Source organism: Brachycentrus maculatus, unplaced genomic scaffold (assembly GCF_059751285.1).
Source record: "Brachycentrus maculatus isolate JH-2025_06_01 unplaced genomic scaffold, ASM5975128v1 h1tg000324l, whole genome shotgun sequence".
In the NCBI taxonomy this organism is placed as follows: domain Eukaryota; kingdom Metazoa; phylum Arthropoda; class Insecta; order Trichoptera; family Brachycentridae; genus Brachycentrus; species Brachycentrus maculatus.
The window spans coordinates 566,080-634,756 of NW_028281073.1; the positions used below are offsets into that span (position 1 = coordinate 566,080).

General features: G+C 33.8%; 2 protein-coding genes and 1 long non-coding RNA gene across 4 annotated transcripts; 2 read left to right on the plus strand and 1 right to left on the minus strand.

Annotated features, from left to right (window-relative positions):
• Window positions 1-8,525: 8,525 nt before the first annotated feature.
• On the plus strand, window positions 8,526-19,806 carry Atf-2 (Activating transcription factor-2). Its single transcript, XM_088268460.1, has 6 exons — window positions 8,526-8,773; window positions 10,815-10,958; window positions 12,537-12,654; window positions 13,807-15,474; window positions 16,536-16,702; window positions 19,076-19,806. Exons 2-6 carry the CDS (start codon window positions 10,820-10,822, stop codon window positions 19,654-19,656), a joined length of 2,673 nt encoding a protein of 890 aa, XP_088124586.1. The 5' UTR covers window positions 8,526-8,773; window positions 10,815-10,819; the 3' UTR covers window positions 19,657-19,806.
• A 2,163-nt stretch (window positions 19,807-21,969) lies between these two features.
• Window positions 21,970-46,912, plus strand: LOC148304352 (uncharacterized). Of its 2 annotated transcripts, XR_015838357.1 has the most exons (13): window positions 21,970-22,151; window positions 28,989-29,102; window positions 30,972-31,055; window positions 32,053-32,160; window positions 33,567-33,664; window positions 34,476-34,542; window positions 36,743-36,845; window positions 39,479-39,564; window positions 41,713-41,904; window positions 43,591-43,780; window positions 45,938-46,062; window positions 46,548-46,755; window positions 46,860-46,912. XR_015838357.1 is itself a non-coding variant. In XM_088268491.1 (12 exons), exons 1-12 carry the CDS (start codon window positions 22,122-22,124, stop codon window positions 46,653-46,655), a joined length of 1,305 nt encoding a protein of 434 aa, XP_088124617.1. In that variant the 5' UTR covers window positions 21,970-22,121; the 3' UTR covers window positions 46,656-46,785. The 2 variants fall into 2 exon arrangements, 1 of the variants encoding a protein (XP_088124617.1); XM_088268491.1 differs by lacking the exon at window positions 46,860-46,912 and having other exon boundaries at window positions 46,548-46,785.
• A 2,944-nt stretch (window positions 46,913-49,856) lies between these two features.
• Window positions 49,857-51,008, minus strand: LOC148304353 (uncharacterized). Its single transcript, XR_015838356.1, has 2 exons — window positions 50,132-51,008; window positions 49,857-50,043 (listed from the first exon to the last, which is right to left on the minus strand). It is a non-coding gene; the product is annotated as an uncharacterized LOC148304353 (long non-coding RNA).
• Window positions 51,009-68,677: the final 17,669 nt, after the last annotated feature.

Here is a 68,677-nt window from a genome sequence, read left to right on the forward strand (position 1 = left end):
TGAACCAAACATAGTATACTTATATGAGGAAAGTAAAAAATATAAAGTATTCATTTGATATACCTCTATATAGCCCATATGGATGGATATATTGAACAACACCTACATAATATGTATAATTAAAATGTAACTTTGTTTTAAAATCACTATAAATATTTAATCAATAATCACTCATTTCATAAAAATAAAGGTCTTTATATATTACACACATGCAGAAAAGGACTTAAATTAGATCACTTAGAAATATTAGAAATAAAAAAGGCAATTAATAATAATTTACAACTAATAAATACACAAGTAAACGATTTTTCTAAAAGTCCGTTATTAAATATGTTTCCAATCACTCATCATCCCTGATCCCTTTTGACTGTGACTGCCAATCAACAAAAAAATAAAGCCACTTGAGATCTACCCAAGCTCCTTTGCATAACCGTTAAAATATTTTGAATTTTGTTTAGTAGATAGTGTTTTAGTATTAATCAGTCTCGATAAAGAAGCGGTTAGCTTCGAAACCGGTGGACATTATAATTAAGTTATAATAAAATATTTATAGTGATGTTAAAACAAAGTTACATTTTAATTATACTATCTCAATATGTGTTTGTTATAATGATAATAATTGACTGATTTGTTAAGCGCCATTTTTGTGAGCTGTCACCTCAAAAGCGCTGTGCAAAGAACTTGAATTTAATTCTAGATATTGATTGTTAAATAGACTGTTAAAAGTCTAGTAATACTGACGATTCGTTAGAAGCAGAACTGCTCCGAGTTATGAGGGTGAATGTGATTCTTTAACTCTCCTCTCTTGATACTATGTACTAACTCTTCATCTCAACTCTAATGATGATTGCAATTCAAAGTTTAATTAGTTACAATTTTTTACCAACCTAAAATGTATTTTAATTTTAATTTTTTTAAAACTCTTATCTGCACCCAATGGTGCATAGGGCACTGCGTCATATAAACGCAGTGTTATCTTGATCGTTTACACATGAAGGAAAGGTGATCAGCCCTCCGCTTCAGGTACCAGTCCAGGGTAATGTTGAATAAATATTAAAGTGAAAAAATCACTTTCATTTATTTTACCCCCCTTGGGAATCGAACCCGGGACCTCCAGAACGGTAGCCGAGCGTGCTGACCATTACACTACGGAGGTGGATGTATTTAATTTACATTAAATGGTACATTTTTGTAAATTTTACAAAATGTTTTAAAACCCAATGTAAAAAAAAGCTTTCTACTATAGACATTAATTAATTAAACCATATCTGCTCCCTAAATAGAGCATATGGAGTCCACAAACTGTCTCCAGACTTTTCTGTCGGCTGCCAGCTCCCTTGCGTCCTCCCAAGTCAGATCAGCGTCCCGAAGTTCTGACGAGAACTGCCGACGAATTGTCAGGAGTGGTCGTCCTGGGCGGCGCGAACCTGATGCCTTGTAAAAGAGGCAAGCTTGATGGCGGCTCTCAGGAGGCATGCGGAGTACATGGCCAAGCCAACTGAATCGCCTTTTCTTGACTACAGACATTGGCAGTTGAATAAAATGATGACTTCTAAGATAAGTCGTTGCTGGTTTTTAGATTCGATAATATAAAACCAACCATAAATCTGCTATGTATTGCATACCTCTCATACATCTGATATATTTGACAATTTGAGATGAAAAGCTGGAAAGAAATATAAAATGAATATTCATAGAAATACCATCCAATCTGCAGAAGACCAAAGAGTAAAAAGTAAAAATCGCTGTAATATTTACGGTCGACATGGTGCCTAAGAAAAACCGACATTACACTAAAAACTTGTGATCTTTCTTGCTAGTTTTTTTAGGTGAATTAATTTCTTGTTAATTTTAAAGGACAAGATGTGTTCACGTTAGTAACCTCCATAGATTTTCTACTAAGAAAAATGGTTCCCAACTCTAGCTGTTAAATTTAAAGTAATAATTAAAATAAGGCTTACATAAAAATTCACAAAATTCGCTAGGCACACTATAAACAATTTTTATCTATGGAAATACGGAGGAGGCGTTCAATAAAAACATTTAAATACTCTTTCTCGCTATATTATTATATTACGTGATGTGTATTAAACGGGTGTTCATTGAATTTTGTTTAATTATATAAGTTCCAAACTCACCTACTACATTTTAAAAAATATATATAAATGATAAAAACTGTGTATTTCTTTTAGTTTTTAACAATTGACAAACGTCCAATATTGTTACGTGAAAATTTTATGTAACCCATGCTTCATGGAATTTTCCTTACAGCAATTATTCTAAAATAAATAGGCAGTACATTTAATGTAGATCTATAGTCACAGATCAATTCTTAGGCTTCATTTTTGTGCAATTACATCATCCGTAAGGGAAGCCAAGCCAACTCTATTTCTAGGTTTTTAAAAAATCCTCAACAATTTGATGTACCTACGTTTCATTTAAATCTATAATTGCTTAAGTACCTACTTATGCTCTTATCGTACTGACGATTTTATAAGATCGAGAGGTGAGCCGCATTGTGAATTGAGAAACATGAATGTTGCCTTCGAATTTGAACTATATTTTTAGCTTATGTATTAATTTTTAAATTAAACACAGATTTTTTGAGTCTACTAGTAGACTCAAAAAATTGATTTAAAAATTAATACATAAATTAAAATGGAGTTCTACAAATTAAACGCCAAATCAATAAATAAATATATATTTTTAGCCATATTTATCATAAAAATACACAGACAAAATAAGTCATAACAACTTTTTCAAAATGAATGATTAAAATCAGTGAAAATAATTTATTTTAAACACGTTAGCAGTATTGGACGTTTTATTTCAAATTTTATAGACTAAATTTGAAAATAGTTAAGTCTCAAAATGTCGTTTTATATATCTTTTTATATTGTCAGCTTATTATGTAAAGCGTCTAACTCCATCGGGGCTTACATCGCTTTTTGCGGGACGTCTATCAGCAGATTCGTCTGAAATGCACTACTTACAGATAATCTGAAACCGTATGAAGCGTTGATTTTTTACATGTGTAATTTTAAAATTGATTTATTCCCGGATGGAGTTAGAAACTTTACGGATTAAGGTGACAGTATGTATTATTTTGTATTTTTCATACAGCCTCAAACAATCGCATACAATAATATAAAATTAACGCGTTTTGTCACTTGGCTCCTTTCAAATGTAGTCTAAAAAGTATAATCAGTAAGTGAGACGATATTTTTATATTATGTAATGAAATATATCGCTTGTTTTAAATGAAATATGCCCTATCTCCATTTCAACAAAATGAAATTATTAATATAAGATTTTCAGCAAAATTTTTGATTTATCAGTAATTGTCATTTCTTATTGTTATTAAAATCAAAAATATAAATTAGGTATCAAAATTCATACATTTTCTCACATTCGTTAAACAGTGACGTATGTTCGAACAGCATTTAAAAAAACAATATATTAGTTGTTATATGTGAAGCATATTGGTATTTTATTATTTGTGTATTACAAATACAAAAATAGGTCCTTAAAAAATTACTGTTTCCATTCGGCACTTGCTAAAATTCTAAAAATTCACATACATTATTTAATGGCGATTGATTCAACATATCGCTCACTCCTTTCAACAATGTCAAATAAAATCGTAAATTTATTTACTAATTTTGATATATGACATATGATTTACTATATCCCAGCAAAAGCGGCATATTTTTAACTAAATATTTGCCCGCTACAGGGCAGAAAATGTTGTTTTCGCATTTTGAAGAAAAGATATAGTTTAATTTTTTTTTTTTTAATATACTAATTATTTTTCAAATGGAGAAAAAACCTTCAGGTTTTACCTAAAAAGATCTGTTGCACAGTAAAAAGTTCAATAAGTGGCTTGATATTTATCTTTAATACATTTTATTATATTCTTAAACTTTGAAAACAATCTCCTGAAAAAACAATTTTTTTGATTTAAGACGTTGTTGAAAGGAGTGAGCCAAAAATCATTGCAAACCTTCAAAAATAGTATAATATTAATAGGTGAAAACCACTTATCTCAGAATTTTGTTTAAAAATGACTTGCTATAAACATACAATTTATAATAACCTTATTTGTGTCCCTTTTTATCTAAAATTCGTTACTTTTTATCAATTTTATTTATGTATTATAATATAATAATTATTATTATATTCTCTGACAATAACCTTTAAAATAATTTAAATTTTGGATTTATTATTATTATTATTATCGTAAGCCCCAATAAAGTACGATTCTCTTATTGCATACGTAATAATTATTTATATTATTGAACTATTATCATTACATATTTTTAGTACTCTTATATATTAAAATAACTTTGTTTAAAACTACTGAAAGATAGATAATTGTGAAAGTTGAAAATCAATTTTGAAGATATTAATTTTGAAATTTGTATGCTTTGATTTATATCTTTTACAAAATAATGTAACGGCTTGAATTATACGGTGTTAGGGCGATTGTCCACTACCGGGAATTTGACCGTCCGGCAGTCTGGTTTTGAAAAATGAAAGCGACTACAAATGTTTAGCGTGATCGAATTTACGCGCAACGTGATCACGCATTGATCAAGAGCACCGATCCGAAAAATGATGGACAAAAGCACATGCCAATTCAAGCCAATCCTTGTTTTAAAACGCTAACTGACATGCTGTATGGTAAAATTCCGTGTAGTGGACAAACGCCCTAAGAGCGCTTGTGTACTACGCGGAATTTTACTGTCCAGTTTTTTCAAATAAAAGCGACTACGACAACACCGATATAAAGAAAGGCGGACAAAATCACAAGCCAATCATCCGTTTTATTATGCTAACCGGACTACCGGACAGTAAAATTTTGTGTAGTGCACAAGCGTCCTTATGATGAATTTTCGAGTTTGAAAAACTCCTAACGATATCAGTGTGTCAAAAAAAATGTCATCACTCACATTTTATTTTATATTGTATTAAGTTTTTCTAATATACGTATGTTTTTGAAAATATGTGTTATTGCAATAAAAACACACATGTTTTATTAATCTCCAGTGATGAAAATAAACAGTAATATACAGAAATGATGAAAAAATTGTTTTTGGACACTCATACTAATTGTCATAAGCGTTGAGGAAACAGATAAAGGTACTGAATAATTCTTTTGTTTATAAATTCCATTATTTCTACAATGTTGTTAAAAACAAAGTTGTTATAATATGCATATTTTAAAACTTTATTGTTTTTAGGAAATAATAAATACGTAGGTTAAAAATTGCTCATATGATACTGCTTTAGCAGAAGACCATTATCTGGATGAAATCCAGATATAAATTGTTATTTTTTCATTTATTTATACCTACGCATTGGTTTTAAAAATTTCATAAATGTGACGTCTGTGCCGTATTTTGTTAATTCTTCATTGATTTTTTTAAATATATAAATAAGCACAAACAACGAATAGTTTGATTTGGACAGTGATTTGATTAAAAAGTGGAATATTTTGTACTCAATCTAGTATTTTCTAAATTAAAAAGTTCCCTTTTCTATGGTGGCAATACTGTATACCATATACCTATTTATATAACATATCTAAAAAAACATTGGGTGTTACAAAAAACTGAACGAATCCGCAGTAAATTTTGTCAATCCAAAAGTTGTACTCAAATTACTGAAGCCATTGAATTATGAGATGTTTTGTGCTTAAATTTTGGAATAACGCTAATGAAGAATGCCTTTACGTATAATAAATACGATTCCCTCACTAGAATGGGGTGTATAGAAATGACATCTTTGAACTTTTTAAAATCCCTGCGTATTCTCGATACGTTAATTAATATACATATTATTATAAATATTGTAATATTATGAGCACCCTAAAGAATGACACCATTATTCATAACTGCCTTAGAAGATGTAAATTGTATATATTTAGGATGTTTCGATACATCACATGGTGCGGACGGAGGTGTTAGCTGAACGGCTTGCAAAATATGCGACTCGCGACGCAGAAATGCTTTTTTTCTACTATGATAATGAAATTATATGATTACATTTATTTGTTTGTATATTGTAGAATGTTAATCGAGTAATACATTCTCCCATACGATTACGCCATTTTATTCACTCCTCTATCCTTCAAGAACTGTAGCGTCTAGAAATGCCAGGGAAAAGGATAATGTCTTCTTCCTGGCCACACCCCAGCTTATTGTCCTTGTAGACTGCTGGGGTCAGCTCTCCTCGTCCTCAGGTTATAGGTCCTTCTGTCCTGGACAACGTCACCCAGGCCATACCTTCGAATCATGTTATATTTCTGCATCACCCATGAATTCCTCGGTCATCTTCTAGAGAACTTTCGAGGAAGATCCATTTCTATTGCCTGGTTAACTACATGTTCGGGTTCTCTGCGTCCTATATCGCTCACTCCTTTCAAGAACGTCATAAATCAAAAAGCTTGATTTTTCAGGAGAACATTTTTAAAGTTTGAAAATATAATACAATGTATTAAAAATAAATAACAAGCCACTTATTGAACTTTTTACTGTGCAACAGATCTTTTTAGGTAAAACCTGAAGGTTTTTTCTCCATTTGGAAAATATTTAGTATATTTAAAAAAAATAATTAAACAATACTTTTTCTTCAAAATACAAAAACAACATTTTCTGCCCTGTAGCGTGTAAATATTAAGTTAAAAATATGCCGCTTTTGCTGGGATATACATTTTGTACATTTTCTGGGGATTCCAAAAACATGCACAACTAAAAATTGACGATTTTTGATTTATGACGTTCTTGAAAGGAGTGAGCGATATGCCCATACCATCTCAATTGTCTTTCCTCTACCTTCCTTTCAATGTCTGTTACGCCTAGGCTTCCACGAATACGTGAACTCTTTATCTTTTACGCCAGGGAAGAGGATAATATTTGGGAATGAGTCATGAGATATAAGGGTTAATCCACCACATATAGAAGAATAGAACTAACAGTCCATGTATGACTGTATACCAAGGTAAGGAACGAAGGAATTAGAAATAATGTGCAAATTAGACAGAGATAATTTGGCCATGTGGAGAGAATGGCTCAATCAGTATCTATCGGAGAGAAGGAGGACAATGAGTGCAAAACATATAGGACTAGAATCAAGTACTGCATGCCAGGGTCAGGAAAAAAACCAGAAGGCATGTGCAACTTAGATGAGCATAATTAAAAAGATTAAGAAAGGGTCTAAATTGTTTGGCCATGTGGAGAGAATGGTTTGAGCAGTAAATATGGGAGAGTAGGACCGTGAGTCTATTAAGCATGTAAGATTAGAAGCTAAAGGTGGAGACTGACCGGAGCATTTTGTCGATACATAATGTAACATCGCTCGCGGCGAGCATCCGAAACTATGGATGGAGCGCTCGGCTCGCTGTACTGACTGCCTGAATGCTCGCATCGTAACGTGTTACGTTACGACCAAATGTGGAGGTCAGTCTCCACCTTTAGAGTGTATTCCAAGGTTAGGAATGTGTAGTTGAGACAGATATAATGGACCATTATCAGACGGGAGGAATATCTAATTTAATATACTCAACCTGTAAAGGATTGTATTAGACTTGTTTTTTGTTTATAACAGCTGATATAATCAATTTTTGTTCATCATTTTATTACGACTCCTGGCCCGGCCGCTTTCAGGTATTTGACATACTTGATTGTGCCAAGTTTTCCTCGATCTTCCTCTGCTTCTTTTTCTAAATACTTTCGCCTCATAAATTTGTTTAGCTGTTCTTTCCTCACTCATACGTTCCACATGTCCAAACCATCTCATCACGCCTTTAACTTTATCAATAACGCTTATCTTAGCCTTGCATTATTTCATCTTTCGGACATCTATCAAACATCGTTTTGCCACACATTCGTCTGAGGAATCGCATTTCGACTGCATTCAGTTTGCTCTCGGTTGTCTCTTGAACAATCATAATCGTCTGAAGAAATAAGTCTCATGTGCACAAATTATAAGTAAGAACAAAAGACATGTAAATGTCATGGGTTTACAATTACTAAATCTTTAAAGTAAAAATATATTATTTGCAAACATCGTTTATTAAAAAATAGCCTTTTCAAAACGAACGCCTCGAAACCTCGAATTTGGAATATTTTCCGATGAAAAAAAACGTTTGCGAACATAGTAAGCTCCGAATTCGGAAAATGCTACAAGGCGATAATGGTGCATTATTGAACACACAGTTTGACAGCAGGTTAGTTTCTTTATCTGTGAAATTGATAAGAGCGCAGGTGAGATTTGATACAAAAATATTTGCGTTTGACGCTTACGCGAAATGTCATTTCATTACTTTAGTAAGCTTTTAAACGTTATACAAATCAAATTTCTTTCTTACTACATGATGCACAGGCTAGGTCTCGATGATTTGAAATATTTTGCGTCTAACCAAAAAGTTAGTTCATTAGTTTGCTTAGATTTTGTAGTCTGAGCAGATGGTTTATACTTTTTATACGATTCTGAATATTGTTTTCCAGTTGGTATCCATTTGTGTCATACTGTTTTGACATTTGTCGTAAAATCACATTAGAACTTGGAATAACAAAATATATTATTTTTTAAATATACTTAATGTCTCGGATACTTTATTTGATTATATTAAACTGTTGTTTCGATAGTTAAGTTTACCAACTAAATGAATTACATGAGTAAAAGGATTTTATTTTTCTACTAAGTGTAAATTTAGAGTTTATTTTTTGGCAGTTTAAAAACGTTTCAAGATCACCATATTTTATAAAAGGTAAGTAAAAATATACTTTGATTCGTGGGATTTAACTCAATACAGTGGAACCTCTCATAACAGGTTCCAGCATCTTACTCCTTAAGCGAAACAGTTTTTTCCCATACAAATCAATGTAAAATAGGATAATGTGTTCCAGGCCGAAAGAAAACTCATTTTTTATATATTTTTTTAAAACGTTAATTCAAATTAATTACTTTTAAATTTTTAAAGGGTGTAAAAACTTGGAATATAATTTACATTTGAAAAAAATGTTAATAAAAATATGAATTTTTGACAAATAATTAATCCGTTTTAACTAGAAAACTGTTTTAAGACATTTGTTTTAGCCGACGCTTCAAAATTTGGCGAAAATGTGTCACAGCATTATCATTGAATAAATTTGTAACACGAATAGCCACCTCCTTATTAGGGTGATGCTTCTTAATGTACGATGCAACAGTTTCATATGCTTTTGTCATTTTTCTTATTGTGCTAGAAGATTGTTGCTCTGCTACTTCCTCCTCCAATAATAAACTCTTCTCTATAAATGTATTGCTGTGAAACACCTTGTATAATGTATTGCTGTGAGGTATCTCTACATGAGAGAGTACGGCTATTATCCTCGGCTCTACCCGACCCAGTTTCTCCAGGGTATGCTCGGCTACAACAGTCTAGAGACTAGAAGGAATGTGTATTTCACCACGCATTTTTATCCAGGTATTAGAGGTGCTTGTTATGAGAGGTTCCACTGTATATGTAACTGTGAACATTTTATCAGTCACAATTGCATTTGCTTTTGTTTTTAAGGTTATAATCAATTGCACATATTGAACATCGAACACCACTGTAGAATATATGGTAAGAGGACATATAGCTCACTCCTTTCAACAATGTCATAATATAAAAAAACTTGATTTTTCAGGAGATCGTTTTTAAAGTTCAAGAATATAATAAAATGTATTAAAAATGAAAAACAAAGCCACTTATTGAACTTTTTACTGTGCAACAGATCTTTTTAGGTAAAACCTGAAGGTTTTTTCTCCATTTGAAAAATATTTAGTATATATAAAAAATAATTCAATTAAATCTTTTTATTTTTAATTAATGTTTCACTTAGTAAATACCACTATTTCATAAAATCTACTGCGACACGTGTTTCGATGCATTCCGCATCATTTTCAAACACCGCATATTAAGAAATAGTGGTATTTACTAAGTAAAACATTAATTAAAAATGGATAGATTTTACCACAAAGTGACTGCCGAATCATTCAATGAAATTAATTCTTTTTAGGTAAAACCTGAAGGTTTTTTCTCCATTTAAAAAATATTAAGTATATTTAAAAAAATAATTCTTCAAAATGAAAAAACAACACTTTCTGCCCTGTAGCGGGTAAATATTAAGTTAAAAATATGCCGCTTTTGCTGGGATATAGTACATTTTCTGGGCATTCCGAAAACATGCACAACTGAAAATTGTCAATTTTTGATATATGACGTTCTTGAAAGGAGCGAGCGAGCTGTCGTCAAGAAAAGGCGATTCAGTTGGCTTGGCCGTGCACTCCGCATGCCTCCCGAGAGCCGCCATCAAGCTTGCCTCTTTTACAAGGCATCAGGTTCCCGACCACTGCTGACAACTCCTCGGCAGTTCTGATCAGATCTTCTGACTTGGGAGGATGCAAGCCTGGAGACAGTTTGTGGACTCCATATGCTCCTCTTAGGGAGCGGATATGGTTCAATAATAAAAGTGATAAATTTAAAAAATAATTAACATTTTTAAAAATTTTTATTTATTCGGGAATTGTACAGCTTACATATAAAAAAAAATTATAAAATAAACAATAGTTACATCAACAATAATAAACATAACATTACATTAACAAAAAATAGTTACGTTAAAAAAAAAGCCAATTAAACAACTCCACATTTATGTTATAAAACTATTAAAAAACATTCAGAGATTAAAAAAAAAGGGTATGATATAAAATAATAGATTTAGTAGGAAGGAGAAGGATATTCCACAAAGTTAATGCCAAATCCATAAATAATATGTTACCAGATAGGATGGGAGGTCCCGAGAAGCCGTTCTCCTGCCTGGAGTCCGGGTGCGGAGCCTCCTTCACCAACGAGGACCGCCTGTCGGTGCACGCCCGGAAGCACGACATGGTGCTGCAACTCGGAGCCAAGGGAGGAGCATACGTCGGTAAGCAATGGTCTATACTCAACTGAATACATCATATCGACGGCCCCTACGTAAAGTACTCTATCTGCAAATCTGTTACTTTACAGGAGAGAGCTTAGAACATTTTTTCAACGTATTCTTTTTTATTATAATAATTAATAATAAAACCCTTATCCGCACCCCAATGGTGCATAGGGCACTGTGTCTTATAAACGCAGTGTTATCATGATCGTTTTACACATGAAGGAAAGGTGATCAGCCCTCCGCTTCAGGTACCAGTCCATGGTAATATTGAATAAATATTACAGTGAAAAAATCACTTATATTTATTTTTACCCCCCTTGGGAATCGAACCCGGGACCTCCAGAACGGTAGCCGAGCGTGCTGACCATTACACTACGGAGGCGGTCTTTTTTATTAATTAACGGTTTTATCTGAAATTCTAAACTAGTATTATTCATTAAAAAATAATATAAAATAATAAATTAAATCGTTTTAAACTTTATGCTTTGTCAAAATTAAGTCGTTAGCGTTTTAGGAGTTCAGTTCATTTTGAAAATTCGATGTAGATAGCGTCTTATACGCCTGAAAACTAGGGTAATTTATTTTATATATTTTATTTGTTTCTTTATATTTGTAGATAACGGTCAGTTGATAACTTACACCAAATATCTCAAAATTGACAAAAATGTAGTTAGAGCACTTTACGTAGGGCACGTCGATATGGTCTATATTAGGGATGGCGAACCTTTTTGATCCTGAGTGTCAAAATTTTTTTTTTCAATATATTAATATGTTGCGTGCCACATGGCATGGAAATAAAAATGTGTCAATTGTTTGTAAACCCTTAGATTTTTAACCATTTCTGTGGCCACAATGTAGAAATGAAATGAAGTTTTTTTCATATATATATATATTTTTTTGACATCTCGTCAAAGATGAAGAAGAATATGGGAGTTTCTGCTTGATAAAAAGCTTCTTATCATCTCACCAATAGATGTCTCTAGTGAAGTTCTAGTGATTCAAGAACAAGGTTTTTAAATTGGTTCATATATATATGTATAGAAGTTCCAAGAATTTGAGTAGTGTGGTTGTCAATAATGGGTAGAATTGGTGAATGTTACACGTGTGTAAAGCGATCATTTAAACCAGCCTATGACGGTCGTCAGCCCTGTAAATTCCCAGACTTACATATTCTTCTTCATCTTTGATGAGAAGTCAAAAAATAATATCTTATAACAGTGTTTATTCAATCATGCAAAGTTTTTCATGTTCAAATATTCTTTTTATTATTATTAATAGCTCCCAACTCACGCCCGAGTATATTGGCTTCAACATATCGCTCACTCCTTTCAAGAACATCATAAATCAAAAATCGATAATTTTCAGTTGTGCATGTTTTCGGAATGCCCAGAAAATGTACTATATCCCAGCAAAAGAGGCATATTTTTAACTTAATATTTACCCGCTACAGGGCAGAAAGTGTTATATTTGCATTTTGAAGAAAAGATATTGAAGGCTTCATCTTTGATGAGGTGCCAAAAAATAATATGAACAATTTCAATTCTCTTTTGTAAATAATTTCATTTGTTATTTCAGCTGATCAGACTCCGACTCCCACGAGATTCATCAGGAACTGCGAGGAGGTGGGCCTCTTCCAAGATCTTCAAAATGTCAACCCGTTTGATGAGACGTTTAAGCGTGCTATAGAAGTCAGGTATGTGTCCTGTCAATTGCTTTGGTGACCTTTTTTTGAAAGAACTTGCAACAAGTTTTTTTATTTCATTTTTATTTCTCTTCTCTGTCTTACTCCTCATTACTGAGGGACCTTTGTGGAAGCAATGCCTCTTCTCCAGTTATCCCTTGCCTGCGCTGCACGTAGCGCTCCAGCCACCGAGGTGCCTGCTGCTGCCTTAACTCCATCGGTCCATCGTGTGGGCATCTTCCTCTCCCTCTCTTCCCCTCCAGGCTACCCATCACAACCAGGCCATCACAACCAGGCCATCCTCATTGCCATTTTTATTTACAATAAGCTTAATAATTTGCAGTCATTTTGAGCGTGTCCAAATACTTCACAAATTAACTGGTCAAATTATAAGCAAAAAATACAAATAAATGATAAGGATATTTTCTATCGTTTCTCATGTATGTGATTATAATACAGGATTCGGACCTCACATACAAATGAAAGAGTTTCTGCTCAATAAAAAGCTTCTTTCATCTCGCCATATATGGCTCTAGTGAAATTCTACTGAATTCAAGCACTACAATTAGAATTTGGACAATATATATAGAAGTTTTGTGGCTTGACTCTGGCCAGTGTGTGTACCCGACAGATTCTCCAGTTCTTTGGACACGTTGCGCGTGGTGATGAAGATAGCCTGGAACGACTGGTTGTGATCGGTAGCCTGGAGGGAAAGAGAGGGAGAGGAAGATTCCCCACGCGATGGACCGATCAAATTAAGGCAGCAGCAGGCACCTCGGTGGTTGGAGCGCTACGTGCAGCGCAGTCAAGGGATAGCTGGAGAAGAGTCGTTGCTTCTGCAAGGGTCACAACCCTCAGCAATGAGGAATAAGATGGAGAAGAAGAATATAGAAGTTCCAAGAATTTGAGTTGTATGGTTGTAATCATGGTTAGAATTGGTGAATATTAAACGTGTGTAAAGTGATCACTTAAACCAGCCTATGATGGTCGTAAGCCCCGTAAATGCCCAAACTTCCATATTCTTCATGTTGAGATGTCAAAAAATAATACAATAATTTGCATTATGCAGTTATTGTATATGCGCCCTTGAGGTAGTATTTTACAAAAATGACGCTATGTAAGTTATCCAAATTTATTATTATTATAATGCATAATTTTTTACAGGGCTGACGCTAATCACCTGACGCTTGACGGAAACCTGATGGGGGCGTCTGACGATACTCTGCACACACCGCACATCTTCCCTCACATGCCCGATGATAACGTTTCGGGGCTCTACAGCGGGAACTCCGACAGAGCCAACATAACCGTCAGCAGATTGTCCAGCGATGAAGGATGTAACCAACTAACCGTGGTCAAATGCATGTCCTCCAGCGTTGAGGACAACCTGTCCGCAGTCGGCCTCCTCGAAGCGGCAAAAGACGAAAAACACTTCAGAAAAACGAGCGTTCTCGTTGAAAGAAAAGTAAAAAAAAAGTCGGATAGTTCTACCTCGAAATCGAAACTAGTCCGACAGAATTCCATCGATCTTTCCGATGATTTGAATAATCCAAACGCAAACCAGTTTGAAAAAGACGAAATTGTTTTAAAAGATAGAACGATGCGCATTCCTGTTATATCTATTTCTGAAATACCTAAAGGTGACGCGATTTCTCTGGATTGTAAAAGCGGAGATCGGAATCCGAATCAAGCGGTCGCTGCCGATCAGAGAGGAGTCTCAAACGACGCAATCAAAAGAGACGGCAAGTTCTTAGATATCAAGAGCTGTTTGAAAAACACGTATTCCAAATTGATCAGTCAGAAATCGATAGACATGGCTTTGGTTCATTTCACAAACGAGGCCCAGTCTAAGTTGATGGATCTGAATAACATCTCTATAGAGGATTTGCCGGATTCGACATCTGTTATCAAAGACGGAGATAAGAGTCGGCAAAACGATCCGACATTATCGGAAAGTTCGCCCGCCATCAATCGGCGTAGAAGATTGTTTCTATCGCGCAGTAAATCTTCTAAATCCGCTTCTATCGACGTTGAAAAGCTAATCGAGTCGAACGCGGCGAAAGACCTCGAAGATGGCGTCGTGCCCGCATTCCAACCGATTGGCGGAAGCATCACGTCTGACGATAAAGACTCGGGATACGAGCTCATGCTGAAGTGGCCCAATGGTAAAAAAGTCTATCTGAAAGAAGTGCACAGAGACTCGAACCGACCGACCGAAAAAACGGTTGATAATAGTGAGCCGTTCGTCAGGCAATCCGTTCTGAGTCAGAAACCTCGCGATGAACCAGTCGCGAGTAAACCGAACGTAAAACAGAAGATAAAAGACATGATCAATAGTAATTCTCACGACCAGCAAATCGACGCCGGTGCAAATGTGGTTTTGAATCCGTTCACGATACTGCCTGAAAATTATATTATAACGCCGATCGATCCTCAGATCGTGGTGCCGACAGTTTTGACAAACAACGTCCAATTTCTTTCTGTCATCTCCCAGCCGACGGTGCCCGCCCAGGCGATTCTGTTGCCGAAGAAACTGAACAATCCCCGGAGTGAGAACAACTCCCAGCCTGTGATCAGGACCATATCTGTTGGGAATGTCTACGGAGGGGAGGAGGTGTTGAAGACTTGTGCCAACACCGATAATCCGCCTTTGCTGATCAAGCCCTGCGACGGGTTTGCCGTAAATTCGATCCAAAACTCTAAAAAGAGGAGCGACAGTTCTAGACCGAATGCCGCAGCCAAAAAGAAAAAAATCGACGCAAGCAGCGATCCTGTAGATGTCAAAAAACAGATGATTCTGGAAAGGAATAGATTTGCCGTTTCGAGATATAGGTATGATTTTTATTTGTTGTTTCGGCATTCACTTTGTGGTAAGACACAATGAAAAAAAAACCTATCCAACAAAATTATTGTTTACAAAATTTCAAGTCCCAAACATAGAAACCATTTATAAAAAAACCACAATTTTTTAAATACTAAAAGGTGACAAATATTTGAATTTAAAAAAAAATTATCTTAGAGATTCTTAAATGATTTTTCAACTCCAAAATGCAATACTAAGCAATTTCAACAAAACTTCAAATATTTGGGAATTAAACATTTCAATAAACTCCCTCTTAAAAACAGGCCGCAAGGCCTATAATAAGAAGAAGAAGAATAAACTTCCTAAAGAAATTATAAAAATAGAAGATATAAAAATTCTTAAGAAAAAAATTAATCCCATTACATATAAATCTTAAAAAAATAAAAAAAGACTATTACACCATTAATTATATAAAACATTAAACCTTGAGTGTAAGTCCCTCTCCAAGCACAAGAGCTCAGTCTCTTGTTTGGAGAGGCACAGCGAATCTAGAACTAAAAGTTTGCCATATCGCTCACTCCTTTCAAGAACGCCATAAATTAAAATACTTGATTTTTCAGGAGAACGTTTTTAAAGTTTAAAAATATAATACAATGTATTAAAAATAAATATCATGCCACTTATTGAACTTTTTACTGTGCAACAGATCTTTTGAGGTAAAACCTGAAGGTTTTTTCTCCATTTGAAAAATATTTAGTATATTTAAAAAAATAATTAAACAATACATTTTCTTGAACATGCACATCTGAAAATTGACGATTTTTGATTTATGACGTTCTTGAAAGGAGTGAGCGATATATATAAATGTTTAGAAAATGTATTATATTGTACTTAATAATGTAACTATATTAAATAAAAAATTAAAAAAATTGTAAAAGAAAAAACTTGTTTTTTACCACTTAAGTTTATTTTATTATATGTTTACATTTAGACCTGAAGATGGGAACAAAGCTTCCGAAACAAGTCGTTATAATAAAATAAACTCAAGTCTTGTAGACTCTAAATGATTTTTTGCTTACATCTTTTGCAGGCAAAAGAAACATACAAAATTCCGCACCATGCAGGAGACCGTGAAGAAGGTCGAGAAGATGAATCAGGAACTTATGGAGAAGTTAGAAGTGGCCATGAAAGAAATAAAAGGGCTCCGGCACACACTATCTCTCCATGCAAATTGCAAGCTAAATAAGCCTGATTCTGGTATGTTTTCAACAGTCCACACTCTATCTGGTATCCCTCCTCAGGGCTTTGTGTCTTTGAGAAGATGAATCATTTATTTATTAAAACTTCATGTACAGAAAATAAATAAGTACATTGGCAGGCTTATTGCTAAAAAGCAATATCTTCCGACCAACCAAAAACAGACTAGTGATATATATCAAAACTTTGATACCATATATTGCTCACTCCTTTCAACGACGTCATTTTTCAAAAATCATCAATTTTCAGTTATGCATGTTTTCGGAATGACCAGAAAATGTGCTATATCCCAGCAAAAACAGTATATTTTAAACTTAATATTTACCCGCTACAGGGCAGAAAGTGTTGTTTTTGCATTTTGAAAAAAAGGTATTGTTAAATTATTTTTTTAAATAAACTTAATATTTTTCGAATGGAGAAAAAACCTTCAGGTTTTACATATATATATATATATATATATATATATATATATATATATATATATATATATATATATATATATATATATATATATATATATATATATATATGTAATAAAATAACTAGGTACCTACCTATACATTTTATTAAGTACTTACAAAAAGTACCTACATAAAACAGTTCTACCACCAGATGCCGCATGCGTCGCTCAGAATTAAACAAAAGACTTCCGATAATATTATTAACTGTCAGAATCAGATAGATAGATAGATAGATATAAAAATTATTATAAAGATTAATTAAGAATAAACTTTTATTGTCGTTTCTTTAATTACAAAGCAACACATTGTTTATTTTATTATTATACACCCACTTTACATATTATTTACACTTAATTTTCAAAAGGAAAATATTACCACGTTATAAAACGACAATTTTGTTAATTGGAAATGGATTATGAAACATTAGATGTATTAAAACAATTACTACAATATGTTCGGAGTGAGAGAGAAAAATTAGAAGATGATCAAAGAAAACGATTAGAAGATAATCAAAGAAGACGTGGAAATCTAAGAACTAGTGATAAAATTAAAGATAAAAGTCCATGTAAGATTTGTGAAAATTTAAATAAGGGAACTCGATATCACTCTGAAGCAAGGTGCTGGTTTAAAACAAAGGAGGATGATAAGATTAATAATAAAAATGAAGATTTACAAATTACACAGAAAAAGTGCTTGAAGAATGAAAATAAAAATAAAGTAGAAAAAAATACTACAAAATATAAAACAAAATATACTCCAGGAAAGAAGAAATTAGAAGTAGATTGTCTAAGCAGGAATCCAGTATTAAAATCGAATGAAAATGCAGATGCACAATTAAAAGTTGTAAATTTGGTTAAATTAGAAGATAATTTAAAAGATCAGAATAAAAATAAAGACATACAAAAAACACAGAAACAGTGCTTGAAAAATGAAAATAAAAATAAAGTAGAAAAAACTTCTACGAAAGATAAAATAAAATATACTCCAGGAAAGAAGAATTTAGAAGTAGATTGTCTAAGCAGGAATCCAGTTTTAGAATCGAATGAAAATGCAGATGAACAATTAAAAGTTGTACATTTGGTTATATTAGAAGATACTTTAAGAGATCTGAATAAAAATGAAGGAATTCAAAAGAAAAAAACAAATGGATTGAAAAAAACTGTGTCTACTTTAAAAGGGTCAAGAAGAAAAAAAAAATACAAAAAAAGAAAGAAAAAAAAGAACGGAAAAAAGAAAAAAAAAAGAAAGAAAAAAAAAAACAAGAAAGAAAAAAAAGAAAGAAAAAAAGAAGGAAAAAAGAAAGAAAGAAAAAAAAAAACTTTATCATATCACTAAACTTATACCAGTCCCTTCACTACAAGAAGATGATCCGGAGGACGAGTGAAAATTTTACTATGAATTTTCTTCCCCAAGGGGGGAGATGTAATAAAATAACTAGGTACCTACCTATACATTTTATTAAGTACTTACAAAAAGTACCTACATAAAACAGTTCTACCACCAGATGCCGCATGCGTCGCTCAGAATTAAACAAAAGACTTCCGATAATATTATTAACTGTCAGAATCAGATAGATAGATAGATAGATATAAAAATTATTATAAAGATTAATTAAGAATAAACTTTTATTGTCGTTTCTTTAATTACAAAGCAACACATTGTTTATTTTATTATTATACACCCACTTTACATATATATATATATATATATATATATATATATATATATATATATATATATATATATATATATATATATATATATATATATATATATATATATATATATATATATATATATACATATATATATATATATATATATTTACTCCAACTAATCACCACGGTACACCAGTGTGCAGCGGCACACATGCGGCGAAACAGCAATCTAATGTATTAATTTTTTGTCGTAGGAGGTGTGCCATTTTCGCCAGCGAGTCAACAGAGTGTCATCTTTACAAACAACATTAGCGGAAACATTCACTACACACCAAACCCTGGTGCAGGCGTTCCAAAGCTACAAATTATATCCAATGTCGCCAACCCACAAATTTTATCCAATGTCGCCAATCCACAAATTGTATCCAATGTGGCCAAACCAGAAAACAACACCGCACAGAAAAATAGTAAAAACGTCAACAAAATTCAAACTGCCTTGAATAATTTCAATAATAAAATGATCATAGACCACTGTTCCCACAGCCTTAAAAAGACTCAAAATATTCAGTACATTTCTGGTACAAAAGTCGATTGCAACGTATCAAATATGATACAAAATTCGAAAGATAACGCCTCTAAAAGTTATTTGAATAATTTAGTAGACGACGCGATGAAAGATAGTGATATTCAAAGCAATAATGATAGTTCGATAAGCGTTATTGATACGAACGCGACGAATTCCGCCGATGCTTACAATAATATGAATAAATTCAACTTAGAAAATGTTAATATCAATGCGGCTGGTAAAAGCTGGCGACAGTGGTGTAACGACTAACGGTTCTGGAACACTTGATAATGAGGAAGACGAAAAAGCACAATATGGAACAAATATTTATTTTTGATTTATTTATTGTAACTGCAGACAGTTGATAGAGTTCCATATTAAATTGTGGGGTAATACACAATATAATGTACAGAAAATAAATAACTACATTGGCTGGCTTATTGCTAAAAAGCAATATTTTCCAACCAACCGAAAACAGACCAGTGATATTGATCAAAACGTTTGATACCATACATAGCTGTTTGCAATCAGAGGGTAGATAGTACTTGAACATTAAAAAAAAACATAAATTACAAATCGATGATAATAAAGAAGGCAAGGGAAGAAGGGAGTTTAGGGAAGGAGGTAGAGGGAGGAGTTTTGATGGACAGTCAGGATTGTAACGATAGATAGTCTGTCTCAGATGTTTCTTAAAATATATGTATTTTCTGGAGATTTTATCTGGTTTTAACAATATTTTGCCAGAAATAGGTTACATAGTATGAGTTATTTCTTTACTAGCTTTCAGTTATTTATTTATTTATTTTAAAATAATTTAACATAAATATAAATATACATATATAAATATGTATATACATATTTTTTACTGTTTTTTTCCATGACAAATAAGTCATTGGGCGATTGTCCACTACCGGGAATTTGACCGTCCGACAGTCCGGTTTTGAAAAATGAAAGCGACTACGACAGTTTAGCGTGATCGAATTTACGCGCAACGTATTTACGCACCGATCAAGGGCACCGATCCGAAAAAATATGGACAAAAGCACAAGCCAATCCAAGCCAATCGTCGTTTTAAAACGCTAACTGAAGTCCCGGGACGGTAACATTCCGTGTAGTGGTCAAACGCCCATTATAATTTATTTACTTATTTTTTTTATTCATTTAATATATTTACATTTTTATTTATAACATAATACATTTGAATCATTTATACATATGGAAAACTTTTATATTTCGATTCGCTGTGCCTCTCCATAAAAGATACTGTCCTCTTGTGCTTGGAGAAGGACTTACACTTGTGGTTTAATGTTATATAATAAAAGATATAATAGTCTTTTTTTTGTATATTTTTTCAAGATTTAAATGTATAGAGCTTTAATTTTTTTCTTAAGTATTTTTATATCATCTATTTTTTTTATTTCTTTAGGGAGTTTATTGAAATGTTTGATTGCCAAATATTTGAAGTTTTGCTGAAATTGCTCAGCGTTGCATTTTGGAGTAGAAAAATCGTTTGAGAATCTCGATGATAAATTTTTTGTTAAATTTAAATAATTGTCACCCTTTAGTATTTGAAAAATTGCGGCTTTTTTATAAATGGATTCTATATTTGGGACTTGAAATTTTTAAAATAATAATTTTGTTGGATATATGTTTTTTTTTTTAAAAATAACTTTAATTATGGTTTTCTGTACTATTTTCACAGAGTTCAGTATGTTGTATGAGCCTTTTCCATTTCTAAGCAAATAATTCTGTGATATAGTAAACTTGCTTGAAACAATTTGTTTTGTTTTATTTTTTTAAACATTGATATTTGACATTATTTTGAATGAAGTATTTCCGGTAATATGAAAATTGATCAAATGGACAGGGAAAGTGATGATATGTGGAAAAATAAGTTTGACATCAGTTGATGTCGTGGTTAACGCTTTTGTCTACCATGCTGAGTGTCCCGGGTTCGACTCCCAGGGGAGTCAAAATATGTATCAGTGATTATTCAATTCAATATTTATTTAATAATACCCTGGACTGGTCCCTGAAGCGCAGGAGTGATCATCTTGCCTTCATCTGTTAACGATCAAGATAAGATGTGCAACGTTGGGTGGGGATAAGGAAATGAAGAAGAAGAAGGATGTCAATAATGGATAGAATGGTGAATGTTACACACTTGTAAAGGGATCACTTAACCAGCCTATGACAGATCGTAAGCCTTTCATATTATTTATCGTCTATGTTGAGGTAATTTCTGAATCTGAAGCACTGGACTGATCATTTCCCCTTTGTGTAAAATAACGTTTTCTTTACGGTGGTATGGACATGTGAAGTAAACAGATAACGAGAGAATGACCAAGAAACTATATGTATCGAAAACAGATACAGGGACACCTGGCGTGGCGAAATCCGATCAAATAATAACGTAATTAATAAAATCAAGACAGCGCTGCAGCAATGTGCGTAAAAATGAAATATTTTTAATTTTTAGTTTTTTTTTTTACCATATTACACCAATATAAATCTTACGTTACATATCGGAACATATATTATTTACGTTGCATCTATGAACACACAAAACCATAGAACCAAAACAGATTCGTGCAAATTTCTGACGACTGACGGCCGTCCATTGCCGTTTTCCGCTACTCTATTGTGTTTCCAGTTATCCGCGCTGGACAGTTCGTATTTCGTGAAAATATAGCGAAACACCGTTATCTCGCGAATTTCGAAGGTTCAATGGTGCCATGACTTATTCGGGGAGAAATAAATTCGAGGTATGTACCGAACGCTAAGAAATTACATTATTTATATCGGATTTTGACTTGAAACAGCTGATTTTCGTATAGGTATGCCGGCGGAGTTTTCTCCTTTGTTATGTTTTCCAAATTGCTATTTTTAGCTTTTGGATACTCCCAACGCGCAAAAAACGTGCTTGAATCAAATATTTATTATTTATACTTGATTTTAAACGTAATTTTAGCGTTGCAAAGAGTTTTTCCGTCTTTTAAATGCATTTTCAATTTTAATGAGGCGCAATAAAAAGTCTTTCCTGTCGATGTCACTGTCAAAAGTCAAAACAAATTTTATAAGTAAACATTGGAATACAAGCCCTGTTTCTTATGCATTGTTATGCTTTTAAATAGATAATTTATTATTTATAGTAAATTTTTTCCGTTTATATTTATTGCGATGATTAGTTCCTTTGTTTAGGCATACATACATATTCGATGGGCGGACATAAAACCGTAAGTGTTCTTTTCGACGTTTTAAAATAGTGTAAAAAATTTTGGAGCAAAAATTAAAACTTTTATTTTGGGAATGAAATGACAAGTGGAGTTGGATAGACGTCGTGGGTTCGATTCCTGATATTTAAAAGACATTTTTTGTTTTTAAAAATTATATTACCAGTCGGTCTCTCAGTATGTAAAATAATTCGGGAAGGGTACATTTAAAAATAAAGGGTGTCTGAAAAACTAAATATGCTTACTCAAATCAACCATAGATGCTTACGCGAACTCACACATGATTCGACACGTAAATTATATCATATATTAAAAGCCACTAGAAATCGGGGCACAATTCGCTCACTCCTTTCAAGAACGTCATAAATCAAAAATCGTCAGTTTTCAGTTGTGCATGTTTTCAGAATGCCCAGAAAATGTACTATATCCCAGCAAAAGAGGCATATTTTTAACTTAATATTTACCCGCTACAGGGCAGAAAGTGTTGTTTTTGCATTTTGAAGAAAAGGTATTGTTTAATTATTTTTTTAAATATACTAAATATTTTTCAAATGGAGAAAAAACCTTCTGGTTTTACCTAAAAAGATCTAATACACAGTAAAAAGTTCAATAAGTGGCTTGATATTTATTTTTAATACATTGCATTTTATTTTGAAACTTTAAAAACGGTCTCCTGAAAAATCAATTTTTTTTATTTATGACGTTCTTGAAAGGAGTGAGCGAATTGTACATAAGGCACTGCAACGTATTGACGCAGTGTTATCTAGATCGTTACTTACTCGAAGGCAAGGTGATCACTCCTGCGCTCCAGGGACCAGTTTGTAGTAAATAAATTTTAGAGTGTAAAACCATTAAACTTATTTTCAACCCCCCCTCCTAGGAATCAAACCCGGGACCTGCAGCACGACTTGTTGTTTTATTATTATTTTTTTTATTTATTGTTTTAGCATTCACTTTGTGGTAAGACATGATGAAATTGTAAAAGAAAATCACTTGTTTTTTTACCACTTGAGTTTATTTTATTCCAACGACTAGTTTCGGAAGCTATGCTTCCATCTTCAGGTTTTAATATAAAACTTCTATAACTTCTAATATAACTTCCGAAACAAGTCGCTATAATAAAATAAACTCAAGTGGTAAAAACAAGTGTTCTTCTTTTACATTTAAATTAAATTAAATTCAATTCAATTTATTCAGTAATTAATATATACATTACAAACTAACATTTAAGGCGTATACATAAAAAAAAATTAAAAAGTAAGCTAGAAGACTCTTGTTAAATGTGTAGAAGAATCCCGATTCGGAAAACTCCTTCGGACACATGGAACAGATCAATATCCAATGTGATATTGTTCAACAAAGCGGTAGCTCTTCCTACAGGCATAACCATCGGCAGGTTGGTCCTGTGTATAAATATAGATATATACTTATATTTGGACTGACGAGAATCTGGATAGGTAAATTGCCGTCACTTCTTCGTCTCTCTCGACATATCTTCTCCGTGCCTCGCGGATTTAGTGCAATATTTGTAAACATAGCTTTAAACGTACTCATTCGCAGATAACAAACTGTTATAGAAAAAAACATATATATCGCTCACTCCTTTCAAGAATGTCAAAAATAAAAAAAATGATTTTTCAGGAGATCGTTTTTAAAGTTTAAAAATATAATACAATGTATTAAAAATAAATATCAAGCCACTTATTGAACTTTTTACTGTGCAACAGATCTTTTTAGGCAAAATCTGAAGGTTTATTTCTCCATTTGAAAAATATTTAGTATTTAAAAAAAAAAAATTAAAAATACCTTTTCTTCAAAATGCAAAACAACACTTTCCGCCCTGTAGCGGGTAAATATAAAGTTTAAAATATGCCGCTTTTGCTGGGATATACAGTAGTACATTTTCTGGGCATTCCGAATACATGCACAACTGAAAATGGACGATTTTTGATTTATGACGTTCTTGAAATGAGTGAGCGATATATTATCGGTCACCCCGTATCATAGTTTACGATCTAATGGCTGAAATATGTACTTTTAGACATCACACAAGTTTAATTTGTAGAACTCCATTTTAATTCATTTTTAAATATTAAAATCATACACCATTTTTTTAAGAGTCTACTAAATTGTATTTTATTATTAAATTATTTTTATTGTTATATTATTTCATAAACTTTGTGTACAAAATTTTGAGTGTGTCCAAATACTTGTTCACAAAATCTGGATTATCTCCAATTACAGGAGTTATTTTCATATTATTATATCGTAGTCGTACAGGAGAAAGTGACCAACTACCTAAACGTAAAATGTTCAGGAGGGCCATTTAAGTCACTATCGCTTGGCAAGAAAATAAACACCAATACAGTTAGTCATTTTTAACTAGTCAATATATTATACTTCCAAGTTTAAAATCCCTTAAGATTTTTTCAGGGCAATATTAAGCTAGTAAGATATCAAATAGTCATTGATCACGTTTTTGTAAAACAATGCACTTGGTCACTTTCTCCTGTATGACTACGATATGTGAAAATAACTTAAGATTATAATATGAAAATAACTCCTGTAATTGGAGATAATCCAGATTTTGTGAACAAGTATTTTGACACACTCAAAATTAATACATAAATTGAATCTAAAATGTATGTATGCCTAAAAATGTGAGACAATTTGTATGGTGTCATTTACCTAGTGTAACCTCGAGCCCGCCAAGGTCACGGCTTGCACTATCGGTTGAATCTTTGTGCGATGTTTACATCGTACAAATCTTACAACCAATCTTTGTCAGACAGGAGGAATATCTAATTTAACATACTTAACCTATAAAGGATTGTATTAGACTCGTGAAGTGTTTATAACAGCCGATATAATCAATATTATCGTTTGGAAAACTCGCCTTCGAAAAAACGTTATTTTCGTAAGTTGGCAATGAATGACGTCACAGAAACCATGGAGTTATTTTGATATTGGTCACATTGCTAAATGAATCTTTGTCAGACGGAATAATATCTAATTTAATATACTCAACCTATAAAGGATTGTATTAGACTCGTGAAGTGTTTATAACAGCCGATATAATCAATATTTTCATTCATCATTCTCGTCTGGAAAATTCGCCTTCGAAAAAACGTTATTTTCCTAAGTTGGCAATGAATGACGTCACAGAAACCATGGAGTTATTTTAATATTGGTAACATTGCTAAATTATTGGCGGATCTATTTGTTGATGTCTATGGTCCACCCTCCCACCCCATTTGTATAAAACAAATGGCAGTGTAGTGGAAAATAAACCAGCCACACTACTACTATTACAGCTCTATAAACCATAAACAATAAACCATATGTCGTCATAAAACGTTCGATGACGGAAATTTGATGACGTATGCGAACGCACGTTTTTCGTTTTATTCAAATATGTAAAGTTTAAACCTTCATATCTCCCTTAGTTCCCTACAGATTTCAATAAGAATGCTACCGATAGTCTTGTGATTTTTCATATTAATTTATTAGCCAATAATCACACGTGATATTTATCCATTGCGCGCCTGGCGAATAATGTCGTATCTGCTAAAACGCTGATGAAAGACGTTTTTTTCTTGTTTATATTAAATTCATTTGCATTTCACAATATATTAAAATTACAAGTACATAAAAATATATAATATTAAAACAATAAAATATCCCACAAAGGCATAGCCTGTGTGTGGTGGGTATACATTTTGCTTTAGGTTATAATAAAAGGGCACTGGCAATAATATAATTCTCCTAACCCTTATCGCCACCCCAATGGTGCATAGGGCACTGCATCATATAAACGCAGTGTTATCTTGATCGTTACCGCATGAAGGAAAGGTGATCAGCCCTCCGCTTCAGGTACCAGTCCAGGGTGATATTTAATAAATATTAGAGTGAAAATTTTACTTTTAAAATTTAAAAATTAAAAATATTTTGGAGCATAAATTAAAACTTTATTTCGTGAATTAAATGACATGTGGAGATGGATAGACATCGTGGATTCGATTCCTGATATTTAAAAGACATTTTTTGTTTTTAAAAATTATATTTTCAGTCGGTCTCCCAGTATGTAAAAGAATTCGATAAAAAAAAAGAAAAAAAAGCTTACTCAAATCAACCATAGATACTAGATGCGAACTCACACATGATTCGAAGTCTGAATTATATCATATATATATATACATATATATATATATATATATATATATATATATATATATATATATATATATATATATATATATATATATATATATATATATATATATATATATATATATATATATATATATATATAAATATATATATATATATATATATATATATATATATATATATATATATATATATATATATATATATATATATATATATATATATATATATATGTATATATATATATATATGTATATATATATATATATATATATATATATATATATATATATATGTATATATATATATATGTATATATATATATATATATATATATATATATATATATATATATATACATATATATATATATATATATATATATATATATATATATATATATATATATATATATATGTATATATATATATATATATATATATATATATATATATATATATATATATATATATATATATATATATATATATATATATATATATCCCCACCCCGTGTGACGTCACGACACCCCCGCCGAGTGAATGCACCCGTTTGCGTCAGTTTTGTACGTCGCCTCGTCTCGCCGTTCAACGACCGCACAACACCCCCTCAAACTGTCGTGCGCGGCATGAAATGGCATCACGCCGCTCCCCCGCAGGGGTAGGCAGAGACAAATAATAATAAATTTGGATTATATATGTAGCGCCATTTGCGTAAAATACTACCTCAATGGCGCTTAATATATATTTTTTTTACAACATTTTGAGTGTGTCCAAATACTTGTTCACAAAATCTGGATTATCTCCAATTACAGGAGTTATTTTCATATTATTTTTGACATCTCATCAAAGATGAAGAAGAATATGGAAGTCTGGGCATTTACATCTTTACATCTCACCAATAGATGTCTCTAGTGAAGTTCTAGTGATTCATGAACAAGGTTTCTAAATTGGTTCATATATATAGAACTTCCAAGAATTTGAGTAGTGTGGTTGTCAATAATGGGTAGAATTGGTGATCAATATAAGTAGAAGGTTCAAGAAGTTTGAGTAGCGTGGTCGTCAATCGTGGGTAGAATTGGTGAATGTAACACGTGTGTAAAGTGATCACTTAACCAAGCCTATGACGGTCGTGAGCCCCGTAAAAGCCCAGACTTTCATATTGAGATGTCAATAAATAATGTTAAAAATAGAACCTCACAGATTGACATTCTCTGGGTGGCGAGGGTTTAAAAAACCCCCTTCAGACAACCTATTATTAATTCAATCTTTTGTCAAATAATAAATACAGGGTGGTGAAAAAATGTGAAATGTAATATTTTCAAACCCTTATCCGCACCCCAATGGTGCATAGGGCACTGCATCATACAAACGCAGTGTTATCTTGATCGTTAACACATGAAGGAAAGGTGATCAGCCTTTCGCTTCAGGTACCAGGTTTGTAATATTTATTTAAAAAAATATATATATTAGATGTCTCAACAGAGACATTTTATAATTATTGTTTAACAAGTATTTATCAAATCACATAATAGATACTAATCACTCATTTCACTCTCATAAATTAAAATTATTACACCTTGTTCCATATAAAGGCCAAATTATGAATTATCTTGAAAATTTAGAAATCCAAAAAAACCTGAATTCTAATAATAATTTATTAAATAATATATTGTTTCAAAATTCTTCACCTTTGCTTTCCATTTTTCCTTTGTTTTCAAACTCCGCCCATTGACTAACCCCTTCCCCTTACTTTCCCCTCTCCTTATTTATAGAACAATTTTATATTTTAGTTATTATACAGACCTAAATGATGGAAGTTTAACTTCTGAAACATGTAGTCTATAATAAAACTCAAGTGGTAAAAAACAAGTGTTTTCTTTAATCATTGTAACATGTCTTACCACAAAGTTAATGCCGAAACAATAAATAAAGTATTTATCTGTTATTAGTTTATGACCGCCTCCGTAGTGTAATGGTCCAAATAGCCGCAAAATTGTTACAGAAGTTTTGGCAAAAAGCATAATTTTAAGTTAACTATAAACGCGTTTATCTCTACTTTTTTAACTTGCGGCTATTTGGCTTTGCACCCAGTTCTTTATGAAGACTGCCACATTGAGCAGTGTACCACTCCTCAGCACGCGGAACTCTCGACTGGTCTTCTAGGCCCGATGAATGACCTGTGTGTTTTGGGTTTCAGCTGTCCAAGTTCCTGGGCGACGATGACTGCCTCATCAACAAGAAGCTTCCCAAAGAGCTGCTGCTGCGGATCCTCTCCTACCTGGACGTCATATCGCTCTGTCGATGCGCTCAGGTAATGTGTGGCACCGATATTTCAATTTTCTTCTTCGTCTTTAGGCCTGTGTCGTCCACTGCTGGATATATGCCTCTTCAATTCAATTCAATTTATTTACAACATTTTGAGTGTGTCCAAATACTTTTTCACAAAATCTGGATTATCTCCAATTACAGGAGTTATTTTCATATTATTTTTTGTTTCATGTGTGTGATTATAATCCAGGATTCGGACCTCACATACTAAAAGAGTTTCTGCTCAGTAAAAAGCTTCTTTACATCTCACCAATAGATGTCTGTAGTATAAGTCTAGTGGTTCAAGAACAAGGTTTCTAAATTGGTTCATATATATAGAACTTCCAAGAATTTGAGTAGTGTGGTTGTCAATAATGGGTAGATTTGGTGAATGTTACACGTGTGTAGAGTGATCACTTAAACCAGCTTATGACGGTCGTCAGTCCCGTAATTGCCCAGACTTCCATATTCTTCTTCATCTTGGATGAGATGTTAAAAAATAATATGAAATACATGTTCACAAAATCTGGATTATCTCCAATTACAGGAGTTATTTTCATATTATTTTTTGTTTCATGTGTGTGATTATAATCCAGGATTCGAACCTCACATACTAATATAAGAGTTTCTGCTCAGTAAAAAGCTTCTTTACATCTCACCAATAGATGTCTGTAGTATAAGTCTAGTGGTTCAAGAACAAGGTTTCTAAATTGGTTCATATATATAGAACTTCCAAGAATTTTAGTAGTGTAGTTGTCAATAATGGGTAGATTTGGTGAATGTTACACGTGTGTAAAGTGATCACTTAAACCAGCTTATGACGGTCTTCAGCCCCGTAATTGCCCAGACTTTCATATTCTTCTTCATCTTTGATGAGATGTCAAAAAATTATAAGAATTCTCAGCACGAAATCCGAAGCGGAATTCTTCTACATCTTTAACAAGAGTGTCTTTGTTTATTTCCTTATTTTTGTGTTAATATCTTCTTCTTCTCCATCTTGTTGTAGGCTTTGTGGCCTGTTTATTAGAGGGATTAGCTTCCTGTGTTCGTATTCGCTTTAAATGTTAGTTTGTAATATAAATGTTAGTTACAACATTTTGAGTGTGTCCAAATACTTGTTCACAAAATCTGGATTATCTCCAATTACAGGAGTTATTTTCATATTATTTTTTGACATCTCATCAAAGATGAAGAAGAATATGGAAGTCTGGGCATTTACGGGGCTGACGACCGTCATAGGCTGGTTTAAGTGATCACTTTACACACATGTAACATTCACCAATTCTACCCATTATTGACAACCACACTACTCAAATTCTTGGGAGTTCTACATATATATATATGAACCAATTTAGAAACTTTGTTCTTGAATCACTAGAACTTCACTAGAGACATCTATTGGTGAGATGTAAAGAAGCTTTTATCACTTAAACCAGCCTATGACGGTCGTCAGCCCCGTAAATGCCCAGACTTCCATATTCTTCTTCATCTTTGATGAGATGTCAAAAAATAATATAAATGTTAGTTTGTAATATAAATGTTTTTTATTTTCTATAATGAGGTCAAAGGATCATGTCCCTTATGTCACTGCGACCATATTAGGTCTATTGCGACCTCCCTCTGTATCATAGCTCACTCTCAAGACCTACGTGAGTCATGTAACTCACAACCTGTCTTGGTGGTAGAAGCTTCACCTTCTCGGAGTCCAGTAGAGGTCCTCCAAGAATGGGACTTGGTTTGCGAGCGAGTGCGTCACAATTAAAGAGAATTAATATGTTACATTTTACTGAATAGATTGAATTTTATTGAATTTCCTGTGCCGAGGGCACATTTTACAATACTTGTTTTTTAAATTGTTTTTTTTGTTTTACAGGTATCAAAACTATGGAACATTCTGGCTCTAGATGGCTCTAACTGGCAGAGAATCAACCTCTTCAATTTCCAGAGGGATGTAGAGGTATGCTGTCAACCCGTATTATTCCATATATTATACGTGTCTCAACAGAAACAATGAATTTATAATTTTTACGAAGGATTTTTATTTTTACAAAATTTTGAGCGTGTTCAAATACTTCACAAATCTGTATTTTGTAGATAAATCTTGGTTTTGTGTCAAATTTGGTGAACTCACATGTATAGTGTCATGACTACTACTACTACTACTAACCCTTATCCGCACCCCAATGGTGCATAGGGCACTGCATCCTATAAACGCAGTGTTACCTTGATTTTTAACATACGAAGGAAAAGTGATCAGCCCTCCGCTTCAGGTACCAGTCCAGGATAATATTGAATAGATATTAGGGTGAAAAAATTACTTATATTTTTTGACCCCCCCTGGGAATCGAACTCGGGACCTCCAGAACGGTAGCCGAGCTTGCTGACCATTACACTATGGAGGCCGACGAAATGCTTTTAAGGAGATACTAATTTAGAATGATCGCTTGCCAGACTACGTGGGTATTCACGCGGTCGCGGGACGTTGTTGTCACCATTGTTAGTAACATAACCTCGCAGTCATCATATAGCTCACTCCTTTCAAGAACGTCATAAATCAAAAATTGTCAATTTTCAGTTGTGCATGTTTTCGGAACGCCCAGAAAATGTACTTTATCCCAGCAAAAGCGGCATATTTTTAACATAATATTTACCCGCTACAGGGCAGAAAGTGTTGTTTTTGCATTTTGAAGAAAATATATTGTTTAATTATTTTTTTAAATATACTTAATATTTTTCAAATGTAGAAAAAAACCTTCAGGTTTTACCTAAAAAGATCTATGGACAGTAAAAAGTTAAATAAGTGCCTTGATATTTATTTTGAATACATTTGATTATATTCTTAAACTTTAAAAACGATCGCTTGGAAAATCAATCATTTATGACGTTGTTGAAAGGAGTGAGCAATATGGTACAGGAGGATATGTGAAATGTATAATGCTTGCGTCTGTTTTCAGGGAAGGCTGGTGGAGAACATCGCCGTGCGTTGCGGCGGCTTCCTGAGGGAGCTGTCTTTACGCGGGTGCGAGTTTATTGGAGATGGATCCATCAGAATACTTGCACAAGTCAGTATTTCATAGTCATTAATATCTATATTTGTCTGCTTGCTTAGTGTAGTTTTGAAAATAGGTGCAAACAAAACAAAACATGTATTATGATTATATATATGTATATAAATTTTACTTTATTTTATTGTCTCTTTAACGCCTGCATCCTAACAGTGTCGCTGTACGGATGTGAGTCGTGGCACCTCACCAAAGCTCAAAGCAAGAAACTAGCCAGTTTTGAAAATAGGTGCCTGAGGCGAATACTGGGTATAAAGTGGTATGACTTTGTCAGGAATGACAATGTGAGGAGAAGAACTCAACAGCCCCTCATACTGGAAGTCCTGAAGAGGAGAAGGTGGACATGGTTGGGACATGTCCTTAGAATGCCAGCTGAGAGCATCAACCCCTCGTATCTCTTCTTCCAACCCCGAAGATTGGAATACCATTCACTGACTGTACTCAGCGGAATTTCGAGGCGCCGGACTGACCTGGGAGGAAGCCAAGGAGATGGCGCGTGACAGAGTGACTTGGAGACGTCTCGTGTTGACCATATGCTCCACCCAGGGAGCGAACATGGAAAGAAGAAGAAGAATTAGTGTAGTGGTCAGCTCGTTTGACTACCATTGTGGAGGTCCCAGGTTCGATTCCCAGGGGGGGGGTCAAATAACAGCGTTTTTTTCACCCACGCTTCTAGGCCTCCAGTCAAGCACTTTTTTTGTGCATCTGTCTACAGACAGTCTAATAAAGAGCCTCTTTACATCTCACCAGTAGATATCTCTAGTAAACTTCTAGTCATTCAAGAACAAGGTTTCTAAATTGGTTCATACATATATGTAGAACTTCCAAGAATTTGAGTAGTGTGGTTGTCAATAATGGGTAGAATTGGTGAATGTTACAAGCGTGTAAAGTGATCACTTAAACCAGCCTATGACGGTCGTCAGCCCCGTAAATGCCCAGACTTCCATATTCTTCTTCATCTTCGATGAGATGTCAAAAAATAATATGAAAATAACTCCTGTAATTGGAGATAATCCAGATTTTGTGAACAAGTATTTGGACACACTCAAAATGTTGTTTATGAATACTATTTTTTAATTAATAATAAAACCCCTATCCGCACCCCAATGGTGCATAGGGCACTGCTTCATATAAACGCAGTGTTATCTTGATCGTTTACACATGAAGGAAAGGTGATCAGCCCTCCGCTTCAGGTACCAGTCCAGGGTAATATTGAATAAATATTACAGTGAAAAAATCACTTATATTTATTTAACCTCCCCCTGGGAATCGAACCTGGGACCTCCACAACGGTAGCCGAGCGTGCTGACCATTACACTACGGAGGCGGACAACTATTTTAATACATAAATTATTCTAACAAATACACAGATTTTGGATGAAACAAATATGTTATGTTTGTTGCAGTCCTGTCCGAACGTTGAAGATCTCAATCTGAACAAATGTAAGAAACTAACCGACCTCACTTGCCAATCACTCTCAAGACACTGCTCCAAGCTTCAAAGGTAAATATACTTATGAATTAATACAGCGCCACTTTGGTAAAATACTTATTAGGGAGAGAAATAGCGAGTAATAGGTATTATATTACAAGGCGGCGTAGAAGGTAAACGCAGCATAGGAAGAAGGTGTATATCCTGGCTCGGCTGCAGCACTGGGGCGCAGCTCAGAGCGGCTGCAGACTGACACGATGATTGCCAACCTTCAGCGTGGAGTACTCGGGCCGTTGTATGAGGGGAGAGAAATAGCGAGTGATAGGTATTATATTACAAGGCGGCGTGGAATGTAAACGTAGCATAGGAAGAAGGCGTATATCCTGGCTCGGTAACTCCGCGTATATCCTGGCTCCGCTGCAGCACTGGGGCGCTGCTCAGAGCGGCTGCAGAATGATACGATGATTGCCAAACTTTAGCGTGGAGTGACACAATAAGACATAATAATAATAATAATAAAACCCTTATCCGCACCCCAATGGTGCATAGGGCACTGCGTCATATAAACGCAGTGTTATCTTGATCGTTTACACATGAAGGAAAGGTGATCAGCCCTTTGCTTCAGGTACCAGTCCAGGGTAATATTGAATAAATATGACAGTGAAAAAATCACTTATATTTATTTTACCCCCCTTGGGAATCGAACCCGGGACCTCCAGAACGGTAGCCGAGCGTGCTGACCATTACACTACGGAGGCGGACGTCAAATACAATAAGACAAAGCTACAAAATCTTAAACTTTAGCATTTTTCAACATTCATGAACATTTCATCAAAATTAGTTTCATGGTGTTTTCTAATTGATGTTTGATGGTTATTTTCAGAATAAATTTGGACTCTTGCCCGAGCATCACGGATATATCTCTGAAAGCCCTCTCTGATGGATGTCCGGTGAGTATCCCTCGTTCCCTTGTTCCCAGTGCTATACATCCTAGTATCAGTGGCGTGCCTAGGGTTTACCAGTAAGGCAAGCCCATTATTTTTCACATTCGTGAATACACGATGTACCTATAATTTCTTCACCTCATATCATTTCCAGTATAGTAAGCACCCAGAAAGTATTACATATAAATATAAACAATGTATTGTAATCATTGTAAAAATATGCTAACATGTAACTTTTGTAAGTTATAGCCATCACCTTGAAATAAAGAAAATGTTCACTTTAATAAAATATTTTCCTCAGATATTAACCATAACCAATAAGTACCATCACCATATAATGGCATGCATAGTGTTCAATAATCATGTAAGCGCAAGATAATTTAAAAATAGTCATGCATTAATTATGTATTTTTAATAATTTGGTCTAGATTTAATCATTTTTATTTGGAGTTGTTGGGCAAGCCGGGCTTTTGGGCTTCTAGGGAAGTACCGCCACTGCCTAGTATATACAACAAACAAAAATTTATTTAAAATCCCTAAAATGCACACCAAGTCCTACCAAAATTCATTTTGAAATCGAGCCTGCTATATCGTAGTCATACAGGAGAAAGTGACCAAGTGCATTGTTTTACAAAAACGTGATCATTGACTATTTGAAATCTTACGAGCTTAACCTTTTAACCGCGTTCACTTTGTTCCTGAGAGACGCCCGTGCGCAGCGGTATTTCGCCGTTTTTTAAATGATTACTTTTATCATGTATTTAGTTAAGAAACGATTTATTTTCCTAAGCAAAAACGTTCAATGGGATTCATTGTGCCTTTTTGGTACTCTATAATACACTAGTGTCACATTATTCTTGAAATATATCGTAATATAAACAAATAAGATCATAACATAAATAAATCAAAGCACGCATCGTGTGTCACTCTTACCCACTGGCGATGCGTAGCGTCGAGAGTGAGACAGATATAGGGCATGATTATGGCGCGGACTAATTACCGACCGCAAGAAAAATCAGGGATCTGTTCTTTTATTTATCCTTGTGATGTTACAAATTATTAGTCAGATATTTCAACAGATGTCATAAGGCCATGGATTGACGTATTATTTTATCCAAAGTTCCACACCATGAAAAAATCCCTCCAAGTTGAACTGAGATTCGAAACTTGGACTAAAGTAAAAACACAAACGGTTATGCCAGCCGCGTACAGGGAATGTTTTGTGAAAACACATACGGTTATGCGAGCCGCGTGGATCCGGTTAATATTGCCCTGAAAAAAAATCCCAAAGGATTTCAAACTTGGAAGTATAACATATTGACTTGGTAAAAATGACTAACTGCATTGATGTTTATTTTGTTGCCAAACAAAAGTGACTTAAATGGCCCTCCTGAACATTATACAATGCATTTTTGCACTTTTGATACGTTTAAGAGAAATATTGTTGATGTCTATTTGACTAGTTGATAAAGAAAATTTCTATTATTTGATAAAAACATGTGATGTAAGTTTATTATATATACACACTTTTATGTACATGACAGTTTATTTTTATTTTTAGATTACTTAAGTGAAAACCTCTAATTGGAATGTTATTTTTTTGATTTTATTATATGTATTATGTTATTTTTGTTAAATATTCTGTTAGTTTTCCAATAAAAAAGTTAAATAAAATAAAAAAACACACCAGGCATAATTAATATTTGGCATTTTCGAAGTAAAATTTGTATTGAAAAGGTGGGGACTGTCCGGAGCATTTCGTTGTAACATAATGTCGTAACATCGCTTGCGGCGAGCATCAGCGAGCATCCGAAACTATGGATGGAGCGCTCGGCTCGCTGTACTGACTGCCTGAATGCTCTCATCGTAACGTGTTACGTTAGGACGAAATGGCTCCGTACAGTCCCTACCAAAAAATGGGTAGATAATTACCACAATTTGATTGCCAAATTAATTATACAACAAACTATTGCATTGGATTTTGTTCTCTTTCTGGATTGAAAGTAAAATATGTCCATGGAAGCAAACTGGCGGCTCGCAACGGAGTACTGGTGCCGACACTGATGTATGGTAGCGAAACCTGAGGATTTTTTTAACCTACTTTTTTAATAATAACCAAAAGGTAAAAGAGTCAGTTCTTATAACTGGTGGCCGTTATTTTGCTGAAGGATGTTGTGTGTTTGATGTTTTATGACGTGACTTCCAGATGCTGACGCATGTCAACGTGTCGTGGTGCCAGTCTATAACGGAGAACGGCGTGGAGGCACTCGCTAGAGGATGTCCCAAACTGAAGAGCTTTCTTAGTAAAGGTAACTGCCAGTGGCGGTCGGTGACTTTTTGTAGAAGGGATGCTGGACATCAAATGTTTATACTCGTACTTACTACGTACTAGATATCAAATATGCACATCTAGACGCCATCTCCATAATCCATAAATCAATAATTACGGATACAAAACATGATCAATTCATTTTTATTTATTTAAATTATAAAGTAAATCGCAGGTTGATAATATTCAATAACAATTTGACTTCAGTATTCAAGCTCAAAAGCAGCAAACTGTCGAAGCAACGACAACGACAAGTGCACTAAGAACAATCCAATAAAGTATGTGATTCTGTTCATTATACATACTGGTATTAAAGAAGGTTTTTGTTTGTTGGATGCTGTAATTAATATTGTATACAGTTGATATGGATGTTGGCTTGCGGATCTCAATGCGCTTGCGCGGAAAGAACGTAGGTTCTGGCACTGCGCATGCGGTTTACACATCGCTTCCAGACCAAGTATTGCTTACGTATGTGCGTTTTACGCATTTCACAGTATTTAAGAATGTATGTGTATTTAGACTCGCCCGCGATCTTTGTATCGTGTCGTTTGTTGCGCGTACGCCTAAATTAGTTAGTCTGTGGCGTACGCTGAGACGGGACAATATATCGCTCACTCCTTTCAAGAACGTCATAAATCAAAAATCGTCAATATTCAGTTGTGCATGTTTTTGGAATGCCCAGAAAATGTACTATATCCCAGTAGAAGCGGCATATTTTTAACTTAATATTTACCCGCTACAAGGCAGAAAGTTTTGTTTTTGCATTTTGAAGAAATGGTATTGTTTAATTATTTTTTCAAATATACTTAATATTTTTCAAAAGGAGAATAAACCTTCAGGATTTACCGAAAAAGATCTGTTGCACAGTAAAAAGTTCAATAAGTGGCTCGATATTTATTTTTAATACATTGTAGTATATTTTTAAACTTTAAAAACATTCTCCTGAAAAATCAAGTTTTTTGATTTATGACGTTCTTGAAAGGAGTGCGCGATATGCACAATGTTTTATAATAATAATTTTTTTTTTAAGCGGCGTTTTTGTTAAAAAATCACTTTAAAGTCGCTGTAGAAATATCAAAATATTTAAATTGCAGTATTGCTGTTTACGAATAGAAGTACAAATCTTTTTACTCTAAAATGCAAGGGATGCAGAGCATCCACAGCATATATAGACAGACCGCGCTTGGTAACTGCCTAGATCTGATGGTCCACAAGAGTAGTAAGGGAAATTAAATCTATTGATGCATTGAAGTCCCTGTATGTTGCCTTGATCAGAAGTCAGTTGGAACACGGCTCCACAGTCTGGTCTCCTCATTATGCTATACACGCTGACAGCGCAGAGAGAGTGCAACACAACTTCCTTAGATACATTCATTTTACAACTAAATATACCCATTGTTGAGTTAGATCATAATTGCACAATGAAGCGGCTGAAATTAATAAATCTTAGTGATAGAAGGGTAATTACTGATGTGGTCCTGTTATATATATTTTTGTCCGCCTCCGTAGTGTAATGGTCAGCACGCTCGGCTACCGTTCTGGAGGTCCCGGGTTCGATTCCCAAGGGGGGTAAAAATAAATATAAGTGATTTTTTCACTGTAATATTTATTCAATATTACCATGGACTGGTACCTGAAGCGGAGGGCTGATCACCTTTCCTTCATGTGTAAAACGATCATGATAACACTGCGTTTATAAGACACAGTGCCCTATGCACCATTGGGGTGCGGATAAGGGTTTTATTATTATTATTATTATATAACATTCTTAACAGCCCTGATCTCCTAAATCAAATAAAACTTAGCGTGCGTCGAAGAGGTACTAGGCAAAAATCTATATTTGCAGTATTTATACATAACGCAAACTATGCCATGTTCTCTCCCATTCCGCGGCTTCACGTGTTAGCCAATGCTTTTGAAAGTATAGATTTATTTAATATATTGTTATCCTCCTTGAAGTGTGTACTTTCTCAGCATTTCTTCTCCATGTTATAATGGATAATTGTAAACGTTGTATTTCACTCTCTCTCGCTGCTCGCTGATAGTGTGTGAAGGAGACGTGTATTTACCAGTGCTTACAATTTGTTATTTTATTATTATTTTATGTTTAAGACTTTTTGTTTCTCTATTAGTGTATTGATTAGTGTATTTTTAAATTAGATACTGTATATATGTATTATGTTAAAGGCTTTAGCCGTTCAATAAATAAATAAATAAATAGATATCGCTCACCCCTTTCAAGAATGTCATAAATCAGAAAACTTGTTTTTTCAGTAGAACGTTTTTAAAGTTTAAAAATATAATACAATATATTAAAACTTAATATCAAGCCACTTACTGAACTTATTACTGTGCAACAGATCTTTTCAAGTAAAACCTGAAGGTTTTTCCCCATTTAAAAATTATTTAGTTTATTTAAAAAAATAATTAAACGATACCATTTCTTCAAAATGCAAAACAACACTTTCTGCCCTGTGGCGGGTAAATATTAAGTGAAAAATATACCTCTTTTGCTGGGATATTGTACATTTTCTGGGACGATTGACGATTTATGACGTTCTTGAATGGAGTGAGCGATATGTGAACATGTAATAAGGTCCCGTTCCCTTGCAGGTTGCAAACTAGTCAACGATAAAGCCGTCACGTGCCTTGCTACCTACTGCCCCAAGCTGGAGGTCCTGAATGTGCATAGCTGTGATGTAAGTACACGCCTCTCCCTCTCTATCTCCCTGAAAGCTCCCGCCACATTCCCAGGTCCGGTATAGAAGCTCTCGGTTTCCATTCGGACCCAGCCATAAAAATAAAAAAAACTCTTAAAAAATCTTAAAACAGTATATAATCAATCGGGCAAAGTTTTTCATGGTCAAATATTTTTTTATTATTATTCAAATTCATTCAAACCCTTATCCGCACCCGATGGTGCATAGGGCACTGCATCATACAAACGCAGTGTTATCTTGATCGTTAACACATTTTTATGCCTAATGCCCAAAATTAAAAAAAAACAACAAAAAAAACTAGGTAGACAGTTACATTCCAATTGAAAAAAAATCATTTTTCTTCTGCTCCACATACTGTTGTAATAGATTTGTGTGACAAAAATATAAGCTTGCTTCTTCTTCTTCTTCTTTTTCTAGATCCTAAGGATCTGTTTGTGCCTCCGCTTGTAGCTCTTGGGATGTTGACTCCCAGCTGTCTTTCCACCTTTTCGGAGGTCTGCCTGGGGGTCTGCGTCCTTCAGGGTTGCCTTGGAGGGCGATACGTGGAAGTCTGTCTTCTGACATTCTGTTTACATGATCATTCCAGTATCGCCTTCGTTGTCGTCCCTACCTCGCGTCCTCCGTCTTACACATGCTCCGGATGTCGGTATTTCTTACTCGGTCTCGCAATGTGTTTCCGGTTATGGATCTTGCATTTTAAATAAATAATACTAATGATGAAAAAAATGTGGAATAACATCCGAAATGGGACCTAAGAGAAAAAAATACACGTCGAATGAGATTCAACATTGGACTGGCAAGGGTTTTTTTATTTTTAAATTTTTTTTTTTGGGGTCATGGGGTCTTGCATCCCTTGTGTCACCGCGACCATATTAAATAATAATAATAAAATTGGATAACTTATATAGCGCCATTTTCGTAAAAAATACCTCAAGGGCGCTTCACGGTGAATGAATTGGGGAAAATATTATGGTGGAAATGATTTAGCAAACAAATGTGTTTTTAGTCTTTTTCTAAAGATCATCTCACACTCACTATTTCTAACCATTGGTGGAAGAGCATTCCACGCCGTCGGTCCTGCAACAGCAAAGGCACGCTCGCCAAATTTAGTGCGTTGGTTGCGAGCTGGTAAGATAACTTTGCCCATTGCAGATGTTGTAGCCGATCGAAGCGTGAGACGTCTATCAACCAATTCATCTGGAATACACAGCTCCTTAAGATACTCTGGAGCCATATTGTATATTAGGTCTATTGTGCCTTCCCTCTGTATTACAGCTCACTGCCAAGATGTACAAGAGTCATGTAACTCACAACCTGTCTTGGTGGTAGGAGCTTCACCTTCTCGGAGTCCAGTAGAGGTCCTCCAAGGATGTGACTTGGTTTGCGAGCGAGTGCGTCACAATTGTAGAGAATGTGGATTGGCGTTTCGTTGACCGGCAAAGGTTAACACACTATCTGCGGGCGGATTCGCTCTCATAATAGAGATAAACATCTCTGAAAAGAAGTGATAACATTTAAGCATACTGTATACATCGATCGTCCACCTCCGTAGTGTAATGGTCAGCATGCTCGGCTACCGTTCTGGAGGTCCCGGGTTCAATTCCCAAGGGGGGTAAAATAAATAAAAGTGATTTTTTCACTGTAATATTTATTCAATATTACCATGGACTGGTACCTGAATTGGAGGGCTGATCACCTCGGCTATCCAATTTCAAAGCACAGTAAGGAACATTTTTTTTGTAGTACGTTTTTTTTGCATTTTTGGATCAAGTAGAATCTACTTGATGAAAAATGTATAACAAAAAATGTCCCTTACTGTGTTTTGAGTTTGGACAGCCGACCTTTCCTTCATGTGTAAACGATCAAGATACCACTGCGTTTATATGACACAGTGCCCTATGCACCATTGGGGTGCGGATAAGGGTTAAAAAAAAAAAAACATCGATATGAGGTCAAAAGATGCCGCAAAAGTCATTCGTAAAAATAACTTACACGCAATTTACAATGAGTCGAGTGAAAAGGTAAAATTACCCTTCCAGCCGAACACTACCAGTCCAGTGAAACGGTCAAATTACCCTTCCCGCAGATAGTGTGTCATTAAGTATTTTTCAATGCGTTGTGTTTCAGTCTTTGACGGACGAGGCGGTGATTGCGATCGCAACTCACTGCCCGTCGCTGCGTTCGCTGTGCATCTCGGGCTGCGTCCGGCTGACTGACGGCTCCCTAGCCGTGCTGGCGCAGCGCTGCCCCGGGCTCGTCACGCTGGAAGCCGCGCACTGCCAGCTCTTCAGCGACACGGGCTTCCAAGCCCTCGCCAAGGTATCGTTTTTACCATTTCACGTCCAGATGAGTACTATCAATAAATTATTTTTTGATTTGGCGTTTAATTTGTAGAACTCCATTTTAATTTATGTATTAATTTTAAATCAAACAGATTTTTTGGGTCTACTAAATTGTATTTTATTATACGGTCACGCGGCTCGCATAACCGTATGTGTTTTCACAAAACATGCCCCATACGCGGCTGACATAAGCGTATGTGTTTTTACTTTGCTCCAAGTTTCCAACCTCAGTTCAACTTGGAGGGATTTTTTCATGGTGTGGAACTTTGGATAAAATAATACGTCAATCCTTGGCCTCATGACATCTGTTGAAATATCTGACTAATAATTTGTAACATCACAAGGATAAATAAAAGAACAGATCCCTGATTTTTCTTGAGGTCAGTAATTAGTCCGCGCCATAATCATGCCCTATATCTGTCTCACTCTCGACGCTACGCATCGCCAGTGGGTAAGAGTGACACACGTGCTTTGAATTATTTATGTTACGATCTTATTTGTTTATATTACGATATATTTCAAGAATAATGTGACACACGTGTATTATAGAATTAACCAAAAGGTACAATGAAAATTTTTGTTTAGGAAAATAAATCGTTTCTATAAATGATACTACATGATAAAAGTAATCATTTAAAAAACGGCGAAATACTGCCGCGCACGGGTGTCTCTCAGGAACAAAGTTAACGCGGTTAAAAGGTTAAGGAAAATACATAAAAATTGATATAGTGACAATTGTTTCGCCTTGTTAGGGCATTATCAATTTATCGGACATTCGTTTGCCCTAACAAGGCGAAACGATTGTCACAATATAAATTTTTTATGTGTTTTTGTTCATAAAATACAATTTAGTAGACTCAAAAAATCTGTGTTTGATTTAAAATTTAAAATGAATACATAAACTATCGATAAAATCTAGGTCCCAGCATTCTACCCCTCTCTAAATGACATAAACCTATAAAGGCAGACTTGACAAAAACCAACTGTCTTTAACCTTTCCCTCCCGGTGATATGTATTTACTACAACTCGACTTTTCAAATGAGAATACCAATATAAAATATAATAGATATGGGCTCACAATTTTTGTATTCCTCCGTAATATAATTATGTATTATAATATAAAGTTATTCATTTGCCCGCCTCCGTAGTGTAATGGTCAGCACGCTCTGCTACCGTTCTGTAGGTCCCGGGTTCGATTTCCAAGGGGGGTAAAATAAATATAAGTGATTTTTTCACTCTTGTATTTGTTCAATATTACCCTGGACTGGTACCTGAAGCGGAGGGCTGATCGCCTTTCCTTCGTGCGTAAACGATCAAGATAACACTGCGTTTATATGACGCAGTGCCCTATGCACCATTGGGGTGCGGATAAGGGTTTTATTATCATTATTCATTTGCAGTGACGGAAATAAATAAAATCACCAACACACAAACGTTTCTGTGTGTGCACGTTTGCAGTCGCTATGCATATACGCGCATGCCGTCGCAAGGTTAGTAGTGCGCAGGCCGTCGTTGTCGCTACGTTAGTTACTGCGGCTACTCGCGATTTGATTCCCAGTACATATTTTGTTTGTTAGAGCTAAAATCACTCGTAAACGAGTGCACGCTTGATAATTTTATTTAAAAATTTGAATTGTTTCATTACTCTGAGTGTTGTTCCAGAGTTGCCGCCTGCTGGAGCGCATGGACCTGGAGGAGTGCGCGCTGATCACGGACACGAGCCTCACGCACCTGGCGCTTGGCTGCCCGCGCCTGGAGACCCTCACCCTGTCGCACTGCGAGCTCATCACCGACGCCGGCATCCGCGAGCTGGCCGCCTCGCCCTGCGCCGCCGAACACCTCACAGTCCTGGGTGAGCGGGGGCGACGGAGATATCGTAGTCGTACAGGAGAAAGTGACCGACTAACAAAACGTAAAATGTTCAGGGGGGCCATTTAAGTCACCTTTGCTTGGCAACAAAACAATGATCAATGCAGTTAGTCATTTTTAACAAGTCAATATATTATACTTCCAAGTTTAAAATCCTTTGGGATTTTTTCAGGGCAATATTAAGCTAGTAAGATATCAAATATCAAAGATATCTGTCCGCCTCCGTAGTGTAATGGTCAGCACGCTCGGCTACCATTCTGGAGGTCCCGGGTTCGATTCCCAAGGGGGGTAAAATAAATTAAGTGATTTTTTCACTGTAATATTTATACAATATTATTACCCTGGACTGGTACCTGATGCGGAGGGCTGATCACCTTTCCTTCATGTGTAAACGATCAAGATAACACTGCGTTTATATGACGCAGTGCCCTACGCATCATTGGGGTGCGGATAAGGGTTTTATTATTAAGATATCAAATAGTCAATGATCACGTTTTTGTAAAAAATGCACTTGGTCACTTTCTCCTGTATGACTACGATATACACAAGCCGAGAGCGCTGTCTCTTTCCTATATTTACTTTATAACTCCTCGGTGCGAAGTAGATTCGAGAGTGGCTCCGCGATTTGGGGACCACACGAGCTTATGGTACCCTCTTATGGTAAAAAGTCTCAAATCTAATGCTAAAATCTAAATTAAGCAAGAATACTATTGCTAAAGATGTAGAAGAATCCCGCTTGGGAATACCCCCTCAGGCACATGGAACAGATATTATTCAGCATATCTTCCTACAGGCATAACCATCGGCAGGTTGCTCCTGTATATAGGAATGGGAGACAATCTATGCCGACGCTGTCTTAGCTAACTACCGGGAACACATACTGTTGGTAAAGCGCGAGAGACGCCAAAAAATATTGTACAGATGGCAATTGGGTTTGCGGTTACTTGTAATTTTTTTTATGGATTGGAATGGATGATTATCAGACGGGAGGAATATCTAGTTTAACATACTCATATAAAGGATTGTATTAGACTCATTTTGTGTTTATAGCAGTCGATATAATCAATATTTTCATTCATAATTTTCTTGTGGAAAATTCGCCTTCGTAAATACGTTGTTTTCGTAAGTTGGTAATGAATGACGTCACAGAAACGATGGACTTAATCTAATATTGGTAACATTGCTAAATTATTGGCGGCTCTATTTGTTGATGTCTATGATCCCCCCTCCCCTTATATTTGTATAACACAAATGGTAGTGTAGTGGTAAAGAAACAATCCACACTACTACTATTACAGCTCTATAAACCACAGACAATAAACCGTATGACGTCATAAAACGTTTGATGACGGAAATCTGATGACGTATGCGAACGCTTGTATTTCGTTTTATTCAAATATGTAAAGTTTAAACCTTCATATCTCCCTTAGTTCCCTACAGATTTCAATAAGAATGTTACCGATAGTCTTGTGATTTTCCATATTATTTTATTAGCCAATAATCCAAGACCGTGACAAAAATCTATTGCACGGAATTGCATTTACCTTGCTTATTGGAATAATAAACGGTTTAGAATCATCGTTCAGGGATGAAATTTCGTAGTTTAAAAAAAGCCCCGGTAGTTTTAAAAAAAATTAAGATGGTATGCGTTTGCAACTTTAAAAAAAAAATAGCCATATAAGAGACATCAAATTTTTTTTGCCCATATCGCTCACTCCTTTCAAGAACGTCACAAATAAAAAAACTTGATTTTTCAGGAGATTGTTTTTAAAGTTTAAAAATATAGTACAATGTTTTAAAAATAAATATCAAGCCACTCACTGAATATTTTACTGTGCAACAGATCTTTTTAGGTAAAATCTGAAGGTTTTTTCACCATTTGAAAAATATTTGGTATATTAAAAAAAATTATTAAACAATACCTTTTCTTCAAGATGCAAAAACAACACTTTCCGCCCTGCAGCGGGTAAATGTTAAGTTCAAAATATGCCTCTTTTACTGGGATATAGTACATTTTGTGGGCATTCCAAAAATATGCACAACTGAAAATTGTCGATTTTTGATTTATGACGTTGTTGAAAGGAGATAGCGATATGTGATAGGGCTAAGGGTTTACTAAATTTGTTTTTTGCATCGGCAGGCTTGGACAATTGTCCTCTGATCACGGACGCCGCCTTGGATCACCTCATCTCCTGCCACAATCTGCAGGTCATAGAGCTCTACGACTGCCAGCTGGTCACCAGGAACGCCATACGAAGACTGAGGGTGAGTCGCAGAATCGCTCAAGCTGTTCTCCACAAATTGCATAGCTACCTTTCTTATAGATTAACCACTTGTGTGGTTTGCCCGAATACAATTCGGGTAGGTATTTTGCTGACACGGCGATTTGCCCGAATCCAGTTCGGGCACATCGTACACCAAACTTTTTAAAGTGCTTTGCCTGAATCCAGCTCGGGTCATTCCCCCATCATTCTAGATATATCCATTCTTCCTTTGTTTGTTTTTTCTTTCCTTATATTGTTTATGTACGTTTTATACTGATTTATTATGTTTCAAAATATGATAAAAGAAACATAATAATGAAAAAAGAAGGGTGGCTTTTTTCGACCCACTTTTTTTTCGGGACCACCAGAACTGTAGCCGAGCGTGCTGACCATTACACTACGGAGGCGGACAGCGGATATTTTTTAAGGTAGTCATAATTTTTTTGTAACGAGGTGATGAGTATATATGTTTATTTTTTTTTACAGAATCACCTGCCCAATATAAACGTCCACGCGTACTTCGCTCCCGTCACCCCTCCGCCATCGGCCGGTGCTGGGCGACAGCGCTACTGCCGCTGCTGCAACATCATATGAGACGCGTCCCCACACAGGTGCTGCTAGCCACAGCCGCATCTGTGTCCCTATGGTGTGAGACGCGTCTAGACACGGGTGCTGCCGGCCACATCTGTGTCCCTATGGTGTGAGACGCGTCTAGACACGGGTGCTGCCGGCCACATCTGTGTCATTATGGTGTGAGACGCGTCTAGACACGGGTGCTGCCGGCCACATCTGTGTCATTATGGTGTGAGACGCGTCTAGACATGGGTGCTACTAGCTACAGCCGGATGTGTCCTAATGGAGTGTCTAGACACGGGTGCTGCTAGCCACATCTGTGTCATTATGGTGTGAGACGCGTCTAGACATGGATGCTACTAGCTACAGCCGGATGTGTCCTAATGGAGTGTCTAGACACGGGTGCTGCTAGCCACATCTGTGTCATTATGGTGTGAGACGTGTGTAGACACGGGTGCTACTAGCTGCAGCCATATCTGTGTCTTAATGGTGTGTCTAGACATGGGTACTGCTAGCCATATCTGTGTCATTATAGTGTGAGACGCGTCTGGACACGGTTGCTCCTAATTAATTACAGCTGAATCTGTGTCCTAATTGAGTGATATGCTTCTAGACACAAGTGCTGCCAGCCACATCTGTGTCATTATGGTGTGAGACGCGTCTAGACACGGGTGCTAATAGCCACAGCCGCATCTGTGGCCTGTGTGAGATACAGCTTCCCAGCCACATCTGTGTCTAAATGGTGTGAGACGCGTGTCTAGATACGGGTGCTACTAGTTACTGCCGTATCTGTGTCTTAATGAGAAGTGTGTCTAGACACAAGTGCTACTAGCTACAGCCGCATGTGTCCTTATGGTGTGAAACGTGTCCCGTTGTGGCTGCTGCCAGTTATAACCACGTCAGTGTCTTATTGGTGTGAGACGCGTCTAGACACAGGTGCTACTAGCTACAGCCTCATCGGTGTCTAAATGGTTCGAGACATGTTCTAGCATGGGTGCTGCTAGCCTCAACCACATCTGTGTCTTAATTGTGTGAGAAATATTCTAGCACAGGTGCTGCTAGTCTTAGCCACATTCGTGTCCAATTGGTGTGAGATGCGTCTTATCACGTGTGCTACTAGCCACAGCCGCACCTGTGCCCGAATGGTATATATAGAACTCCTGTGTTGATGGTACGAGATGAGTCTGTTACTTTAGAATAACAAGACAAGAACAATTGATCTTTTAAATGGTTGCTTGTATTGAATTTAGTCTGATTCAAGACGGATATGATAGTAGCATTTAATAAGATGTGTTTTGTATACACACACACACACATATATATATATATATATATATATATATATATATATATATATATATATATATATATATATATATATATATATATATATATATATATATACGTGTATATATATATATATATACGTGTATATATATATATATATATATATATATATATATATATATATATATATATATATACATGTATATATATATATATATATATATATATATATATACATGTATATATATATATATATATATATATATATATATACATGTATATATATATATATATATATATATATATATATATATATATATATATATATATATATATATATATATATATATATATATATATATATATATATATATATATATATATATATATATATATATATATATATATATATATATATATATATATATATATATATATATATATATATATATATATATATATATATATATATATATATATATATATATATATATATATATATATATATATATATATATATATGTATATATAAATATGCATGGTGCAAAACTAATCACCCTATCGGAAAATGTTATAATTTTTGCAAATGGCGTTGCACGTCAGTCATATTAGACATTTGATAACTAGACAGCTGCAGTATACAAACAGATTAAGGGTGGCGCAATTATTAATCATCCGATTTTGTTTTTTAATTACTTTTGTACTAAGTAAAAAAAATATATATATCGAGTGATGGAAAATTTCACTCGGACCTTTAAAATTTTTTCTGTCGAGCGGAAAATATGATATCCGTCAAGTGGCTGCCGCCAGTTTCGATGCACATTTGTGCCCGTTTTATCAAGCCGTTTGCATACTGCAGCTGTCTAGTTGGCGAGTGTCAAATGTGATTGACGTACGATGCCGTTTGCAAAAATTACGACATCTTCCGATGGGGTGATGCATTTTGCGCCACCCTGTATATGGAAAAATATGTAGCATTTAAGACTATTTGTACTCTTGTGAACAAATACTAACTATTTATTTAGTAACATACTGTTATCCCACAAACGTATTAAAAGTTTAGTAATCACTTCTCAACCTCTATTGTATTTTAAACCAAACTAAACTGACTATCTTTTTATTTTTATTTTTTATTTAATTTTGTCCACCTCCGTAGCGTAATGGTCCGCATGTTCTGGAGGTCCCGGGTTCGATTCCCAGGGGGGTTTAATAAATATAAATGATTTTTTCACTCTAACATTTATTCAATATTACCCTGGACTGGTACCTGAAGTGGAGGGCTGACACCTTTCCTTCATGTGTAAACGATCGAGATAACACTGCGTTTATATGAAGCAGCGCCCTATGCACCATTATATATATATATATATATATATACAGTATCTACTCAATGAATTAGGGCCACCCAGAATTTCGCGCAATTTCTCAATTCAATCAGGAATAACTCAGAGAAAACCTTGAATTAAACAACATTGAATTTTATTTACACATGAACACTTTATTACGCTTAAATAATGCATATATTTTCATATAAATATAGTTAGTATTTAGTATTTCCACCTTTGGCAGAAATAACTGCCTCAATTCTTTTTGGCATACTTAAAATGCACTGTTTTATCATGTTTTTTATTTCTTCGTCTTCTGACCAAATTTTTTGAATATTTTTTTTTAGACAGTCTTCTGTCGGATTTGGAAATGAGTATACCTTATTTTTTAACATGCTCCATACGTTTTCCATAGGATTAAGGTCCGGAGAATTTCCAGGTCAGGGGAGCAAAGGCAGATTTTTGTTAGACAAAAATTTTATTATTGATTTAGCCCGGTGGCAAGGTGCCCCATCCTGCATGAAGGTGTATGGACCTTCTGTTGGGTCGAGTGTATGGTAGAAGGGCAATAAAATTCGTTCGAGGACCTGCTTATGGGAATTTTGGTTCATTGTTCCTTCCACGAAAAACAACGGCCCAGGTAAATTGTTAATAATACATGACCATATCATTGTTGCAGGGGGGTGTTTGATAACTTTTACCACACATGCCTCATTGTAACGTTCCATTGGTGTTCTCCTGACGAATCGACGGCTCTCTGTCACGGCTTCTAACCGGCACTCATCACTAAAGATGACCTGAAAAATAATGAAAATTTAAGTTTAATTCAAATATATAAGTTTATTTACTAAAATGATATGTTGAAAATTAAATTTAAATAAATACCTTTTTCCAATCATCCACCGAGTAATTTCGATGTAGCCTGGCCCATTTTAATCGATCCGCTTTCATTCGTGGTGTCAATTTTGGTACTTTTACAGGGCGCCTGCATTTCAGATTTACTTCGCAAAGACGTCGCCTCAGTGTTGATACCGATATATTTAAACCCTCTTCTTCCGATTTTATTTTTAATGTTTTTGCTGATGCACTACGGTTTTCTAAGGCACTTTGAACGATTTTTCGATCAGTCCTCGGTGTTGTTTTTCTAATCCTACGACAGTTCTTTCGCCGATTGCTGGTGGCGGGTGACTGATTTTTTATTGATTTTGAAATTCTGTCCACTGTTTGACGAGAAACGTTTTCTTGTTTTGAAATTTCTCTATTAGATAGTATTCCTAATTTCAGTATCACTATAACACTAGACTTTTTTTCCTCAGAAATGTCTTTACTTTTTCCCATTTTGCCTTTTCAAAAAAAACACTTGTGTTTGCAAAAAAAATTTATACTTTATGAACTAAAATTAAAAATTAAGTTTTTTTCACAAGACACGATAACTATATAACCTCTCTGAACAAAACAACAACCAGAACTCAAGAAACTTCACTAATAAATGAGATAGGACTATTTTTTGAACTTTCAACTCTCAGTCTACCTGTGCTAATTAGGGACCTTTCTCAGAAAAAGGGTTTGAAATTTTGTAAAGGCTTAAAAAATCCAGGTATATTTTACATATTATTGAAGGTAATACACATGACATTAGATGTCAATAGAAAACTTAAAGTATTTATGTAAAATAAATATAATAATCCAAAAGATTTCAGAGTATTCAAAAAAATAATGGGTGGCCCTAATTCATTGAGTAGATACTGTATATATATATATATATATATATATATATATATAATATATTGAATAAATATCAGAGTGAAAAAATAACTTATATTTATTAAACCCACCTGGGAATCGAACCCGTGACCTCCAGAACGGTAGCCGAGCATGCTGACCATTACACTACAGAGGCGGACAAAGAAGAAGACACTGCAGAATAAAATAAGTTTCTTGACAAAATATGAAGTAAGCAAATGACGCAATTGAAAGCAGGATGTTCTAACTACGCACGCCAAATGGCACGGTATCCTAAAAAAGAGTCCACTGTAAAAACGATTGACCTTTAGACGCTCATACGCCGCGTGCAATAAGGATAGCGCCCTGCGCGAGCATTTTTGTGAAATAATGGCGTGTCTTGCTACCTACGCGCAGCTGTTATAAAATTAATTTTACCTCTAAAATTAGTCGTCCTATTTAGGTCAAATAAAAAGCGTTCTCAAAATAAAGGATTGTTTATAATTTACCGTAATAAAGCAGCTTGCTTTTGTTACGGTTTGCCTAATAAAACAACGCATCTACCGCGAGCCAACCTTGTAATGCAGGTATAAACACTAATATTACGTTTCTTGAATGTTTTTCGCAGATACTTTGTGGCACATTTTATAAACTTTATAAAATTAATCAACTTTGTTTTCACCGCTGAAAAACAGTGAAAAAAGTGGTGAAAACAAAGTTGATTAATTTTATGATAATAAAACCCTTATCCGCACCCCAATGATGCATAGGGCACTGCGTCATATAAACGCAGTGTTATCTTGATCGTTTGCACATGAAGGAAAGGTGATCAGCCCTCCGTTTCAGGTACCAGTCCAGGGTAATAATATTGAATAAATATTACAGTGAAAAATCACTTATATTTATTTTACCCCCCTTGGGAATCGAACCCGGGACCTCCAGAACGGTAGCCGAGTGTGCTGACCATTACACTACGGAGGCGGACAAAATTTTATAAAGTTTAAAAAAACTAATATTACGCATCGTGATTAAAATATTTATCAGAACCAAAAATGAAATAATGGATCGGTATCTCAAAAACATTATTTCCGTAAGCTAATATTCATATTTTGAATACTATTGTCATAAATCAATGTAATCCAATAGCGAAATGCATCGCAATCACCGGTCCTGTATGGGACCGATGGGCAATGAACGACGCAAATTCGCGGTCCTGTAAAGGACCACTGGGCGGCTAAAGGTTAATTGGACAATTTTTAACAGAGAAAATGACGCAGTTGAAAGCAGGACGTTCAAACTACGCACGCCAAATGGCACAGTATCCTAAAAAACAGTCCACTGTTAGCTTTTATGATTACAACACGTCAATTCATGGTATTGACATCATTCTCTCAATAGGATGTGGTATGTTTCGTTTCAAATTTTCAAAAAGATAATTGTAAGATATGTATTGTATATAACCTTAGCATTATTATATACACATAGTATTTTTTCTACGTTTGATAAACAACCTAATTTGTAAATTATATATATAATAAAAAATAATATCTGCAAATGCAGACTTCGATAAACCGAGAGACTTCAATCGGTTAGTCCATATCGCTCACTCCTTTCAAAAACGTCATATATCAAAAATCGTCAATTTTCAGTTGTGCATGTTTTTGGAATACCCAAAAATTGTACTATATCCCAGCAAAAGCGGCATATTTTTAACTTAATATTTACCCGCTACAGGGCAGAAAGTGTTGTTTTTGCATTTTGAAGAAAAGGTATTGTTTAATTATTTTTTTAAATATACTTAATATTTTTTAAATGGAGAAAAAACATTCTGGTTTTACCTAACAAGATCTGTTGCACAGTTAAAAGTTCAATAAGTGGATTGATATTTATTTTCAATACATTTCATTATATTTTTAAACCTTAAAAACGATCCTCCTGAAAAATCAAGTTTTTTGATTTATGACGTTGTTGAAAGGAGTGAGCGATTTGCGTTTTGATTCACAAGCAATGCGTTGAGATCATTAACCCTTTGACTGATGAGGTGTTAAACAGGGATGTGTAATGTCACCGTGGCTTAAATTAGATTAAACATCTATACATGGAATATCCGTGTATGGTGTCAAATGTGTCTCATCTAGGTTTGGTATCTCTAGAGGTGTTAAACAGGGTTGTGTAATGTCACCGTGGCTGTTTGACCTAAAGAATTAAACCCTTATCCACACCCAATGGTGCATAGGGCACTGCATCATATAAACGCAGTGTTATCTTGATCGTTGACACATGAAGGAAAGGTGATCAGCCCTCCGCTTCAGGTACCAGTCCTTTAATAAAATATTGTGAAAAAATCACTAATATTTATTTGACCCCTCCCCCAATGGGGATCGAACCGGGGACCTCCAGTACGGTAGCCGAGCGTGCTGACTGTTACACTACGGAGGTGGACGAGTCTACCAAGTTCTAACTCCAATTATCCAAATGGATTGGAACGAATGAGTGAGGAAAGAACGGTTTTTTTTTATGGAGTTATATTATTTTGTTGACATCTCAACATAGATGAAGAAGAATATGGAAGTCTGGCATTTACGGGGCTTAAATTATTAAGATTAAAATCCAGGATTCGGACCTCGCATGCAAATATAAGAGATTCTGCTCAACGAAAAGAGCTTCTTCGTCTCACCAATAGATGTCACTAGTGAAAATTCTAGTGATTCTTGTACAATGTTTCAAAATTGGATCACATATATATAGAACTTGTAATTTTTTTTTTAAATATTCAAGCACTATCTACCCCCTGATTGCAAACAGATTTATATGGTATCAAACGTTTTGACCAATATCACTAGTCTGTTTTTGGTTAGTTGTAAGATATTGCTTTTTAGCAATCAGCCCGCCGATGTACTTATTTCTTTTCTGTACATGAAGTTTAAACAAATAAACTTCTAAGAATTTGAGTAGTGTGGTTGTCAATCATGGGTAGAATTGGTGAATTTTACACGTATGTAAAATGATCACTTAAACCAGCCTATATGACAGTCGTAAGCCCTGTAAATACCCAGACTTCCATATTCTTCTTCATCTTTGATGAGATGTCAAAAGAAACTCAGTTTGAGCTGTTTCTCGGTCAGGGTGCCCATACCAGGCATGGGCAAATCCGCAAAGGCCTATTTTTTTTCCCATTCACAATATTACCGGCAAATTGGGCAAAGGGTTAATGTAAGAACGCATTGATTGCTTCGTGCAGTTGTATGGTATCGCTATCACGTGTAAAGAATATAATATTATACTAAGTATTTTGTACTAATGTCCTAGAATGTAACGTGTATTTTGAGAACTTCACATTTTGTTTTAATTTTTCATCACGAATGTACGCGATGAATGCCGTCGAAAATTCAATGCAATACTTTTGTTTATAATGTATATATCGCTCACTCCTTTCAAGAACGTCATAAATCAAAAAACTTGATTTTTCAGGAGAACGTTTTCAAAGTTTAAAAATAAAATACAATGTATTAAAAATAAATATGAAGCCATTTATTGAACTTTTTACTGTGAAACAGATCTAACTAACTAACTAACCATCACGCCGCTTCCCCGCAGGGGTAGGCAGAGAGAATCGAACGCCACACCACTCTGTCTTTGCGAACATTCTTTGCCTCTTCTACATTCATGCATCTCCTCATACATACCCGACGATTATTACGACTCCTGACCCGGCCGCTTTCAAGTATTTGACATACCTGATTGTGCCAAGTTTTCCTCGGTCGTCCTCTGCTTCTTTTTCCAACTACATTCGCTCCATAAATTTGTTTAACCGTTCTTTCTTCACTTATACGCTCCATATGTCCAAACCATCTCAACACACCTTTCTTAATTTTATCGATAATGCTTATCTCAGTCTTACATTCTTTCCTTATTTCATCATTCGAACATCTATCAAACATCGTTTTGCCACACATTCGTCTGAGGGATCGCATTTCGACTGCATTCAGTCTGCTTTCATCCTTCTTTTGCCAACTCCATGCTTCGCTTCCATACATAAGGGTTGGAACCAGAACTCCATTGTGTACTGCCAGATTTAGTATATTTCAAAAAATAATTAAAATTCTTCTAAATGCAAAAACAACACTTTCTGCCCTGTAGCGGGTAAATATTAAGTTAAAAATATGCCTCTTTTGCTGGGATATAGTACATTTTATGGGCATTCCGAAAACATGAACAACTGAAAATTGACAATTTTTGATTTATGACGTTCTCGAAAGGAGTGAGCGATATTATGTCGAAACAGCATTTTGAGTGTGTCCAAATCCTTCACAAATCTTGGCCCATCCACGTGGGAGTTATTTTTATCTCAACATGGAAAAAGAAGAATATAAAATTTATTTATTGATTTGGCGTTTAATTTGTAGGCCTCCATTTTATTTTATGTATTAATTTTAAATCTAACACTGATTTTTTGAGTCTAATAAGTTGTATTTTATTGTTTAAAACTAGACATTTGTTTGAAAATGCCGTAACTAGGCGAAACAAGTGTCACATAAATTTACTTTTATGCGTTTTATGTATTTACAACATTTTGAGTGTGTCCAAATACTTGTTCACAAAATCTGGATTATCTCCAATTACAGGAGTTATTTTCATATTATTTTTTGACATCTCATCAAAGATGAAGAAGAATATGGAAGTCTGGGCATTTACGGGGCTGACGACCGTCATAGGCTGGTTTAAGTGATCACTTTACACATTCACCAATTCTACTATTATTATTATTTTATTTATTATAGTGTGGTTGTCAATAATGGGTAGAATTGGTGAATGTTACACGTGTGTAAAGTGATCACTTAAACCAGCCTATGACGGTCGTCAGCCCCGTAAATGCCCGACTTCAATATTCTTCTTCATCTTAGATGAGATGTCAAAAAATAATGTTTTATTTATAAAATACAGCTTAGTAGACTCAAAAAATCAGTGTTTGATTTAACATTTAATACATAATAGGATATGAAAGTTTGGGCATTCACGGGGCTTACGACCTGTTCAATTGATCATGTGTATCACTCAGCATTCTACCCATGATTGACAACCACAATACTCAAAATTTTCTCACATTTGAAAGAATGTGTCAATATTATATACAACATTTTGAGTGTGTCCAAATACCTGTTCACAAATCTGGATTATCTCCAATTACAGGAGTTAGTTTCATATTATTTTTGACATCTCATCAAAGATGAAGAACAATATGGAAGTCTGGGCATTTACGGGGCCATGTTACATGTGTGTAAAGTGATTTATTAGACCAGCCTATGACGGTCGTCAGCGCCGTAAATGCCCAGACTTCCATATTCTTCTTCATCTTTGATGAGATGTCAAAAATAATAATGATGAAATGTTTTAAAAGTTCGAAAAAATTGTGTAGTGTGGTTGTCAATCGTGGGTGGAATGGTGAATGTCACACACTAAGGTGATCACTTAAATCAGCCTATGGCTTGCCGTAGGCTTAGTCACAGCTTAGGACAAGGTAAAAACCCAGAATTCCATGTTCTTTATCTGTTTTGAGATGCCAATGTATCACATTGAGGTTTGAATATATGAATATTACGTGAATGTTGAGAGATTGGTTGAAAAAATAAAGTGGCAATTAGGGATATTTTAAGTAAAAAGAGAGGGAGCTCAAATATAGAGGAAAAGGAAAAATATTGGAGGAATGCAAAATGACAGAATTTTAATCTAAGATGACGCCAAAGGCGTGTGTTGAAGGAAGAAGAGTGAAAAATGAAGGTTTTTGTACTAAAAGATGGAGATTTAGAGATGTGGAGAATGTACTGTTAATTGAAAGTAAGGATAATGCAAAATGAAGGAAATTGAATGAGAAAATAAGTCAATTTGAATCGAGGTAATGTGAAACAAGGAATCTTAAGTCGGGATGTAATTTGAAGTATTTTAAGCTGAGTAGGATGTAACACAAGGAATCTTAAACTAAGCGGAATGTAATTTGAGAGGATTTAAGCCAAGCGGAATGTAAAACGAGGGAAATTAAGCCAAGTGAAATGTAAAGCGATGGAACTTAAACTAGAATGTAATTTGAGGGAATTTAAGTTTAAACAAGGGATTTTAAACTAAGTAAAATGTAATTTGAGGGGATTTAAGACAAGTGGAAAGTAAAACAAGGGAAATTAAAACAAATGGAATGGAATTTGAGGGGATTTGAACGCGAGGCAATGCAAAAACGAGGGAATTGAAACAAGCCTCTCGATAAAAGCAAACACCACATGTACCAAAATGTATATATTGTTGGCTGAATGATAATTAGTGTCTGTATGATTCCACAGCAATTGAGTATGTAGCTCTATCGAGTATGTGAACATACGCAAGTGCCCACTGTAACTGTATCCGCAACGGCTTTATCTGTTCACTGCCTATTACATTATGAATAAATGCATTTAATACCAAAAACTGTGACTTTTATTGCACCTGACTTTCAATTATTTATCATAAACTGACCTTTTTCTATGTTTTAAAGTGAAATAATATCTAATATAGGTTTTTAGTTTCATATTGGACGTTTTATGAATCAAATTGGACATTAAAGAAACCATATTAGGTGTTTTAGAAATCAATTTGGACGTTTCACAAATCATTTTGGACTTTGAAAATCAAATTGGACGTTTAACAACTCAAATTGAATGTTAAAAGTCAAATTGAACATTTCAGAAATCAAAATAGACGTTAAAAGTAAAAATAAACGTTATAAGTCAAATTAGACATTTAAAAAATCAAAATTGAAGTTAAAAATCAAATTGGACGTTTAACAAATCAAATTAGACGTGAAAAGTCAAATTGGACGTGCAACATATCAAATTGCACGTTTAAAGTCAAATTTGACGTTGAACAAATCAAATTGGACATTTAAAATCAAATTGGACGTTAAAAGCCAAATTAAACGTTTAACGAACCAAATCGGACGTTAAAGGTCACATTAAACGTTCAACAAATCAAATTGGACGTTAAAACCAATTTGGCGATTAACAAATCAAATTGGACATAACATCAAATTGGACGTTTAATGAATTAAATTGGAAATTAAAGAAACCATATTAAGTGTTTTACAAATCAATTTGGACGTTTCACAAATCATTTTAGACATTGAAAATCAAATTGGACGTTTAACAACTCAAATTGAATGTTAAAAGTCAAATTGAACATTTCAGAAATCAAAATAGACATTAAAAGTAAAAATAGACGTTATAAGTCAAATAAAACATTTAAAAAATCAAAATTGAAGTTAAAAATCAAATTGGAAATTTAACTAATCAAATTAAACGTAAAAAGTCAAATTGGACGTGCAACAAATCAAAATGCACGTTTAAAGTCAAATTTAACGTTAAACAAATCAAATTGGACATTTAAAATCAAAATGGACGATTAAGAAATCAAATTGGACGTTAAAGGTCACATTAAACGTTCAACAAATCAAATTGGACGTTTAAAACCAATTTGGCGTTTAACAAATAAAATTGGACATTTAACATCAAATTGGACGATTAACAAATCAAATTGGACGTTAAGTAATATTGGACGTTTAAAAAATCAAATTGGACTATGAAAGTCTTATTGGATATTTTAAATCAAATTAAACGTTTTACAAATCAAATTAACCGTTTAACAAAACAAAGGGTCGTTAAACAAATCTAATTGGACGTTTGAAATCAAATTGGACTCATACAAATCAAATTAAACGTTATTAAACCAAATTAGACGCCTTATAATCAAATTGAACGTTTAAAAACCAAATTAGAAGTTTTACTAACTTAATTGGACGGCTTACAAATCTAAATTGGAGGTTAAAAAAACAATCATAATGTATTTGGTAAATAGTCCAATTTGTTTTGAAAATATCCAATTTTAATTGATAGGCGTACAATTAGGTAAAATGTCCAATTTGTATTGTAAAGAGTCCAATTTGATTTGTTAGGTGTCCAATTTGGTATGTATAGCGTCCACTTTTTGTAAAAGTTTAATTTGATATGTAAGCGTCCAATTATGTATATTACACGTCCAATTTGTTAAGGCAATTAGGCCTACATTGATTAGGGCGTCCAATTTATATTAAAAAAGTCTAATTTGGTTTTAAAAAAGTCCAATTTGATTTGCGATGCGTCCAATAAGTAAGTATAATGTACAATTTAGTATGTTAAATGTACAATTTGAAGTGAACAACCTGTACCGACATCAAATGATTAGAAACTGACCTTTTTCCATGCTTATGGGCGTTTGTGCACTACACGGAATTTGAACATCCGGCAGTCCGGTTTTGAAAAATGAAAACGTCTACGACAGTTTAGCGTGATCGAATTTACGCTCAACGTGTTCACGCACCGATCAAGAGCTCCGATCCGAAGAATGATGGACAAAAGCACAAGCCAATCATCGTTTTAAAACGCTAACTGACGTGCCGGACGATAAAATTCCGTGTTATTCTGTGTAGCGCACAAACGCCCTAACAGTGTTAATATCAAACAGAATCTAAAACATACCTTTTTGGTCCTTTGGTTCCTTTGAACTTTGAATATTGACCATCCCTGAGAATCAAACCCGAGGCCTCCAGTGCGGTAGCTAAACGGTTTAGGAATAAGGTTTGAAGAAAGACATCTCTTTAATTTAAAAAAATTAGTATTTTATTAAAACAAATAAAATGCAATTTTTAACTATAAATATTTTATTAAATTAAAATAATTTCATAACATTTTAAAATCAATCATTAAAAATACCATCTGTTGGTAATCATCGGATATCAGTTGAAAGATATTTCTTTTAAATTGGTTCTATAACTGTGCTTTTCTTAGCAGAGCAGAGTATTACACGCTCTTACTGCGCTTTAATGGCTGCAAAGCAATATGGATTTTCAATCGTAAAAATTGGAAAAGGATATTTTGACCATTTTGAATTTAAATAATAAATTTTAGCACGGTTATAAAAATTAATTGAATACACTGCTGATGAATGTAACTACTATTGAATTGTTTATTAATTTTTAAATCAAACACAGATTTTTTGAGTCTATTAAGTTGTATTTTATTAAAAAACACATAAAAATTAGTATTGTGACAATTCGCTCACTCCTTTCAAGAACGTCATAAATCAAAATTCGTCAATTTTCAGTTGTGCATGTTTTCGGAATGCCCAGAAAATGTACTATATCCCAGCAAAGAAGGCATATTTTTAACTTAATATTTACCCGCTCCAGGGCAGAAAGTGTTGTTTTTGCATTTTGAAGAAAAGGTATTGTTTAATTATTTTTTTAAATAAACTAAATATTTTTGAAATGGAGAAAAAAACATCAGGTTTTACTTAAAAAGATCTATTGCACAGTAAAAAGTTCAGTAAGTGGCTTAATCTTTATTTTTAACAAATTGTATTATATTTTTAAACTTTAAAAACGTTCTCCTGAAAAATCAAGTTTTTTGATTTATGACGTTCTTGAAAGGAGTGAGCGAATTGTTTCGCCTAGTTATGGCATTCGTTTGAAAATGCCACAACTGTCACTATTTTTTATGTGTTTTTTAATAAAATACTTAGTATACTCAAGAAATATGTGTATTTAAAAATTAATATATAAATTAAAATGGAGCTCTACAAATAAAATGCCAAATAAATAAATAAAATAAAAATTAAATTGTTTTAGTAATGTTTGGACGGATAACATAAGATTTTAACTATTATCAAATATAAAATACATTTTTAATTTAAAAGATTATTGACCACTGTTTGTTTCAACCACAATGGTTGTCATCAAAAGGTGTTTATAAGTCTTGTATTTTCACCCGTTGATCTGAGAACATCTGTAGTTCTCAAAACTAGTCGTCTTTGCACAAATAAACTCCAAAAAAGTGGTATTATACAAGCGCATTATTATTTTATATACTTTAAATGTTTTATGGTATATCAAGGCACATAATTTCATGGAAGTCCTTACTTTTTCTAGTTTTTTAAGTCAGTCTATTAATTTACACATAATATCCATTGCATACAGTCAATTTAGTTTTAAAAGTAAAATATACGTGCATAAGTGGTATCGCGACTTATGAACATTCATATATGTATATATGTATGTGGGTATACTGGCAAAAAACGTTAACACTAAAATCCCTGGTTTTAAAAGCTTCTAGCAGGAATAAAATACTTGCTACTAAACTTAAAGTTGAATTTACTTATAAAACCACATATCGCTCACTCCTTTCAAGAACGTCATAAATCAAAAAAGTTGATTTTTCAGGAGAACGTTTTTAAAGTTAAAAAATATAATACAATGTATTAAAAATAAATATCAAGGCACTTATTGAACTTTTTACTGTGCAACAGATCTTTTTAGGTTTAACCTGAAGGTTTTTTCTCCATTTGAAAATTATAGTTTATTTAAAAAAAATAATTAAACAATACCTTTTCTTCAAAATGCAAAAACAACACTTTCTGCCTGTAGCGGGTAAATATTAAGTTGAAAATATGCCTCTTTTGCTGGGATATAGTACATTTACTGGGCATTCGGAAAACATGCTAAACTGACGATTTTTGATTTATGACGTTCTTGAAAGGAGTGGGCGATATATATTTGAGTTAACGTTTTTTGCCATATATATATAAATATATATATATATATATATATATATATATATATATATATATATATATATATATATATATATATATATATATATATATATATATATATATATATATATATATATATATATATATATATATATATATATATATATATATATATATATATAAATAAATTAAAATTATTTCCATCATTAAACATGATGTACACTGTTTGGCAAGGATTGGAGCATTGTAGAAGTATTTATTAATAAGTAAATTAGCAACGTACAATGAATAATGTCGGATATAAATGAATCCAACGCGTAGCCCTGTGCATCACAGGATCAGTGAGCTATTTATTGGCTATTTTATACTTTGTCTCCTGTGAGTGAGCAATTTGGGAGATCCAACATTATTATTTGTCCGTGTCAATTCAATGAATACCATAAGGGCGTTTGTGCACTACACGGAATTACACGGAATTTTACCGTCCGGCACGTCAGTTAGCGTTTTGTAACGATGATTGGCTTGTGCTTTTGTCCATCTTTCTTCGGATCGGTAAGCGTGTAAATTTGATCACGCTTAACTGTCGTAGTCGTTTTCATTTTTCAACTGACTGCCGGACGGTAAAATTACGGGTAGTGCACAAACGCCCTAACAAACTAATATTAGCACCTTTTAAAACATGAGGTATAATTAGATAACTGCTAAATGAAATATACAAGATATGTTTACATATATACTGGGCTTTTTTTTTAACAAAAATGTCCCCAGAACCTACTTCGTGTCAATGCTTTTTACTAAAAAAAAAAACATAAAAATATAATTTAATTACGCAAGCACAAACATTGTTTTATCTAATTGATTTTGAAAAAAATATATATATATCCATTAAAAAAGGTACTGGAATGCCGTTCCAACGCGTTACATGGAAAAAAAGCCCTGCATACATCGCAAACTCCTTTCAAGAACGTCATAAATCAAAAATCGTAAATTTTCAGCTGTGCATGTTTTCGGAATGCCCAGAAAATGTACTATATCCCAGCAAAAGCGGCATATTTTTAACTCAATATTTACCCGCTACAGGGCAGAAAGTGTTGTTTTTGCATTTTGAAGAAAAGGTATTGTTTAATTATTTTTTTTAAATATACTAAATATTTTTCAAATGGGAAAAAAACCATCAGGTATTACCAAATAAAAAAAACCATTATTATCAAATAAAAAAAACCATTACTATATTAAAAAAACCATAGGTTACCTAAAAGGATCTGTTGCACAGTAAAAAGTTCAATAAGTGGCTTGATATTTATTTTTAATACATTGTATTATATTTTTATACTTTAAAAACGTTCTCCTGAAGTTTTTTGATTTATTGACGTTCTTGAAAGGAGTGAGCGATATGTTTTATTTACTAGTAGAGTAGAACCTCAATTATCCAGACTAATATTCGGAATGAAGATAGTACGAAGAAGGGAAAATCCAGACAGTCGAAAAAGTCATATTTGACAAAGAAAGATAAGAATATTCAGTATGAACACATACCTCTTTCGGTCAAAAGAACTTTGATTACTATGCAATAAAGTTGTACAACCTGCTTGCGTTATCCATAAAGTCCAGCTTAAAAAAGCTTTCATGATTCCGACATAGATGGCTGTTGTGTTAACTCACACGTACTGTGTCACGAGATTGATCAATACATCAGGAAATTTCCAACAATTTGAGTAGTGTGGTTATCAATCATGGGTACAATTGGTGAATGATACACGTGTGTAAAGTGATCACTTAACAAAGCCTATGATAGAGGTCTGAAGCCCTGTAAAAATGCTCAGTCTTTCATTTTCTTTACAACATTTTGAGTGTGTCCAAATACTTGTTCACAAAATCTGGATTATCTCCAATTACAATTATTTTCATATTATTTTTTGACATCTCATCAAAGATGAAGAAGGATATGGAAGTCTGGGCATTTACGGGGCTGACGACCTCTCTAGTGAAGTTCTAGTGATTCAAGAACAATGTTTCAAAATTGGTTCATATATATAGAAATTTCAAGAATTTGAGTAGTGTGGTTGTCAAGAATGGGTAGAATTGGTGAATGCTACACGTGTGTAAAGTAATCACTTAAACCAGCCTATGACGGTCGTCAGGCCCGTAAATGCCCAGACTTCCATATTCCTCTTCATCTTTGATGAGATGTCAAAAAATAATTTCATATTCTTCTTCGTCTATGTTGAGATGTCAAAAAATGTAAAAAGATAACTCCTATGAACAAGTATTTGGATACACTAAAAACGGTGTAAATACAAATAATTCAAAATTCAGATAATAGAGGTTCTACTGTACATAAAAATTATAAAATAAAATATCTATTATATTTATATACATGGCAATGAAAGCAAGAAGTACATGATCTGGATAGAACACATTATATATGTACAAAAAACATAATTATAGAGACAATTTTTCATTATTTATTATACCAGGCAACGGATTATTCACCCTAAGGATGATTTATAAATAAATATAAATCTATATCATTCACAAATTCTCAACTGATGGCAGCACAGTCTGCCAAAATTCCAAATCTATCAAAATTACAACTTGCATACAAAAGGTATCAAACAACAGTGCGTATATATATCTTTAAAAACATAATTCAATGATGGCTAAAAAGGTGAATGTTACACAAGTATATAAAGTGATCAGTTAAGCCAGCCGAATGCCAGGTCATAAGCCATGGAACGCTCAGACTTCCATCTCCTTTTGTATAAAAACGATAGATGCTTCATCATTGAAATATCTATAATATATCGCTCACTCCTTTCAATAACGTCATATATCAAAAAAGTTGATTTTTCAGGAGATCGTTTTTAAAGTTTAAAAATATAATAAAATGTATAAAAATTAAATATCAACCTACTTATTGAACTTTTTACTGTGCAACAGATCTTTTTAGCTAAAAGCTCAATGTTTTGTCTCCATTTGAAAAATATTAAGTAAATTTAAAAAAATAATTAAACAATACCTTTTCTTCAAAATGCAAAAACGACACTTTCTGCCCTGTAGCGTGTAAATATTAAGTTAAAAATATGCCACCTTTGCTGGGATAAAGTACATTTTCTGGGCATTCCAAAAACATGCACAACTGAAAATTGTCAATTTTTGATATATGACGTTGTTGAAAGGAGTGAGCGTGAACTAAACAGCTGCAGTATATGTCAGATTGATAAAACGGGCACAAATGTGTATCAACACGGACGGCAGCCACTTGACAAATTGTTAACGTCCAAATACAGAATTCAATCACTCAAAATAATTTTTTTTATTTAGTAAAAAGATCATTAAAAAAAAATTGGATGATTAATATTGCGCCGCCCTGAATCTGTTTGTAAACTGCAGCTGTCTAGTACACAAACGTCAAATTTGATTGACGTACGACGCTGTTTGCAAAAATTGTAACATTTTCCGGTAGGGTGATAAATTTTGTGCCCTCCTGCGTAAACAATACATAGTAACTATTAAGTACCATTTGAAATCAACACCTACAGACCTGGTGTACAATATAATACACATTATATTTTGACATCTATTTTCTTCTTCATCTATGTTGAGATATCAATAAAAAAATCTTGACATTAATATCTCCAAAACGGAACAAATACAGAATTTTTGAACAAAGATTTAGGCGCACTTTAAATATTTTGTTAATAAAAAATAAAAATAAATATATATATATATATATATATATATATATATATATATATATATATATATATATTTCTGATTATCAATTATTTCTATAGTTTTAACTAGTAGCAGTTGATGGATTTGCAATATGAGTCAATTTTATGTGAAGGTTTCGTCGGCCAATCGGTGTAAGTCCATAAAAAGGTACATATAATATATTTTTCTTCTTCTACCCCTTATCCGCACCCCAATGGCGCATAGGGCACTGCATCGTATAGAAGCAGTGTTATCTTGATCGTTAAATACACGAAAAGGTGATCAGCCTTGCGCTTTGGGTACCAGTCCAGGGTCATATTAAATCAATATTAGACTGAAAAATCACTAATATTTATTTTGATCCTCTTTGGAATCGAACCCGGGACCTCCAGCATGGTAGCCTAGCGCGCTAACCAATACACTATGGAGGCGGACATTATATATATATATATATATATATATATATATATATAACGTGGTAATATTTTTCTTTTGAAAATTAAGTGTAAATAATATGTAAAGTGGGTGTATAATAATAAAATAAACAATGTGTTGCTTTGTAATTAAAGTTTATAATTAAAGTTTATTCTTAATTTATCTTTATAATAATTTTTATATCTATCTATCTATCTATCTGATTCTGACAGTTAACTATATTATCGGAAGTCTTTTGTTTAATTCTGTGCGACGCATGCGACATCTAGTGGAAGAACTGTTTTATGTAGGTACTATTTGAAAGTACTTAATAAAATGTATAGGTAGGTACCTAGTTATTTTATTACATCTCCCCCCTTGGGGATGAAAATTCATAGTAAAATTTTCACTCGTCCTCCGGATCATCTTCTTGTATTGAAGGTACTGGTAAAAGTTTAGTGATATGATAAAGTTTTTTTTTTTTTCTCTCTTTCTTTTTTCCTTCTTTTTTTTTCTTTCTTTTTTTTTTCTTTTTTTCCGTTCTCTTTTTTCTTTTTTTTTTTCTTTCTTTCTCTTTTTTTCTTTTTTTCCGTTCTTTTTTTTTCTTTCTTTTTTTTTGTATTTTTTTTTCTTGACCCTTTTAAAGTAGACACAGTTTTTCTCAATCCATTTGTTTTTTTCTTTTGAATTCCTTCATTTTTATTCAGATCTCTTAAAGTATCTTCTAATATAACCAAATGTACAACTTTTAATTGTTCATCTGCATTTTTATTCGATTCTAAAACTGGATTCCGGCTTAGACAATCTACTTCTAAATTCTTCTTTCCTGGAGTATATTTTATTTCATCTTTCGTAGAAGTTTTTTCTACTTTATTATTATTTTCATTCTTCAAGCACTGTTTCTGTGTTATTTGTATGTCTTCATTTTTATTCTGATCTTTGAAAATATCTTCTAATTTAACCAAATTAACAACTTTTAATTGTTCATCTGCATTTTCCTTCGATTCTAATACTGGATTCCTTTTTAGACAATCTGTTTCTAAATTCTTCTTTTCTGCAGTATATTTTATTTTATATTTTGTAGTATTTTTTTCTACTTTATTTTTATTTTCATTCTTCAAGCACTGTTTCTGTGTTATTTGTATGTCTTCATTTTTATTCTGATCTTTTAAAATATCTTCTAATTTAACCAAATTTACAACTTTTAATTGTTCATTTGCATTTTCCTTCGATTCTAATACTGGATTCCTGCTCACACAATCTGCTTCGAAATTCTTCTTTTCTGGAGTATATTTTATTTTATATTTTGTAGAAATTTTTTTCACATGATTTTTATTTTTAATTTTATCACTAGTTCTTAAATTTCCACGTCTTCTTTGATTATCTTCTAATCGTTTTCTTTGATCATCTTCTAATTTTTCTCTCTCACTCCGAACATATTGTAGTAATTGTTTTAATACATCTAATGTTTCATAATCCATTTCCAATTAACAAAATTGTCGTTTTATAACGTGGTAATATTTTTCTTTTGAAAATTAAGTGTAAATAATATGTAAAGTGGGTGTATAATAATAAAATAAACAATGTGTTGCTTTGTAATTAAAGTTTATAATTAAAGTTTATTCTTAATTTATCTTTATAATAATTTTTATATCTATCTATCTATCTATCTGATTCTGACAGTTAACTATATTATCGGAAGTCTTTTGTTTAATTCTGTGCGACGCATGCGACATCTAGTGGAAGAACTGTTTTATGTAGGTACTATTTGAAAGTACTTAATAAAATGTATAGGTAGGTACCTAGTTATTTTATTACATATATATATATATATATATATATATATATATATATATATATATCGCGTATATATATACGATCACCTTGCCTTCATGTAAGTAACAATCAAGATAACACTGTGTCAATACAATGCAGTTCCCTATGCACAATTGGATGCGGATAAGGGTTAGAAGAAGAGAAGATATATATATATATATATATATATATATATATATATATATATATATATATATATATATATATATATATATATATATATATATATATATATATATATATATTTATTATTCATGAAAAAATTACATACTTTGATTGACTTGTGAACTCTCAAGTTATGACAAAATTATCATAACATTTAAAAAAAATAACACATAAATTGGCTGTTTTTTAAGATAGCTTGTATTGCAACGTCATCGAAAATAAGCAGTAGCAATTTATTGGTATTGGTAGCTGCCAGCTAGGTCAACATAATTTCATGGTATTATTTTAATGGAATTCTTCACACTCCTGGAATTGATCGCCCTCTTTTGCAATCAGGGTAGCGCCTCGTCGATCCAGCGCAAAATGGACGGTTTGAAATTGAATTATTTAAAGAAATACACACGTGGATTTGGCGCTAATAGCTTTGCAACGAGTCATCGGGTATATAATCAATAATAAATATTTTTTCTATGAAAAAAAAATATGTTTTTTAACACACTAAGGACGGGGAAGGTATTTCTACCTCTTGGGTGGATAGATGCTTAAGGGCGGGAAGGGTATTTTTACCTTTTGCGCCGGCCTCATTTCAAAGGTAGATAAAAAGGAATTATTTAATGTTTTCATATGAATATTATGTATCAATCTCTTTGTTAATGCCTTAACTATATAATTACATAGGTACATAATATAATAATGTACATATTGTAGTCGTACAGGAGAAAGTGATAAACTAACAAAACGTAAAATGTTCAGGGGGGCCATTTAAGTCACTTTTGCTTGGCAACAAAATAAACATCAATGCAGTTAGTCATTTTTAACTAGTCAATATATTATACTTCCAAGTTTAAAATCCTTTCCGATTTTTTCAGGGAAATATTAAGCTAGTAAGATATCAAATAGTCAATGATTACGTTTTTTTTTAAAAAAAATCCCTTGGTCACTTTCTCCTGTATGACTACGAAATGTACCATT

Coding starts and splice junctions, on each gene's coding strand:
- Atf-2 (XM_088268460.1), top strand. CDS start 10,820: ATGGGAGGTCCCGAGAAGCCGTTCTCCTGCCTGGAGTCCGGGTGCGGA. Junction 10,959..12,536: donor CAAGGGAGGAGCATACGTCG/GTAAGCAATGGT, acceptor TTGTTATTTCAG/CTGATCAGACTCCGACTCCC. Junction 16,703..19,075: donor GCTAAATAAGCCTGATTCTG/GTATGTTTTCAA, acceptor TTTTTGTCGTAG/GAGGTGTGCCATTTTCGCCA.
- LOC148304352 (XM_088268491.1), top strand. CDS start 22,122: ATGACTTATTCGGGGAGAAATAAATTCGAG. Junction 22,152..28,988: donor CGGGGAGAAATAAATTCGAG/GTATGTACCGAA, acceptor TTTGGGTTTCAG/CTGTCCAAGTTCCTGGGCGA. Junction 46,063..46,547: donor ACGCCATACGAAGACTGAGG/GTGAGTCGCAGA, acceptor TTTTTTTTACAG/AATCACCTGCCCAATATAAA.